General features: G+C 50.7%; 3 protein-coding genes and 1 pseudogene across 4 annotated transcripts; 2 read left to right on the top strand and 2 right to left on the bottom strand.

Annotated features, from left to right (window-relative positions):
• Positions 1-23813: 23813 nt before the first annotated feature.
• Positions 23814-26131, bottom strand: LOC123734142 (putative glutathione-specific gamma-glutamylcyclotransferase 2). The gene is made up of 2 exons (XM_045712886.1): positions 26123-26131; positions 23814-24323 (listed from the first exon to the last, which is right to left on the bottom strand). Exons 1-2 carry the CDS (start codon positions 26129-26131, stop codon positions 23838-23840), a joined length of 495 nt encoding a protein of 164 aa, XP_045568842.1. The 3' UTR covers positions 23814-23837.
• A 715-nt stretch (positions 26132-26846) lies between these two features.
• LOC123734141 (glutathione-specific gamma-glutamylcyclotransferase 2-like) lies at positions 26847-30385 on the bottom strand (annotated as a pseudogene).
• A 1931-nt stretch (positions 30386-32316) lies between these two features.
• LOC106560770 (ubiquitin-conjugating enzyme E2 D4) lies at positions 32317-41438 on the top strand. The gene is given in 8 exon segments (XM_045712889.1): positions 32317-32542; positions 33136-33199; positions 34382-34413; positions 34558-34635; positions 34794-34899; positions 36051-36097; positions 36099-36145; positions 40703-41438. Coding segments are annotated over 8 exon segments (444 nt in total). The 5' UTR covers positions 32317-32518; the 3' UTR covers positions 40749-41438.
• A 1917-nt stretch (positions 41439-43355) lies between these two features.
• Positions 43356-55115, top strand: LOC106591283 (transcription factor A, mitochondrial). Of its 2 annotated transcripts, none has more exons than XM_045712887.1 (7): positions 43356-43637; positions 48405-48532; positions 48624-48694; positions 49863-50012; positions 50197-50292; positions 50773-50829; positions 54825-55115. In XM_045712887.1, exons 1-7 carry the CDS (start codon positions 43558-43560, stop codon positions 55044-55046), a joined length of 804 nt encoding a protein of 267 aa, XP_045568843.1. In that variant the 5' UTR covers positions 43356-43557; the 3' UTR covers positions 55047-55115. The 2 variants fall into 2 exon arrangements, with proteins under 2 accessions (XP_045568843.1, XP_045568844.1); XM_045712888.1 differs by having other exon boundaries at positions 54794-55115.
• Positions 55116-71593: the final 16478 nt, after the last annotated feature.

The raw sequence follows: 71593 nt of genomic DNA, 5'->3' as shown, positions 1-71593 counted from the left end.
GAGACGCTGTGCTGAATAGGCTAGCAGCCAATGAGACGCTGTGCAGAATAGTCTAGCAGCCAATGAGACGCTGTGCTGAATAGGCTAGAAGCCAATGAGACACTGTGCTGAATAGGCTAGCAGCCAATGAGACGCTGCGCTGGATAGGCTAGCAGCCAATGAGACGCTGTGCATTCTGTTTGGAAGCTACACTGACAAAGGGAGAACTGGCCAGCAGAGAGAAAGACAGAAGACAAATCTGAGGATCTGAACAGTCCCAACCCTGACCCAGCTCTGAACGGTCCCAACCCTAACACTGACCCAGCTCTGAACAGTCCCAACCCTGAACAAGCTCTGAACGGTCCCAACCCTGACCCAGCTCTGAACGGTCCCAACCCTAACCCAGCTCTGAACGATCCCAACCCTATCCCAGCTCTGAACAGTCCCAACCCTGACCCAGCTCTGAACGGTCCCAACCCTGACCCAGCTCTGAACGGTCCCAACCCTGACCCACCTCTGAACGGTCCCAACCCTAACCCTAGCCCAGCTCTGAACGGTCCCCACCCTAACCCTAACCCAGCTCTGAACGGTCCCAACCTTAACCCTGACCCAGCTCTGAACGGTCCCAACCCTAACCCTGACCCAGCTCTGAACGGTCCCAACCCTAACCCAGCTCTGAACGGTCCCAACCCTAACCCAGCTCTGAACGGTCCCAACCCTAACCATGAACCCAGCTCTGAACGGTCCCAACCCTGACCCAGCTATGAACGGTCCCAACCCTAACCCAGCTCTGAACGGTCCCAACCCTAAACCTGACCCAGCTCTGAACGGTCCCAACCCTAACCCAGATCTGAACGGTCCCAACCCTGACCCAGCTCTGAACGGTCCCAACCCTAACCCTGACCCAGCTCTGAACGGTCCCAACCCTGACCCAGCTCTGAACGGTCCCAACCCTAACCCTGACCCAGCTCTGGACGGTCCCAACCCTATCCCAGCTCTGAACGGTCCCAACCCTAACCCTGACCCAGCTCTGAACGGTCCCAACCCTAACCCTGACCCAGCTCTGAACGGTCCCAACCCTGACCCAGCTCTGAACGGTCCCAACCCTGACCCAGCTCTGAACGGTCCCAACCCTGACCCAGCTCTGAACGGTCCCAACCCTAACCCAGCTCTGAACGGTCCCAACCCTATCCCAGCTCTGAACGGTCCCAACCCTGACCCAGCTCTGAACGGTCCCAACCTTGACCCAGCTCTGAACGGTCCCAACCCTGACCCAGCTCTGAACGGTCCCAACCCTAACCCTAACCCAGCTCTGAACGGTACCAACCTAAACCCTGACCCAGCTCTGAACGGTCCCAACCCTAACCCAGCTCTGAACGGTCCCAACCCTAACCCAGCTCTGAACGGTCCCAACCCTAACCATGAACCCAGCTTTGAACGGTCCTAACCCTGACCCAGCTCTGAACGGTCCCAACCCTAACCCAGCTCTGAACGGTCCCAACCCTGACCCAGCTCTGAACGGTCCCAACCCTAACCCTAGCCCAGCTCTGAACGGTCCCAACCCTAACCCTAACCCAGCTCTGAACGGTCCCAACCTTAACCCTGACTCAGCTCTGAACGGTCCAACCCTAACACAGCTATGAACGGTCCCAACCCTAACCCAGCTCTGAACGGTCCCAACTCTAACCATGAACCCAGCTCTGAACGGTCCTAACCCTGACCCAGCTCTGAACGGTCCCAACCCTAACCCTGACCCAGCTCTGAACGGTCCCAACCCTAACCCAGCTCTGAATGGTCCCAACCCTAACCCTGACCCTGCTCTGAACGGTCCCAACACTGACCCAGCTCTGAACGGTCCCAACCCTGATCCAGCTCTGAACGGTCCCAACCCTGACCCAGCTCTGAACGGTCCCAACCCTAACCCAGCTCTGAACGGTCCCAACCCTAACCCTGACCCAGCTCTGAACGGTCCCAACCCTGACCCAGCTCTGAACGGTCCCAACCCTGACCCAGCTCTGAACGGTCCCAACCCTAACCCAGCTCTGAACGATCCCAACCCTATCCCAGCTCTGAACAGTCCCAACCCTGACCCAGCTCTGAACGGTCCCAACCTTGACCCAGCTCTGAACGGTCCCAACCCTGACCCAGCTCTGAACCGTCCCAACCCTAACCCTGGCCCAGCTCTGAATGGTCCCAACCCTAACCCTAACCCAGCTCTGAACGGTCCCAACCTTAACCCTGACCCAGCTCTGAACGGTCCCAACCCTAACCCAGCTCTGAACGGTCCCAACCCTAACCCAGCTCTGAATGGTCCCAACCCTAACCATGAACCCAGCTCTGAACGGTCCTAACCCTGACCCAGCTCTGAACGGTCCCAACCCTAACCCAGCTCTGAACGGTCCCAACCCAAACCCTGACCCAGCTCTGAACGGTCCCAACCCTAACCCAGCTTTAAACGGTCCCAACCCTAACCCTGACACAGCTGTGAACGGTCCCAACCCTAACCCTAACCCAGCTCTGAACGGTCCCAACCTTAACCCTGACCCAGCTCTGAACGGTTCGAACCCTAACACAGCTCTGAACGGTCCCAACCCAAACCATGAACCCAGCTCTGAACGGTCCTAACCCTGACCCAGCTCTGAACGGTCCCAACCCTAACCCAGCTCTGAACGGTCCCAACCCTAACCCAGCTCTGAACGGTCCCAACCCTAAACCTGACCCAGCTCTGAACGGTCCCAACCCTAACCCAGCTCTGATCGGTCCCAACCCTAACCCTGACCCAGCTCTGAACGGTCCCAACCCTGACCCGTCTCTGAACGGTCCCAACCCTGACCCAGCTCTGAACGGTCCCAACCCTGACCCAGCTCTGAACGGTCCCAACCCTAACCCAGCTCTGAACGGTCCCAACCCTGACCCAGCTCTGAACGGTCCCAACCCTAAACCTGACCCAGCTCTGAACGGTCCCAACCCTAACCCAGCTCTGATCGGTCCCAACCCTAACCCTGACCCAGCTCTGAACGGTCCCAACCCTGACCCGTCTCTGAACGGTCCCAACCCTGACCCAGCTCTGAACGGTCCCAACCCTGACCCAGCTCTGAACGGTCCCAACCCTAACCCAGCTCTGAACGGTCCCAACCCTGACCCAGCTCTGAACGGTCCCAACCCTGACCCAGCTCTGAATGGTCCCAACCCTGACCCAGCTCTGAACGGTCCTAACCCTGACCCAGCTCTGGTTCCAACCCTAACCTTAACCCAGCTCTGAACAGTCCCGACCCTAACCCAGCTCTGAATGGTCCCAACCATAACCCTGACCCAGCTCTGAATGGTCCTGGAGACAATCACGTGACTGACAATCAACAGCATCCCTGCGATGGTTTACTTACACACATTTAGTAAGTGTGTGTGTTAGTCTCTCTCTAACCAGGTCCTCGAGAGAGAGAAGAGGTGTGTGTCTGAGTCTTCAGGGAGGAGGGTCCTCAGCGCCTCAGCCAATGAAAACAGGTATTCAGTGTTCCGTCCGCTCGGTCCGACTGCATCTACAATCTGATTGGCTATCAGCTCCAGGGGGGCGGGACCCAGGTAGTCAGGGTTGTCATTAGAACCGATGTAGAGCAGAGCTTGGCTGGGTGTAGGGGGGAGTGTCAGCGTGTCGTGTGGGGGGTCACGGAGGGTCGGGGGTGAAAGTTCACTGCGATGACGCGGTAACCGCCCTTCTCCCGGTGGTCAAGTTAACACTTCACTTCCTGCTCTCGGCCAGACGGCAGCTTATATGCCACGCCCCAGACACAACCCTGAGAGAGAGGAGAGAGAGAGAGAGAAGCCAAGTTATACCAGGCACGACCTTTACCAATAAAACTACCAGAGACCAATCACTGCCAAGAGCAGGAGACACAGGGAGACATTCAGTGACGATTGGCGGCGAAGAGCTCGGAAAGTCCCAGGTTTATGGAAATTAGCAGCGGCGCAACTGTGCGATAACTAAATCAGAGGAGGGAGGGTCTTGCTAGCTAGCTTTGACACTGCGCTGGATAGGCTAGCAGCCAATGAGACGCTGTGCTGAATAGGCTAGCAGCCAATGAGACGCTGTGCTGAATAGGCTAGCAGCCAATGAGACGCTGTGCAGAATAGTCTAGCAGCCAATGAGACGCTGTGCTGAATAGGCTAGCAGCCAATGAGACGCTGTGCTGAATAGGCTAGAAGCCAATGAGACACTGTGCTGAATAGGCTAGCAGCCAATGAGACGCTGCGCTGGATAGGCTAGCAGCCAATGAGACGCTGTGCATTCTGTTTGGAAGCTACACTGACAAAGGGAGAACTGGCCAGCAGAGAGAAAGACAGAAGACAAATCTGAGGATCTGAACAGTCCCAACCCTGACCCAGCTCTGAACGGTCCCAACCCTAACACTGACCCAGCTCTGAACAGTCCCAACCCTGAACAAGCTCTGAACGGTCCCAACCCTGACCCAGCTCTGAACGGTCCCAACCCTAACCCAGCTCTGAACGATCCCAACCCTATCCCAGCTCTGAACAGTCCCAACCCTGACCCAGCTCTGAACGGTCCCAACCCTGACCCAGCTCTGAACGGTCCCAACCCTGACCCACCTCTGAACGGTCCCAACCCTAACCCTAGCCCAGCTCTGAACGGTCCCCACCCTAACCCTAACCCAGCTCTGAACGGTCCCAACCTTAACCCTGACCCAGCTCTGAACGGTCCCAACCCTAACCCTGACCCAGCTCTGAACGGTCCCAACCCTAACCCAGCTCTGAACGGTCCCAACCCTAACCCAGCTCTGAACGGTCCCAACCCTAACCATGAACCCAGCTCTGAACGGTCCTAACCCTGACCCAGCTATGAACGGTCCCAACCCTAACCCAGCTCTGAATGGTCCCAACCCTAAACCTGACCCAGCTCTGAACGGTCCCAACCCTAACCCAGATCTGAACAGTCCCAACCCTGACCCAGCTCTGAACGGTCCCAACCCTAACCCTGACCCAGCTCTGAACGGTCCCAACCCTGACCCAGCTCTGAACGGTCCCAACCCTAACCCTGACCCAGCTCTGGACGGTCCCAACCCTATCCCAGCTCTGAACGGTCCCAACCCTAACCCTGACCCAGCTCTGAACGGTCCCAACCCTAACCCTGACCCAGCTCTGAACGGTCCCAACCCTGACCCAGCTCTGAACGGTCCCAACCCTGACCCAGCTCTGAACGGTCCCAACCCTGACCCAGCTCTGAACGGTCCCAACCCTAACCCAGCTCTGAACGATCCCAACCCTATCCCAGCTCTGAACGGTCCCAACCCTGACCCAGCTCTGAACGGTCCCAACCTTGACCCAGCTCTGAACGGTCCCAACCCTGACCCAGCTCTGAACGGTCCCAACCCTAACCCTAACCCAGCTCTGAACGGTACCAACCTAAACCCTGACCCAGCTCTGAACGGTCCCAACCCTAACCCAGCTCTGAACGGTCCCAACCCTAACCCAGCTCTGAACGGTCCCAACCCTAACCATGAACCCAGCTTTGAACGGTCCTAACCCTGACCCAGCTCTGAACAGTCCCAACCCTAACCCAGCTCTGAACGGTCCCAACCCTGACCCAGCTCTGAACGGTCCCAACCCTAACCCTAGCCCAGCTCTGAACGGTCCCAACCCTAACCCTAACCCAGCTCTGAACGGTCCCAACCTTAACCCTGACTCAGCTCTGAACGGTCCAACCCTAACACAGCTATGAACGGTCCCAACCCTAACCCAGCTCTGAACGGTCCCAACTCTAACCATGAACCCAGCTCTGAACGGTCCTAACCCTGACCCAGCTCTGAACGGTCCCAACCCTAACCCTGACCCAGCTCTGAACGGTCCCAACCCTAACCCAGCTCTGAATGGTCCCAACCCTAACCCTGACCCTGCTCTGAACGGTCCCAACACTGACCCAGCTCTGAACGGTCCCAACCCTGATCCAGCTCTGAACGGTCCCAACCCTGACCCAGCTCTGAACGGTCCCAACCCTAACCCAGCTCTGAACGGTCCCAACCCTAACCCTGACCCAGCTCTGAACGGTCCCAACCCTGACCCAGCTCTGAACGGTCCCAACCCTGACCCAGCTCTGAACGGTCCCAACCCTAACCCAGCTCTGAACGATCCCAACCCTATCCCAGCTCTGAACAGTCCCAACCCTGACCCAGCTCTGAACGGTCCCAACCTTGACCCAGCTCTGAACGGTCCCAACCCTGACCCAGCTCTGAACCGTCCCAACCCTAACCCTGGCCCAGCTCTGAATGGTCCCAACCCTAACCCTAACCCAGCTCTGAACGGTCCCAACCTTAACCCTGACCCAGCTCTGAACGGTCCCAACCCTAACCCAGCTCTGAACGGTCCCAACCCTAACCCAGCTCTGAATGGTCCCAACCCTAACCATGAACCCAGCTCTGAACGGTCCTAACCCTGACCCAGCTCTGAACGGTCCCAACCCTAACCCAGCTCTGAACGGTCCCAACCCAAACCCTGACCCAGCTCTGAACGGTCCCAACCCTAACCCAGCTTTAAACGGTCCCAACCCTAACCCTGACACAGCTGTGAACGGTCCCAACCCTAACCCTAACCCAGCTCTGAACGGTCCCAACCTTAACCCTGACCCAGCTCTGAACGGTTCGAACCCTAACACAGCTCTGAACGGTCCCAACCCAAACCATGAACCCAGCTCTGAACGGTCCTAACCCTGACCCAGCTCTGAACGGTCCCAACCCTAACCCAGCTCTGAACGGTCCCAACCCTAACCCAGCTCTGAACGGTCCCAACCCTAAACCTGACCCAGCTCTGAACGGTCCCAACCCTAACCCAGCTCTGATCGGTCCCAACCCTAACCCTGACCCAGCTCTGAACGGTCCCAACCCTGACCCGGCTCTGAACGGTCCCAACCCTGACCCAGCTCTGAACGGTCCCAACCCTGACCCAGCTCTGAACGGTCCCAACCCTAACCCAGCTCTGAACGGTCCCAACCCTGACCCAGCTCTGAACGGTCCCAACCCTGACCCAGCTCTGAATGGTCCCAACCCTGACCCAGCTCTGAACGGTCCTAACCCTGACCCAGCTCTGGTTCCAACCCTAACCTTAACCCAGCTCTGAACAGTCCCGACCCTAACCCAGCTCTGAATGGTCCCAACCATAACCCTGACCCAGCTCTGAATGGTCCTGGAGACAATCACGTGACTGACAATCAACAGCATCCCTGCGATGGTTTACTTACACACATTTAGTAAGTGTGTGTGTTAGTCTCTCTCTAACCAGGTCCTCGAGAGAGAGAAGAGGTGTGTGTCTGAGTCTTCAGGGAGGAGGGTCCTCAGCGCCTCAGCCAATGAAAACAGGTATTCAGTGTTCCGTCCGCTCGGTCCGACTGCATCTACAATCTGATTGGCTATCAGCTCCAGGGGGGCGGGACCCAGGTAGTCAGGGTTGTCATTAGAACCGATGTAGAGCAGAGCTTGGCTGGGTGTAGGGGGAGTGTCAGCGTGTCGTGTGGGGGTCACGGAGGGTCGGGGGTGAAAGTTCACTGCGATGACGCGGTAACCGCCCTTCTCCCGGTGGTCAAGTTAACACTTCACTTCCTGCTCTCGGCCAGACGGCAGCTTATATGCCACGCCCCAGACACAACCCTGAGAGAGAGGAGAGAGAGAGAGAAAGCCAAGTTATACCAGGCACGACCTTTACCAATAAAACTACCAGAGACCAATCACTGCCAAGAGCAGGAGACACAGGGAGACATTCAGTGACGATTGGCGGCGAAGAGCTCGGAAAGTCCCAGGTTTATGGAAATTAGCAGCGGCGCAACTGTGCGATAACTCAAATCAGAGGAGGGAGGGTCTTGCTAGCTAGCTTTGACACTGCGCTGGATAGGCTAGCAGCCAATGAGACGCTGTGCTGAATAGGCTAGCAGCCAATGAGACGCTGTGCTGAATAGGCTAGCAGCCAATGAGACGCTGTGCAGAATAGTCTAGCAGCCAATGAGACGCTGTGCTGAATAGGCTAGCAGCCAATGAGACGCTGTGCTGAATAGGCTAGAAGCCAATGAGACACTGTGCTGAATAGGCTAGCAGCCAATGAGACGCTGCGCTGGATAGGCTAGCAGCCAATGAGACGCTGTGCATTCTGTTTGGAAGCTACACTGACAAAGGGAGAACTGGCCAGCAGAGAGAAAGACAGAAGACAAATCTGAGGATCTGAACAGTCCCAACCCTGACCCAGCTCTGAACGGTCCCAACCCTAACACTGACCCAGCTCTGAACAGTCCCAACCCTGAACAAGCTCTGAACGGTCCCAACCCTGACCCAGCTCTGAACGGTCCCAACCCTAACCCAGCTCTGAACGATCCCAACCCTATCCCAGCTCTGAACAGTCCCAACCCTGACCCAGCTCTGAACGGTCCCAACCCTGACCCAGCTCTGAACGGTCCCAACCCTGACCCACCTCTGAACGGTCCCAACCCTAACCCTAGCCCAGCTCTGAACGGTCCCCACCCTAACCCTAACCCAGCTCTGAACGGTCCCAACCTTAACCCTGACCCAGCTCTGAACGGTCCCAACCCTAACCCTGACCCAGCTCTGAACGGTCCCAACCCTAACCCAGCTCTGAACGGTCCCAACCCTAACCCAGCTCTGAACGGTCCCAACCCTAACCATGAACCCAGCTCTGAACGGTCCTAACCCTGACCCAGCTATGAACGGTCCCAACCCTAACCCAGCTCTGAATGGTCCCAACCCTAAACCTGACCCAGCTCTGAACGGTCCCAACCCTAACCCAGATCTGAACAGTCCCAACCCTGACCCAGCTCTGAACGGTCCCAACCCTAACCCTGACCCAGCTCTGAACGGTCCCAACCCTGACCCAGCTCTGAACGGTCCCAACCCTAACCCTGACCCAGCTCTGGACGGTCCCAACCCTATCCCAGCTCTGAACGGTCCCAACCCTAACCCTGACCCAGCTCTGAACGGTCCCAACCCTAACCCTGACCCAGCTCTGAACGGTCCCAACCCTGACCCAGCTCTGAACGGTCCCAACCCTGACCCAGCTCTGAACGGTCCCAACCCTGACCCAGCTCTGAACGGTCCCAACCCTAACCCAGCTCTGAACGATCCCAACCCTATCCCAGCTCTGAACGGTCCCAACCCTGACCCAGCTCTGAACGGTCCCAACCTTGACCCAGCTCTGAACGGTCCCAACCCTGACCCAGCTCTGAACGGTCCCAACCCTAACCCTAACCCAGCTCTGAACGGTACCAACCTAAACCCTGACCCAGCTCTGAACGGTCCCAACCCTAACCCAGCTCTGAACGGTCCCAACCCTAACCCAGCTCTGAACGGTCCCAACCCTAACCATGAACCCAGCTTTGAACGGTCCTAACCCTGACCCAGCTCTGAACAGTCCCAACCCTAACCCAGCTCTGAACGGTCCCAACCCTGACCCAGCTCTGAACGGTCCCAACCCTAACCCTAGCCCAGCTCTGAACGGTCCCAACCCTAACCCTAACCCAGCTCTGAACGGTCCCAACCTTAACCCTGACTCAGCTCTGAACGGTCCAACCCTAACACAGCTATGAACGGTCCCAACCCTAACCCAGCTCTGAACGGTCCCAACTCTAACCATGAACCCAGCTCTGAACGGTCCTAACCCTGACCCAGCTCTGAACGGTCCCAACCCTAACCCTGACCCAGCTCTGAACGGTCCCAACCCTAACCCAGCTCTGAATGGTCCCAACCCTAACCCTGACCCTGCTCTGAACGGTCCCAACACTGACCCAGCTCTGAACGGTCCCAACCCTGATCCAGCTCTGAACGGTCCCAACCCTGACCCAGCTCTGAACGGTCCCAACCCTAACCCAGCTCTGAACGGTCCCAACCCTAACCCTGACCCAGCTCTGAACGGTCCCAACCCTGACCCAGCTCTGAACGGTCCCAACCCTGACCCAGCTCTGAACGGTCCCAACCCTAACCCAGCTCTGAACGATCCCAACCCTATCCCAGCTCTGAACAGTCCCAACCCTGACCCAGCTCTGAACGGTCCCAACCTTGACCCAGCTCTGAACGGTCCCAACCCTGACCCAGCTCTGAACCGTCCCAACCCTAACCCTGGCCCAGCTCTGAATGGTCCCAACCCTAACCCTAACCCAGCTCTGAACGGTCCCAACCCTAACCCTGACCCAGCTCTGAACGGTCCCAACCCTAACCCAGCTCTGAATGGTCCCAACCCTAACCCTGACCCTGCTCTGAACGGTCCCAACACTGACCCAGCTCTGAACGGTCCCAACCCTGATCCAGCTCTGAACGGTCCCAACCCTGACCCAGCTCTGAACGGTCCCAACCCTAACCCAGCTCTGAACGGTCCCAACCCTAACCCTGACCCAGCTCTGAACGGTCCCAACCCTGACCCAGCTCTGAACGGTCCCAACCCTGACCCAGCTCTGAACGGTCCCAACCCTAACCCAGCTCTGAACGATCCCAACCCTATCCCAGCTCTGAACAGTCCCAACCCTGACCCAGCTCTGAACGGTCCCAACCTTGACCCAGCTCTGAACGGTCCCAACCCTGACCCAGCTCTGAACCGTCCCAACCCTAACCCTGGCCCAGCTCTGAATGGTCCCAACCCTAACCCTAACCCAGCTCTGAACGGTCCCAACCTTAACCCTGACCCAGCTCTGAACGGTCCCAACCCTAACCCAGCTCTGAACGGTCCCAACCCTAACCCAGCTCTGAATGGTCCCAACCCTAACCATGAACCCAGCTCTGAACGGTCCTAACCCTGACCCAGCTCTGAACGGTCCCAACCCTAACCCAGCTCTGAACGGTCCCAACCCAAACCCTGACCCAGCTCTGAACGGTCCCAACCCTAACCCAGCTTTAAACGGTCCCAACCCTAACCCTGACACAGCTGTGAACGGTCCCAACCCTAACCCTAACCCAGCTCTGAACGGTCCCAACCTTAACCCTGACCCAGCTCTGAACGGTTCGAACCCTAACACAGCTCTGAACGGTCCCAACCCAAACCATGAACCCAGCTCTGAACGGTCCTAACCCTGACCCAGCTCTGAACGGTCCCAACCCTAACCCAGCTCTGAACGGTCCCAACCCTAACCCAGCTCTGAACGGTCCCAACCCTAAACCTGACCCAGCTCTGAACGGTCCCAACCCTAACCCAGCTCTGATCGGTCCCAACCCTAACCCTGACCCAGCTCTGAACGGTCCCAACCCTGACCCGTCTCTGAACGGTCCCAACCCTGACCCAGCTCTGAACGGTCCCAACCCTGACCCAGCTCTGAACGGTCCCAACCCTAACCCAGCTCTGAACGGTCCCAACCCTGACCCAGCTCTGAACGGTCCCAACCCTAAACCTGACCCAGCTCTGAACGGTCCCAACCCTAACCCAGCTCTGATCGGTCCCAACCCTAACCCTGACCCAGCTCTGAACGGTCCCAACCCTGACCCGTCTCTGAACGGTCCCAACCCTGACCCAGCTCTGAACGGTCCCAACCCTGACCCAGCTCTGAACGGTCCCAACCCTAACCCAGCTCTGAACGGTCCCAACCCTGACCCAGCTCTGAACGGTCCCAACCCTGACCCAGCTCTGAATGGTCCCAACCCTGACCCAGCTCTGAACGGTCCTAACCCTGACCCAGCTCTGGTTCCAACCCTAACCTTAACCCAGCTCTGAACAGTCCCGACCCTAACCCAGCTCTGAATGGTCCCAACCATAACCCTGACCCAGCTCTGAATGGTCCTGGAGACAATCACGTGACTGACAATCAACAGCATCCCTGCGATGGTTTACTTACACACATTTAGTAAGTGTGTGTGTTAGTCTCTCTCTAACCAGGTCCTCGAGAGAGAGAAGAGGTGTGTGTCTGAGTCTTCAGGGAGGAGGGTCCTCAGCGCCTCAGCCAATGAAAACAGGTATTCAGTGTTCCGTCCGCTCGGTCCGACTGCATCTACAATCTGATTGGCTATCAGCTCCAGGGGGGCGGGACCCAGGTAGTCAGGGTTGTCATTAGAACCGATGTAGAGCAGAGCTTGGCTGGGTGTAGGGGGAGTGTCAGCGTGTCGTGTGGGGGTCACGGAGGGTCGGGGTGAAAGTTCACTGCGATGACGCGGTAACCGCCCTTCTCCCGGTGGTCAAGTTAACACTTCACTTCCTGCTCTCGGCCAGACGGCAGCTTATATGCCACGCCCCAGACACAACCCTGAGAGAGAGGAGAGAGAGAGAGAAAGCCAAGTTATACCAGGCACGACCTTTACCAATAAAACTACCAGAGACCAATCACTGCCAAGAGCAGGAGACACAGGGAGACATTCAGTGACGATTGGCGGCGAAGAGCTCGGAAAGTCCCAGGTTTATGGAAATTAGCAGCGGCGCAACTGTGCGATAACTAAATCAGAGGAGGGAGGGTCTTGCTAGCTAGCTTTGACACTGCGCTGGATAGGCTAGCAGCCAATGAGACGCTGTGCTGAATAGGCTAGCAGCCAATGAGACGCTGTGCTGAATAGGCTAGCAGCCAATGAGACGCTGTGCAGAATAGTCTAGCAGCCAATTAGACGCTGTGCTGAATAGGCTAGAAGCCAATGAGACACTGTGCTGAATAGGCTAGCAGCCAATGAGACGCTGCGCTGGATAGGCTAGCAGCCAATGAGACGCTGTGCATTCTGTTTGGAAGCTACACTGACAAAGGGAGAACTGGCCAGCAGAGAGAAAGACAGAAGACAAATCTGAGGATCTGAACAGTCCCAACCCTGACCCAGCTCTGAACGGTCCCAACCCTAACACTGACCCAGCTCTGAACAGTCCCAACCCTGAACAAGCTCTGAACGGTCCCAACCCTGACCCAGCTCTGAACGGTCCCAACCCTAACCCAGCTCTGAACGATCCCAACCCTATCCCAGCTCTGAACAGTCCCAACCCTGACCCAGCTCTGAACGGTCCCAACCCTGACCCAGCTCTGAACGGTCCCAACCCTGACCCACCTCTGAACGGTCCCAACCCTAACCCTAGCCCAGCTCTGAACGGTCCCCACCCTAACCCTAACCCAGCTCTGAACGGTCCCAACCTTAACCCTGACCCAGCTCTGAACGGTCCCAACCCTAACCCTGACCCAGCTCTGAACGGTCCCAACCCTAACCCAGCTCTGAACGGTCCCAACCCTAACCCAGCTCTGAACGGTCCCAACCCTAACCATGAACCCAGCTCTGAACGGTCCTAACCCTGACCCAGCTATGAACGGTCCCAACCCTAACCCAGCTCTGAATGGTCCCAACCCTAAACCTGACCCAGCTCTGAACGGTCCCAACCCTAACCCAGATCTGAACAGTCCCAACCCTGACCCAGCTCTGAACAGTCCCAACCCTGACCCAGCTCTGAACGGTCCCAACCCTGACCCAGCTCTGAACGGTCCCAACCCTGACCCACCTCTGAACGGTCCCAACCCTAACCCTAGCCCAGCTCTGAACGGTCCCCACCCTAACCCTAACCCAGCTCTGAACGGTCCCAACCTTAACCCTGACCCAGCTCTGAACGGTCCCAACCCTAACCCTGACCCAGCTCTGAACGGTCCCAACCCTAACCCAGCTCTGAACGGTCCCAACCCTAACCCAGCTCTGAACGGTCCCAACCCTAACCATGAACCCAGCTCTGAACGGTCCTAACCCTGACCCAGCTATGAACGGTCCCAACCCTGACCCAGCTCTGAACGGTCCCAACCCTAAACCTGACCCAGCTCTGAACGGTCCCAACCCTAACCCAGATCTGAACAGTCCCAACCCTGACCCAGCTCTGAACGGTCCCAACCCTAACCCTGACCCAGCTCTGAACGGTCCCAACCCTGACCCAGCTCTGAACGGTCCCAACCTAACCCTGACCCAGCTCTGGACGGTCCCAACCCTATCCCAGCTCTGAACGGTCCCAACCCTAACCCTGACCCAGCTCTGAACGGTCCCAACCCTAACCCTGACCCAGCTCTGAACGGTCCCAACACTGACCCAGCTCTGAACGGTCCCAACCCTGACCCAGCTCTGAACGGTCCCAACCCTGACCCAGCTCTGAACGGTCCCAACCCTAACCCAGCTCTGAACGATCCCAACCCTATCCCAGCTCTGAACGGTCCCAACCCCTGACCCAGCTCTGAACGGTCCCAACCTTGACCCAGCTCTGAACGGTCCCAACCCTGACCCAGCTCTGAACGGTCCCAACCCTAACCCTAACCCAGCTCTGAACGGTCCCAACCAACCCTAACCCAGCTCTGAACGGTCCCAACCCTAACCCAGCTCTGAATGGTCCCAACCCTAACCATGAACCCAGCTCTGAACGGTCCTAACCCTGACCCAGCTCTGAACGGTCCCAACCCTAACCCAGCTCTGAACGGTCCCAACCCAAACCCTGACCCAGCTCTGATCGGTCCCAACCCTAACCCAGCTTTAAACGGTCCCAACCCTAACCCTGACACAGCTGTGAACGGTCCCAACCCTAACCCTAACCCAGCTCTGAACGGTCCCAACCTTAACCCTGACCCAGCTCTGAACGGTTCGAACCCTAACACAGCTCTGAACGGTCCCAACCCAAACCATGAACCCAGCTCTGAACGGTCCTAACCCTGACCCAGCTCTGAACGGTCCCAACCCTAACCCAGCTCTGAACGGTCCCAACCCTAACCCAGCTCTGAACGGTCCCAACCCTAAACCTGACCCAGCTCTGAACGGTCCCAACCCTAACCCAGCTCTGATCGGTCCCAACCCTAACCCTGACCCAGCTCTGAACGGTCCCAACCCTGACCCGGCTCTGAACGGTCCCAACCCTGACCCAGCTCTGAACGGTCCCAACCCTGACCCAGCTCTGAACGGTCCCAACCCTAACCCAGCTCTGAACGGTCCCAACCCTGACCCAGCTCTGAACGGTCCCAACCCTGACCCAGCTCTGAATGGTCCCAACCCTGACCCAGCTCTGAACGGTCCTAACCCTGACCCAGCTCTGGTTCCAACCCTAACCTTAACCCAGCTCTGAACAGTCCCGACCCTAACCCAGCTCTGAATGGTCCCAACCATAACCCTGACCCAGCTCTGAATGGTCCTGGAGACAATCACGTGACTGACAATCAACAGCATCCCTGCGATGGTTTACTTACACACATTTAGTAAGTGTGTGTGTTAGTCTCTCTCTAACCAGGTCCTCGAGAGAGAGAAGAGGTGTGTGTCTGAGTCTTCAGGGAGGAGGGTCCTCAGCGCCTCAGCCAATGAAAACAGGTATTCAGTGTTCCGTCCGCTCGGTCCGACTGCATCTACAATCTGATTGGCTATCAGCTCCAGGGGGGCGGGACCCAGGTAGTCAGGGTTGTCATTAGAACCGATGTAGAGCAGAGCTTGGCTGGGTGTAGGGGGAGTGTCAGCGTGTCGTGTGGGGGGTCACGGAGGGTCGGGGTGAAAGTTCACTGCGATGACGCGGTAACCGCCCTTCTCCCGGTGGTCAAGTTAACACTTCACTTCCTGCTCTCGGCCAGACGGCAGCTTATATGCCACGCCCCAGACACAACCCTGAGAGAGAGGAGAGAGAGAGAGAGAAGCCAAGTTATACCAGGCACGACCTTTACCAATAAAACTACCAGAGACCAATCACTGCCAAGAGCAGGAGACACAGGGAGACATTCAGTGACGATTGGCGGCGAAGAGCTCGGAAAGTCCCAGGTTTATGGAAATTAGCAGCGGCGCAACTGTGCGATAACTAAATCAGAGGAGGGAGGGTCTTGCTAGCTAGCTTTGACACTGCGCTGGATAGGCTAGCAGCCAATGAGACGCTGTGCTGAATGGGCTAGCAGCCAATGAGACGCTGTGCTGAATAGGCTAGCAGCCAATGAGACGCTGTGCAGAATAGTCTAGCAGCCAATGAGACGCTGTGCTGAATAGGCTAGAAGCCAATGAGACACTGTGCTGAATAGGCTAGCAGCCAATGAGACGCTGCGCTGGATAGGCTAGCAGCCAATGAGACGCTGTGCATTCTGTTTGGAAGCTACACTGACAAAGGGAGAACTGGCCAGCAGAGAGAAAGACAGAAGACAAATCTGAGGATCTGAACAGTCCCAACCCTGACCCAGCTCTGAACGGTCCCAACCCTAACACTGACCCAGCTCTGAACAGTCCCAACCCTGAACAAGCTCTGAACGGTCCCAACCCTGACCCAGCTCTGAACGGTCCCAACCCTAACCCAGCTCTGAACGATCCCAACCCTATCCCAGCTCTGAACAGTCCCAACCCTGACCCAGCTCTGAACGGTCCCAACCCTGACCCAGCTCTGAACGGTCCCAACCCTGACCCACCTCTGAACGGTCCCAACCCTAACCCTAGCCCAGCTCTGAACGGTCCCCACCCTAACCCTAACCCAGCTCTGAACGGTCCCAACCTTAACCCTGACCCAGCTCTGAACGGTCCCAACCCTAACCCTGACCCAGCTCTGAACGGTCCCAACCCTAACCCAGCTCTGAACGGTCCCAACCCTAACCCAGCTCTGAACGGTCCCAACCCTAACCATGAACCCAGCTCTGAACGGTCCTAACCCTGACCCAGCTATGAACGGTCCCAACCCTAACCCAGCTCTGAATGGTCCCAACCCTAAACCTGACCCAGCTCTGAACGGTCCCAACCCTAACCCAGATCTGAACAGTCCCAACCCTGACCCAGCTCTGAACAGTCCCAACCTCTGACCCAGCTCTGAACGGTCCCAACCCTGACCCAGCTCTGAACGGTCCCAACCCTGACCCACCTCTGAACGGTCCCAACCCTAACCCTAGCCCAGCTCTGAACGGTCCCCACCCTAACCCTAACCCAGCTCTGAACGGTCCCAACCTTAACCCTGACCCAGCTCTGAACGGTCCCAACCCTAACCCTGACCCAGCTCTGAACGGTCCCAACCCTAACCCAGCTCTGAACGGTCCCAACCCTAACCCAGCTCTGAACGGTCCCAACCCTAACCATGAACCCAGCTCTGAACGGTCCTAACCCTGACCCAGCTATGAACGGTCCCAACCCTAACCCAGCTCTGAATGGTCCCAACCCTAAACCTGACCCAGCTCTGAACGGTCCCAACCCTAACCCAGATCTGAATAGTCCCAACCCTGACCCAGCTCTGAACGGTCCCAACCCTAACCCTGACCCAGCTCTGAACGGTCCCAACCCTGACCCAGCTCTGAACGGTCCCAACCCTAACCCTGACCCAGCTCTGGACGGTCCCAACCCTATCCCAGCTCTGAACGGTCCCAACCCTAACCCTGACCCAGCTCTGAACGGTCCCAACCCTAACCCTGACCCAGCTCTGAACGGTCCCAACACTGACCCAGCTCTGAACGGTCCCAACCCTGACCCAGCTCTGAACGGTCCCAACCCTGACCCAGCTCTGAACGGTCCCAACCCTAACCCAGCTCTGAACGATCCCAACCCTATCCCAGCTCTGAACGGTCCCAACCCTGACCCAGCTCTGAACGGTCCCAACCTTGACCCAGCTCTGAACGGTCCCAACCCTGACCCAGCTCTGAACGGTCCCAACCCTAACCCTAACCCAGCTCTGAACGGTCCCAACCCTAACCCAGCTCTGAACGGTCCCAACCCTAACCCAGCTCTGAATGGTCCCAACCCTAACCATGAACCCAGCTCTGAACGGTCCTAACCCTGACCCAGCTCTGAACGGTCCCAACCCTAACCCAGCTCTGAACGGTCCCAACCCAAACCCTGACCCAGCTCTGATCGGTCCCAACCCTAACCCAGCTTTAAACGGTCCCAACCCTAACCCTGACACAGCTGTGAACGGTCCCAACCCTAACCCTAACCCAGCTCTGAACGGTCCCAACCTTAACCCTGACCCAGCTCTGAACGGTTCGGGAACCCTAACACAGCTCTGAACGGTCCCAACCCAAACCATGAACCCAGCTCTGAACGGTCCTAACCCTGACCCAGCTCTGAACGGTCCCAACCCTAACCCAGCTCTGAACGGTCCCAACCCTAACCCAGCTCTGAACGGTCCCAACCCTAAACCTGACCCAGCTCTGAACGGTCCCAACCCTAACCCAGCTCTGATCGGTCCCAACCCTAACCCTGACCCAGCTCTGAACGGTCCCAACCCTGACCCGGCTCTGAACGGTCCCAACCCTGACCCAGCTCTGAACGGTCCCAACCCTGACCCAGCTCTGAACGGTCCCAACCCTAACCCAGCTCTGAACGGTCCCAACCCTGACCCAGCTCTGAACGGTCCCAACCCCTGACCCAGCTCTGAATGGTCCCAACCCTGACCCAGCTCTGAACGGTCCTAACCCTGACCCAGCTCTGGTTCCAACCCTAACCTTAACCCAGCTCTGAACAGTCCCGACCCTAACCCAGCTCTGAATGGTCCCAACCATAACCCTGACCCAGCTCTGAATGGTCCTGGAGACAATCACGTGACTGACAATCAACAGCATCCCTGCGATGGTTTACTTACACACATTTAGTAAGTGTGTGTGTTAGTCTCTCTCTAACCAGGTCCTCGAGAGAGAGAAGAGGTGTGTGTCTGAGTCTTCAGGGAGGAGGGTCCTCAGCGCCTCAGCCAATGAAAACAGGTATTCAGTGTTCCGTCCGCTCGGTCCGACTGCATCTACAATCTGATTGGCTATCAGCTCCAGGGGGGCGGGACCCAGGTAGTCAGGGTTGTCATTAGAACCGATGTAGAGCAGAGCTTGGCTGGGTGTAGGGGGGAGTGTCAGCGTGTCGTGTGGGGGTCACGGAGGGTCGGGGGTGAAAGTTCACTGCGATGACGCGGTAACCGCCCTTCTCCCGGTGGTCAAGTTAACACTTCACTTCCTGCTCTCGGCCAGACGGCAGCTTATATGCCACGCCCCAGACACAACCCTGAGAGAGAGGAGAGAGAGAGAGAAAGCCAAGTTATACCAGGCACGACCTTTACCAATAAAACTACCAGAGACCAATCACTGCCAAGAGCAGGAGACACAGGGAGACATTCAGTGACGATTGGCGGCGAAGAGCTCGGAAAGTCCCAGGTTTATGGAAATTAGCAGCGGCGCAACTGTGCGATAACTAAATCAGAGGAGGGAGGGTCTTGCTAGCTAGCTTTGACACTGCGCTGGATAGGCTAGCAGCCAATGAGACGCTGTGCTGAATGGGCTAGCAGCCAATGAGACGCTGTGCTGAATAGGCTAGCAGCCAATGAGACGCTGTGCAGAATAGTCTAGCAGCCAATGAGACGCTGTGCTGAATAGGCTAGAAGCCAATGAGACACTGTGCTGAATAGGCTAGCAGCCAATGAGACGCTGCGCTGGATAGGCTAGCAGCCAATGAGACGCTGTGCATTCTGTTTGGAAGCTACACTGACAAAGGGAGAACTGGCCAGCAGAGAGAAAGACAGAAGACAAATCTGAGGATCTGAACAGTCCCAACCCTGACCCAGCTCTGAACGGTCCCAACCCTAACACTGACCCAGCTCTGAACAGTCCCAACCCTGAACAAGCTCTGAACGGTCCCAACCCTGACCCAGCTCTGAACGGTCCCAACCCTAACACTGACCCAGCTCTGAACAGTCCCAACCCTGAACAAGCTCTGAACGGTCCCAACCCTGACCCAGCTCTGAACGGTCCCAACCCTGACCCAGCTCTGAACGGTCCCAACCCTGACCCACCTCTGAACGGTCCCAACCCTAACCCTAGCCCAGCTCTGAACGGTCCCCACCCTAACCCTAACCCAGCTCTGAACGGTCCCAACCTTAACCCTGACCCAGCTCTGAACGGTCCCAACCCTAACCCTGACCCAGCTCTGAACGGTCCCAACCCTAACCCAGCTCTGAACGGTCCCAACCCTAACCCAGCTCTGAACGGTCCCAACCCTAACCATGAACCCAGCTCTGAACGGTTCCTAACCCTGACCCAGCTATGAACGGTCCCAACCCTAACCCAGCTCTGAATGGTCCCAACCTAAATCTGACCCAGCTCTGAACGGTCCCAACCCTAACCCAGATCTGAACAGTCCCAACCCTGACCCAGCTCTGAACGGTCCCAACCCTAACCCTGACCCAGCTCTGAACGGTCCCAACCCTGACCCAGCTCTGAACGGTCCCAACCCTAACCCTGACCCACCTCTGGACGGTCCCAACCCTAACCCAGCTCTGAACGGTCCCAACCCTAACCCTGACCCAGCTCTGAACGGTCCCAACCCTAACCCTGACCCAGCTCTGAACGGTCCCAACCCTGACCCAGCTCTGAACGGTCCCAACCTGACCCAGCTCTGAACGGTCCCAACCCTGACCCAGCTCTGAACGGTCCCAACCCTAACCCAGCTCTGAACGATCCCAACCCTATCCCAGCTCTGAACGGTCCCAACCCTGACCCAGCTCTGAACGGTCCCAACCTTGACCCAGCTCAGAACGCTCCCAACCCTGACCCAGCTCTGAACGGTCCCAACCCTAACCCTAACCCAGCTCTGAACGGTACCAACCTAAACCCTGACCCAGCTCTGAACGGTCCCAACCCTAACCCAGCTCTGAACGGTCCCAACCCTAACCCAGCTCTGAACGGTCCCAACCCTAACCATGAACCCATCTTTGAACCGTCCTAACCCTGACCCAGCTCTGAACGGTCCCAACCCTAACCCAGCTCTGAACGGTCCCAACCCTGACCCAGCTCTGAACGGTCCCAACCCTAACCCTAGCCCAGCTCTGAACGGTCCCAACCCTAACCCTAACCCAGCTCTGAACGGTCCCAACCTTAACCCTGACTCAGCTCTGAACGGTCCCAACCCTAACCCTGATCCAACCCTATCCCAGCTCTGAACGGTCCCAACCCTGACCCAGCTCTGAACGGTCCCAACCTTGACCCAGCTCAGAACGGTCCCAACCCTGACCCAGCTCTGAACGGTCCCAACCCTAACCCTAACCCAGCTCTGAACGGTACCAACCTAAACCCTGACCCAGCTCTGAACGGTCCCAACCCTAACCCAGCTCTGAACGGTCCCAACCCTAACCCAGCTCTGAACGGTCCCAACCCTAACCATGAACCCATCTTTGAACCGGTCCTAACCCTGACCCAGCTCTGAACGGTCCCAACCTAACCCAGCTCTGAACGGTCCCAACCCTGACCCAGCTCTGAACGGTCCCAACCCTAACCCTAGCCCAGCTCTGAACGGTCCCAACCCTAACCTAACCCAGCTCTGAACGGTCCCAACCTTAACCTGACTCAGCTCTGAACGGTCCCAACCCTAACACAGCTATGAACGGTCCCAACCCTAACCCAGCTCTGGACGGTCCCAACTCTAACCATGAACCCAGCTCTGAATGGTCCTAACCCTGACCCAGCTCTGAACGGTCCCAACCCTAACCCTGACCCAGCTCTGAACGTTCCCAACCCTAACCCAGCTCTGAATGGTCCCAAACCTAACCCTGACCCTGCTCTGAACGGTCCCAACACTGACCCAGCTCTGAACGGTCCCAACCCTGATCCAGCTCTGAACGGTCCCAACCCTGACCCAGCTCTGAACGGTCCCAACCCTAACCCAGCTCTGAACGGTCCCAACCCTAACCCTGACCCAGCTCTGAACGGTCCCAACCCTGACCCAGCTCTGAACGGTCCCAACCCTGACCCAGCTCTGAACGGTCCCAACCCTAACCCAGCTCTGAACGATCCCAACCCTATCCCAGCTCTGAACAGTCCCAACCCTGACCCAGCTCTGAACGGTCCCAACCTTGACCCAGTTCTGAACGGTCCCAACCCTGACCCAGCTCTGAACGGTCCCAACCCTAACCCTAGCCCAGCTCTGAACGGTCCCAACCCTAACCCTAACCCAACTCTGAACGGTCCCAACCTTAACCCTGACCCAGCTCTGAACGGTCCCAACCCTAACCCAGCTCTGAATGGTCCCAACCCTAACCCTGACCCTGCTCTGAACGGTCCCAACACTGACCCAGCTCTGAACGGTCCCAACCCTGATCCAGCTCTGAACGGTCCCAACCCTGACCCAGCTCTGAACGGTCCCAACCCTAACCCAGCTCTGAACGGTCCCAACCCTAACCCTGACCCAGCTCTGAATGGTCCCAACCCTGACCCAGCTCTGAACGGTCCCAACCCTGACCCAGCTCTGAACGGTCCCAACCCTAACCCAGCTCTGAACGATCCCAACCCTATCCCAGCTCTGAACAGTCCCAACCCTGACCCAGCTCTGAACGGTCCCAACCTTGACCCAGCTCTGAACGGTCCCAACCCTGACCCAGCTGTGAACGGTCCCAACCCTAACCCTAGCCCAGCTCTGAACGGTCCCAACACTAACCCTAACCCAGCTCTGAACGGTCCCAACCTTAACCGTGACCCAGCTCTGAACGTTCCCAACCCTAACCCAGCTCTGAATGGTCCCAACCCTAACCATGAACCCAGCTCTGAACGGTCCTAACCCTGACCCAGCTCTGAACGGTCCCAACCCTAACCCAGCTCTGAACGGTCCCAACCCTAACCCTGACCCAGCTCTGAACGGTCCCAACCCTAACCCAGCTCTGAACGGTCCCAACCCTAACCCTGACCCAGCTCTGAACGGTCCCAACCCTAACCCTGATCCAGCTCTGAACGGTCCCAACCCTGACCCAGCTCTGAACGGTCCCAACCCTAACCCTGACCCAGCTCTGGACAGTCCCAACCCTAACCCAGCTCTGAACGGTCCCAACCCTAACCCTCGACCCAGCTCTGAACGGTCCCAACCCTGACCCAGCTCTGAACGGTCCCAACCTGACCCAGCTCTGAACGGTCCCAACCCTAACCCAGCTCTGAACGATCCCAACCCTATCCCAGCTCTGAACAGTCCCAACCCTGACCCAGCTCTGAACGGTCCCAACCTTGACCCAGCTCTGAACGGTCCCAACCCTGACCCAGCTCTGAACGATCCCAACCCTAACCCTAGCCCAGCTCTGAACGGTCTCAACCCTAACCCTAACCCAGCTCTGAACGGTCCCAACCTTAACCCTGACCCAGCTCTGAATGGTCCCAACCCTAACCCAGCTCTGAACGGTCCCAACCCTAACCCAGCTCTGAATGGTCCCAACCCTAACCATGAACCCAGCTCTGAACGGTCCTAACCCTGACCCAGCTCTGAACGGTCCCAACCCTAACCCAGCTCTGAACGGTCCCAACCCTAACCCTGACACAGCTCTGAACGGTCCCAACCCTAACCCAGCTCTGAACGGTCCCAACCCTAACCCTGACCCAGCTCTGAACGGTCCCAACCCTAACCCTAACCCAGCTCTGAACGGTCCCAACCTTAACCCTGACCCAGCTCTGAACGGTCCCAACCCTAACACAGCTCTGAACGGTCCCAACCCTAACCCAGCTCTGAACGGTCCCAACCCAAACCATGAACCCAGCTCTGAACGGTCCTAACCCTGACCCAGCTCTGAACGGTCCCAACCCTAACCCAGCTCTGAACGGTCCCAACCCTAACCCAGCTCTGAACGGTCCCAACCCTAACCCTGACCCAGCTCTGAACGGTCCCAACCCTAACCCAGCTCTGATCGGTCCCAACCCTAACCCTGACCCAGCTCTGAACGGTCCCAACCCTGACCCAGCTCTGAACGGTCACAACCCTGACCCAGCTCTGAAAGGTCACAACCCTTACCCAGCTCTGAACGGTCACAACCCTAACCCAGCTCTGAACGGTCCCAACCCTGACCCAGCTCTGAACGGTCCCAACCCTGACCCAGCTCTGAACGGTCCTAACCCTGACCCAGCTCTGAACGGTCCTAACCCTGACCCAGCTCTGGTCCCAACCCTAACCTTAACCCAGCTCTGAACATTCCCGACCCTAACCCAGCTCTGAACGGTCCCAACCCTAACCCTGACCCAGCTCTGAATGGTCCTGGAGACAATCACATGCTTGACAATCAACAGCATCCCTGCGATGGTTTACTGATACACATTTAGTAAGTGTGTGTGTTAGTCTCTCTCTAACCAGGTCTTCGAGAGAGAAGAGGTGTGTGTCTGAGTCTTCAGGGAGGAGGGTCCTCAGCGCCTCAGCCAATGAAAACAGGTATTCAGTGTTCCGTCCGCTCGGTCCGACTGCATCTACAATCTGATTGGCTATCAGCTCCAGGGGGGCGGGACCCAGGTAGTCAGGGTTGTCATTAGAACCGATGTAGAGCAGAGCTTGGCTGGGTGCAGGGGGAGTGTCAGCGTGTCGTGTGGGGGTCACGGAGGGTCGGGGGTGAAAGTTCACTGCGATGACGCGGTAACCGCCCTTCTCCCGGTGGTCAAGGTAAACCTTCACTTCCTGCTCTCGGCCAGACGGCAGCTTATATGCCACGCCCCAGACACAACCCTGAGAGAGAGGAGAGAGAGAGAGAGAAGCCAAGTTATACCAGGCACGACCTTTACCAATAAAACTACCAGAGAACAATCACTGCCAATAGCAGGAGACACAGGGAGACATTCAGGGACGATTGGCGGCGAAGAGCTCGGAAAGTCCCAGGTTTATGGACATTAGCAGCGGCGCAAGTGTGCGATAACTAAATCAGAGGAGGGAGGGTCTTGCTAGCTAGCTTTGACACTGCGCTGGATAGGCTAGCAGCCAATGAGACGCTGTGCTGAATAGGCTAGCAGCCAATGAGACGCTGTGCTGAATAGGCTAGCAGCCAATGAGACGCTGTGCTGAATAGGCTAGCAGCCAATGAGACGCTGTGCTGAATAGGCTAGCAGCCAATGAGACACTGCGCTGAATATGCTAGCAGCCAATGAGACGCTGCGCTGGATAGGCTAGCAGCCAATGAGACGCTGTGCATTCTGTTTGAAAGCTACACTGACAAAGGGAGAACTGGCCAGCAGAGAGAAAGACAGAAGACAAATCTGAGGATCTGAACAGTCCCAACCCTGACCCAGCTCTGAACGGTCCCAACCCTAACACTGACCCAGCTCTGAACGGTCCCAACCCCTGACCCAGCTCTGAACGGTCCCAACCCTGACCCAGCTCTGAACGGTCCCAACCCTAACCCAGCTCTGAACGATCCCAACCCTATCCCAGCTCTGAACAGTCCCAACCCTGACCCAGCTCTGAACGGTCCCAACACTGACTCAGCTCTGAACGGTCCCAACCCTAACCCTAGCCCAGCTCTGAACCGTCCCCACCCTAACCCTAACCCAGCTCTGAACGGTCCCAACCTTAACCCTGACCCAGCTCTGAATGGTCCCAACCCTAACCCTGACCCAGCTCTGAATGGTCCCAACCCTAACCCAGCTCTGAACGGTCCCAACCCTAACCCAGCTCTGAACGGTCCCAACCTAACCATGAACCCAGCTCTGAACGGTCCTAACCCTGACCCAGCTCTGAACGGTCCCAACCCTAACCCAGCTCTGAATGGTCCCAACCCTAACCCTGACCCAGCTCTGAACGGTCCCAACCCTAACCCAGATCTGAACAGTCCAAACCCTGACCCAGCTCTGAACGGTTCCCAACCTAACCCTGACCCAGCTCTGAACGGTTCCCAACCCTAACCCTGACCCAGCTCTGGACGGTTCCCAACCCTAACCCAGCTCTGAACGGTCCCAACCTAACCCTGACCCAGCTCTGAACGGTCCCAACCCTGACCCAGCTCTGAACGGTCCCAACCCTGACCGAGCTCTGAACGGTCCCAACCCTGACCCAGCTCTGAACGGTCCCAACCCTAACCCAGCTCTGAACGATCCCAACCCTAACCCAGCTCTGAACGGTCCCAATCCTGACCCAGCTTTGAACGGTCCCAACCTTGACCCAGCTCTGAACGGTCCCAACCCTAACCCAGCTCTGAACGGTCCCAACCTTAACCTGACCCAGCTCTGAACGGTCCAAACCCTAACCCAGCTCTGAACGGTCCCAACCCTAACCATGAACCCAGCTCTGAACGGTTCCCAACCCTGACCCAGCTCTGAACGGTTCCCAACCCTAACCCAGCTCTGAACGGTCCCAACCCTGACCCAGCTCTGAACGGTCCCAACCTAACCTAACCCAGCTCTGAACGGTCCCAACCCTAACCTGGCCCAGCTCTGAACGGTCCCAACCTAACCCTGACCCAGCTCTCAACGGTCCCAACCCTAACCCAACTATGAACGGTCCCAACCCTAACCCAGCTCTGAACGGTTCCCAACCTCAACCATGAACCCAGCTCTGAACGGTCCCAACCTGACCCAGCTCTGAACGGTCCCAACCCTGACCCAGCTCTGAACGGTCCCAACCCTGACCCAGCTCTGAACGGTCCCAACCCTAACCCAGCTCTGAACGGTCCCAACCTAACCCTGACCCAGCTCTGAACGGTTCCCAACCCTAACCCAGCTCTGAACGGTCCCAACCCTGACCCAGCTCTGAACGGTCCCAACCCTAACCCAGCTCTGAGACGGTCCCAACCCTGAACCCAGCTCTGAACGGTCCCATAACCCTGACCCAGCTCTGAACGGTCCCAACCCTAACCCAGCTCTGAACGGTCCCAACCCCTAACCCAGCTCTGAACGGTCCCAACCTAACCTGGCCCAGCTCTGAACGGTCCCAACCCTAACCCAGCTCTGAACGGTCCCAACCCTGACCCAGCTCTGAACGGTCCCAACCCTGACCCAGCTCTGAACGGTCCCAACCCTGACCCAGCTCTGAACGGTCCCAACCCTAACCTGGCCCAGCTCTGAACGGTCCCAACCTAACCCAGCTCTGAACGGTCCCCAACCCTGACCCAGCTCTGAACGGTCCCAACCTGACCCAGCTCTGAACGGTCCCAACCCTGACCCAGCTCTGAACGGTCCCAACCCTGACCCAGCTCTGAACAGTCCCAACCTAACCTTAGCCCAGCTCTGAACGGTCCCAACCCTAACCCAGCTCTGAACGGTCCCAACCCTAACCCTGACCCAGCTCTGAATGGTCCTGGAGACAATCACATGACTGACAATCAACAGCATCCCTGCGATGGTTTACTGACACACATTTAGTAAGTGTGTGTGTTAGTCTCTCTCTAACCAGGTCTTCGAGAGAGAAGAGGTGTGTCTCTGAGTCTTCAGGAGGAGGGTCCTCAGCGCCTCAGCCAATGAAAACAGGTATTCAGTGTTCCGTCCGCTCGGTCCGACTGCATCTACAATCTGATTGGCTATCAGCTCCAGGGGCGGGACCCAGGTAGTCAGGGTTGTCATTAGAACCGATGTAGAGCAGAGCTTGGCTGGGTGCAGTAGGAGTGTCAGCGTGTCGTGTGGGGTCACGGAGGGTGGGGGTGAAAGTTCACTGCGATGACGCGGTAACCGCCCTTCTCCCGGTGGTCAAGGTAACACTTCACTTCCTGCTCTCGGCCAGACGGCAGCTTATATGCCACGCCCCAGACACAACCCTGAGAGAGAGGAGAGAGAGAGAGAGAAGCCAAGTTATACCAGGCACGACCTTTACCAATAAAACTACCAGAGACCAATCACTGCCAATAGCAGGAGACACAGGGAGACATTCAGTGACGATTAGCGGCGAAGAGCTCGGAAAGTCCCAGGTTTATGGAAATTAGCAGCGGCGCAACTGTGCGATAACTAAATCAGAGGAGGATAGGCTAGCAGCCAATGAGACAGCTGTGCTGAATAGGCTAGCAGCCAATGAGACGCTGTGCTGAATAGGCTAGCAGCCAATGAGACGCTGTGCTGAATAGGCTAGCAGCCAATGAGACGCTGCGCTGGATAGCTAGCATCCAATAAGACGCTGTGCATTCTGTTTGGAAGCTACACTGACAAAGGGAGAACTGGCCAGCAGAGAGAAGACAGAAGACAAATCTGAGGACATCTATATTAGAGGTCGAGGGCCAACATCTGGAAATCAAAAATAATTTTAATAGTCACATGCGCACTTGAATACAACAGGTGTAGACCTTTTTGTGAAATCCTTCTTACAAGCCCTTAACCAACAATGCGGTTTAAAAATACGAATAATAAACAAAAGAATGAACAAGTAATTAAAGAGCAGCAGTAAAATAACAATAGCGAGGCTATATACAGGGGGTACCGCTACAGAGTCAATGTGCGGGGACACCAGTTAGTCGAGTAAAATGGACAGTTGTGTAACGGCCGTCGTCAGAATGAGACCAAGGTGCAGCCAGGGAGGATGTGTTCATCTTAAATGATTTTAATGACTGAATGAACACTTGCAAAAGAAAACACGAAAATGACAGCCAAACAGTTCTGTCAGGAATAACAAAACACTAGACAGAAAACATTCATCCACAAACCCCAAAGGAAAAACAGGCTGCCTATGTATGAATCTCAATCAGCAACAACGATCTACACCTGTTCCTGATTGAGAGCCATACACAGCCGGAAACAAAGAAAACCACCAACATAGAAAAAGAAACCTAGAACGCCCACCCATGTCGCACTCTGGCCTAACCAAAAATAGAGAACAAATAACCCTCTCTATAGCCAGGGTGTTACAGTTATTCCCCAAAGGTGCGTACTCCGGCCGCAAAACCCGACTCTAAAGGGGAGGGTCCGGGTGGGCCTTCCTACGGCGCTCTGGTGCGGGACGTGGACCCCGCTCCACCCTCGCTTAGCCCACTTAGGTGGAGTTCCTGGCTGCGCCAGAGGACTGGCGTGCGACTCTGGCGGCGCCCGGCTGGCGGGCGACTCTGGCGCGCCCGGCTGGCGGCGTCTCTGGCGGCTCCGGACAGGCGGACAGGCTCCCGGCTCCGGACAGGCGGGCGGTTCCGGACAGGCGGGCGCTCTGGCGGCTGGACTGGCGGGCGGCTCTGGCGGCTCCAGACTGGCGGGCGGCTCTGGTGGCTCCGGACTGGCGGGCTGCTCTGGGCGGCTCTGGCCCAGGATTCACCAGGCTGGGGAGACATGCAGGAGGCCTGGCTCTGGGGCGCAGGCACAGGACTCACCAGGCTGGGGAGACCCACAGGAGGCCTGGTCGGAGGAGGAGGCACAGGATATACCAGGCTGGGGAGACCCACTGGAGGCCTGGTCTGAGGAGGAGGCACAGGGATAAACCGGGCTGTGGGGGACCACTGGAGTTCTGGTGCGTAGGCTTGCCACCCATACTCCAGGCTGAATGCCCACTCTTGCCCGGCACGGGCGGAGCGCAGGCATAGGACGAACTGAGCCCTCCCAGCGCCCCGGAGACACAGTGCGCTGAGCCGGCGCAGGATAACCTGGACCGAAACGATGCACTGGAGACCAGACGCGCTGAGCTGGCACAATCCGCCCTGGCTCGATGCCCACACTTGCATGGCACTTGCGGGGGCTGGCCTATAGCGCACCGGGCTATGAGCGCCACTGGAGACACCGTGCGCTTCACAGCATAACACGGTGCCTGACCAGTACCACGCTGCTTCCGTAAGCACGGGGAGTTGTCCCAGAATTTGATCCTGGCTCTGCCACACTCCCCGTGTGCCGCTGCCTCTCGTGCCTGTTGCGCTCCCTTGCCTCATCACCATCGCCTCTCCGCCTCGCTGCCTCGATCTCCCACTGCGGGTGGCGATACTCCCCAGCTTGAGCCCATGGTCCTGCCCCGGTCCAGTATTTCCTCCCATGTACACCGATTCCAGATAGCTCCTCTCCTGGTGCTGCTCCTTCCTCCGCTGCTTGGTCCGTTGTTGGTGGGTGAATCTGTAACGGCCGTCGTCAGAATGAGACCAAGGTGCAGCGAAGGATGTATTCATCTTAAATGATTTTAATGACCCGAATGAACACTTGCAAAAGAAAACACGAAAATGACAGCCAAACAGTTCTGTCAGGAATAACAAAACACTAGACAGAAAACATTCACCCACAAACCCCAAAGGAAAAACAGGCTGCCTATGTATGACTCTCAATCAGCAACAACGATCTACACCTGTTCCTGATTGAGAGCCATACACGTCCGAAAACAAAGAAAACCACCAACATAGAAAAAGAAACCTAGGACGCCCACCCATGTCACACCCTGGCCTAACCAAAATAGAGAACAAAAACCCTCTCTGTGGCCAGGGCGTTACAAGTTGAAGTCGGAAGTTTACATAGCCAAATACATTTACTCAGTTTTTCACAATTCCTGACATTAAATCCTAGTAAAAATTCCTTGACATTTAATCCTAGTAAGAATTCCCTGTTTTAGGTCAGTTAGGATCACCACTTTATTTTAAGAATATGAAATGTCAGAATAATAGTAGAGAGAATGATTAATTTCAGCTTTTATTTCTTTCATCACATTCCCAGTGGGTCAGAAGTTTACATAAACTCAATTAGTATTTGAGTAGCATTGCCTTTAAATTGATTAACTTGGGTCAAACGTTTCAGGTAGCCTTCCCAAGCTTCCCACAATAAGTTGGGTGAATTTTGGCCCATTCCTCCTGACAGAGCTGGTGCAACTGGAGTCAGGTTTACAAGCCTCCTTGCTCGCACACGCTTTTCAGTGGCCACCATTTTTCAGTGATGTCCACTCCAATACCTTGACTTTGTTGTCCTTAAGCCATTTTGCCACAACTTTGGAAGCATGCTTCTTCCTGACTGATGTCTTGAGATGTTGCTTCAATATATCCACATAATTTTCCAGCCTCATGATTCCATCTATTTTTGTGCAGTGCACCAGTCCCTCCTGCAGCAAAGCACCCCCACAACATGATGCTGCCACCCCCGTGCTTCACGGTTGGGATGGTGTTCTTCGGCTTGCAAGACTGCCCCTTTTCCTCCAAACATAACGATGGTCATTATGGCCAAACAGTTCTATTTCTGTTTCATCAGACCAGAGGACATTTCTCCAAAAAGTACAATCTTTGTCCCCATGTGCAGTTGCAAACCGTAGTCTGGCTTTTATGGCGGTGTTGGAGCAGTGGCTTCTTCCTTGCTGAGCAGCCTTTCAGGTTATTACGACATAGGACTAGTTTTACTGTGGATATAGATACTTTTGTACTTGTTTCCTCCAGCATCTTGACAAGGTCCTTTGCTGTTGTTCTGGGATTGATTTGCACCTTTAGTACCAAAGCACATTCATCTCTAGGAGACAGAACACGTCTCCTTCCTGAGCGGTATGACGGCCGTCGTGGTCCCATGGTGTTTATACTTGTGTACTATTGTTTATACAGATGAACGTGGTACCTTCAGGCATTTGGAAATTGCTCCCAAGGATGAACCAGACTTGTGGAGTTCTACAATTTTTCTGAGGTCTTGGCTGATTTCTTTTGATTTTCCCATGATGTCAAGCAAAGAGGCACTGAGTTTGAAGGTAGGCCTTGAAATACATCCACAGGTACACACTCAATTGACTCAAATGATGTCAATTAGCCTATCAGAAGCTTCTAAAGCCATGACATCATTTTCTCGGAATTTTCCAAGCTGTTTAAAGGCACAGTCAACTTAGTGTATGTAAACTTCTGACCCACTGGAATTGTGATACAGTGAATTAAAAGTGAAATAATCTGTCTGTAAACAATTGTTGGAAAAATGACTTGTGTCATGCACAAAGTTGATGTCCTAACCCGACTTGCCAAAACTATACTTTGTTAACAAGAAATTTGTGAAGTGATTGAAAAACGAGTTTTAATGACTTCAACCTAAGTGAATGTAAACTTCTGACTTCAACTGTAAGTACATGTAGGTAGAGTTATTAAAGTGACTGTGCATAGATAATAACAGAGAGTATCATCAGCGTAAAAGAGGGGGGAGGGGCAATGCAAAAAGTCTGGGTAACCATTTCATTAGATGTTCAGGAGTCTTATGGCTTCGGGGTAGAAGCTGTTTAGAAGCCTCTTGCACCTAGACTTGGCGCTCCGGTACCGCTTGCCATGCGGTTGCAGAGAGAACAGTTCATGACTAGGGTGGCTGGAGTCTTTGACATTTTTAGGGCCTTCCTCTGTTATAGAGGTCCTGGATGGCAGGAAGCTTGGCCCCAGTGATGTACTGGGCCGTACACACTACCCTCTGTACCAGGCAGTGATGCAACCAGTCAGGATGCTCTCGATGGTGCAGCTGTATAACCTTTTGAGGATCTGAGGACCCATGCCAAATCGTCTCCTGAGGGGAATTGGTTTTGTCGTGCCCTCTTCACGACTGTCTATGTGTGCTTGGACCATGTTAGTCAGTGATGTGGACACCAATGAACTTGAAGCTCTCAACACAATAGGATATAGAGAATAAAATTATGAAATGTGTTTTGTCAAGTAGGTTTATTCTTATTTAAAAGTAATAAACACATACCCACTCAGTTGAGCAAACTATTTAAAAATACAATAATCAATGAATTGATAGTGGGAAATAAATATGTTATTTCAATAATCCAATCATTGTTGAAAGGTAGAAATACATGGTGCATAATGCTATTGGGAGCTGGGGGAAAAAAATATTTTCCTAAGAGGAACTACAATCCCCAAACCCCCTTGTTTAAAGCCGACCGTAAACAGAAAGCGGAAACAATAGAGAACCGCAAACACACACCCTTGTCTTGGCGATCTACTCGGGGAAATAAAATACCTTTACCTTTTAAGCAATACTATTAAAGTAGACATCTAAGAAAATACCAAGTCGACGAGTACTTAGGGGCATTTGACTAAGTTGGTCACCATGGCGCTGAAAAGAATACAGAAGGTAAGATGGTTAGCTAGCATTGTGGCTAGCGGTGCCAGGCTAGCTAGCTGACTAACGTTAGCATCAGTCATCTATCGGAAGTTATTGTTTGTTAATGTTACGCTAACTAGATAATTGGTTCATTTCAAAACTAATCCTAACCACGTAGCTAGCTATCGAGCTAGACTTCACACATACGAGGAGGCTAGTTAACAATTAATTAACACGGCCCACCATCTTAATGTTTAACATGACATGATATCGTGGTATGGCACCACGTCTGAACTAGATTGTAATTTTCTTTGTCAGCCATTCAACCCTCTCTCAGGACACAGCTATTCATGCTAAATACACTTATTTAGGTGCAGCACCTGTTCATAATGATAACTAGCTAGGCTAATTTGACTTGAGGTTGTAGCTAAGGCAGGGCATTATGAAGTAGGCCCATCATCACCACAGTCAAATATATCTACGAATAAAGCTATGACTAGGGACATGTTAAGAAACCCAGCTTTTTCGTGGATGTAAAATGTATCTGACCTAGTCCTCAAAGACAACTTTCAGTTTCATGTGTAACCCATAACACTACTTGTCTGACTTGTTTTGTCCCCTAGGAGCTTCATGACCTGCAGAGGGACCCGCCAGCACAGTGCTCTGCTGGACCCGTGGGAGAGGACTGTAAGTTTAGGACTCTGAGGGTAATGTAGTCTATATCCGCTGAAGGGGAGAGGGACTAGGGCTGGTTGTATAGGCCCTACCTAGAGGGACTAGGGCTGGTTGTATAGGCCCTACCTAGAGGGACTAGGGCTGGTTGTATAGGCCCTACCTAGAGGGACTAGGGCTGGTTGTATAGGCCCTACCTAGAGGACTAGGGCTGGTTGTATAGGCCCTACCTGGAGGGACTAGGGCTGGTTGTATAGGCCCTACCTGGAGGGACTGGGGCTGGTTGTATAGGTCCTACCTGGAGGGACTGGGGCTGGTTGTATATGCCCTACCTGGAGGGACTGGGGCTGGTTGTATAGGCCCTACCTAGAGGGACTGGGGCTGGTTGTATAGGCCCTACCTAGAGGGACTGGGGCTGGTTGTATAGGCCCTACCTAGAGGGACTGGGGCTGGTTGTATAGGCCCTACCTGGAGGGACTGGGGCTGGTTGTATAGGCCCTACCTGGAGGGACTGGGGCTGGTTGCCCCAGTCCCTACCTGGAGGGACTGGGGCTGGTTGTATAGGCCCTACCCGGAGGGACTGGGGCTGGTTGTATAGGTCCTACCTGGAGGGACTGGGGCTGGTTGTATAGGCCCTACCTGGAGGGACTGGGGCTGGTTGTATAGGCCCTACCTAGAGGGACTGGGGCTGGTTGTATAGGCCCTACCTAGAGGGACTGGGGCTGGTTGTATAGGCCCTACCTAGAGGGACTGGGGCTGGTTGTATAGGCCCTACCTGGAGGGACTGGGGCTGGTTGTATAGGCCCTACCCGGAGGGACTGGGGCTGGTTGTATAGGCCCCTACCGGAGGGGCTGGTTGTATAGGCCCTACCCGGAGGGACTGGGGCTGGTTGTATAGGCCCTACCCGGGAGGGACTGGGGCTGGTTGTATAGGCCCTACCTGGAGGGACTAGGGCTGGTTGTATAGGCCCTACCTGGAGGGACTAGGGCTGGTTGTATAGGCCCTACCTAGAGGGACTAGGGCTGGTTGTATAGGCCCTACCTAGAGGGACTAGGGCTGGTTGTATAGGCCCTACCTAGAGGGACTAGGGCTGGTTCTATAGGCCCTACCTAGAGGGACTAGGGCTGGTTGTATAGGCCCTACCTGGTGAAGTGATGCTCTATAGGCCTAATACATGTTCTCTTTCTATATTCCAGTGTTCCATTGGCAAGCAACAATAATGGGGCCAGTGAGTATGACTTCAAAAGGATGTGTGTGGTTTAATGATTGCAACATGGGTCATCTGAACAATAAGTATGAATGGGTATTGAAATAATTTTATTGTACATTTTTATCATTTATAACAATGTATATCTGTTCCTGTTATTCCTAGGGTGATAGTCCATACCAAAGTGGGGTCTTCTTTCTCACAATCCACTTCCCCACCGACTATCCCTTCAAGCCACCAAAGGTAAGAATTGATTTGTTATGGAAGTCATTACATCGTTAAACTGTTGCTAAGAACGGTCCTTCATGGATAAATTGAACATAAACACATGTCCATCTTTCTACAGGTAGCATGGTCCTCGTGGATAAACTGAACATAAACACATGTCCATCTTTCTACAGGTAGCGTTCACAACGAAGATTTATCATCCGAACATCAACAGTAACGGCAGCATTTGCTTGGACATCTTGCGATCCCAGTGGTCTCCAGCATTGACTGTATCAAAAGGTGAGAGAATTGGGTTAGTACTTTACTACACATGCTGCCACAATGTAGCTGGCTAACTGGTAGAAATGACACACCTGGTTCCATTACATTTACAATTTAGTCATTTAGCAGACGCTTTTATCCTTTTAATTTTTTTTTTTTTCCTGTGCTGGCCCCCCGTGGGAATTGAACCCACAACCCTGGTGTTGCAAACACCATGCTCTACCAACTGAGCTACAGGGAAGGCTGTAGCTCAGCCCTGGTCCCTTCCATGTTAAAACATTGTTCCATCCATTTCCATCCAACACTTGTAGAATGTTCTATTACAACCCTCCTATAACTTTAACCTGATCATTAAATCACAATATTACAACCCTCCTGTAACTTTAACCTGATCGTTTAAATCACAATATTACAACCCTCCTGTAACTTTAACCTGACCGGTTAAATCACAATATCACAACCCTCCTGTAACTTTAACCTGACCGGTTAAATCACAATATCACAACCCTCCTGTAACTTTAACCTGACCGGTTAAATCACAATATCACAGCCCTCCTGTAACTTTAACCTGACCGGTTAAATCACAATATCACAGCCCTCCTGTAACTTTAACCTGACCGGTTAAATCACAATATCACAGCCCTCCTGTAACTTTAACCTGACCGGTTAAATCACAATATCACAGCCCTCCTGTAACTTTAACCTGACCGGTTAAATCACAATATCACAGCCCTCCTGTAACTTTAACCTGACCGGTTAAATCACAATATCACAGCCCTCCTGTAACTTTAACCTGACCGGTTAAATCACAATATCACAGCCCTCCTGTAACTTTAACCTGACCGGTTAAATCACAATATCACAGCCCTCCTGTAACTTTAACCTGACCGGTTAAATCACAATATCACAGCCCTCCTGTAACTTTAACCTGACCGGTTAAATCACAATATCACAGCCCTCCTGTAACTTTAACCTGACCGGTTAAATCACAATATCACAGCCCTCCTGTAACTTTAACCTGACCGGTTAAATCACAATATCACAGCCCTCCTGTAACTTTAACCTGACCGGTTAAATCACAATGAACGATCTCACTGATTGTGAATAGAATGTGAAATGTCGATGACCATTTAAGATGAACTTCATCTGTTGCTTCATCTGTTTCCCAGTTCTTTTGTCCATATGTTCGTTGCTTTGTGACCCGAACCCAGACGACCCCCCTAGTTCCAGACATAGCACAGATCTACAAACTAGACAAAGAGAAGTGAGTATATTGTTACTGTGTGAAGGGCCTATTTCTCCAATGAGCTATTGGAACCAAATGCTTTGAATATCAAATCAAAATCAAATGTATTTATATAGCCCTTCTTACATCAGCTGATATCTCAAAGTGCTGTACAGAAACCCAGCCTAAAACCGGTGTAGAAGCACGGTGGCTAGGAAAAACTCCCTAGAAAGGCAAAAACCTAGAAAGGAACCTAGAGAGGAACCAGGCTATGAGGGGTGGCCAGTCCTCTTCTGACTGTGCCGGGTGGTGATTATAACAGAACATGGCCAAGATGTTTACATTTACATTTACATTACATTTAAGTCATTTAGCAGACGCTCTTATCCAGAGCGACTTACAAATTGGTGCATTCACCTTATGATATCCAGTGGAACAACCACTTTACAATAATGCATCTAAATCTTTTAAGGGGGGGGGGGGTTAGAAGGATTACTTTATCCTATCCCAGGTATTCCTTAAAGAGGTGGGGTTTCAGGTGTCTCCGGAAGGTGGTGATTGACTCCGCTGTCCTGGCGTCGTGAGGGAGCTTGTTCCACCATTGGGGTGCCAGAGCAGCGAACAGTTTTGACTGGGCTGAGCGGGAACTGTGCTTCCTCAGAGGTAGGGGGGCCAGCAGGCCAGAGGTGGATGAACGCAGTGCCCTTGTTTGGGTGTAGGGCCTGATCAGAGCCTGAAGGTATGGAGGTGCCGTTCCCCTCACAGCTCCGTAGGCAAGCACCATGGTCTTATAGCGGATGCGAGCTTCAACTGGAAGCCAGTGGAGAGAGCGGAGGAGCGGGGTGACGTGAGAGAACTTGGGAAGGTTGAACACCAGACGGGCTGCGGCGTTCTGGATGAGTTAGGGGTTTAATGGCACAGGCAGGGAGCCCAGCCAACAGCGAGTTGCAGTAATCCAGACGGGAGATGACAAGTGCCTGGATTAGGACCTGCGCCGCTTCCTGTGTGATGCAGGGTCGTACTCTGCGAATGTTGTAGAGCATGAACCTACAGGATCGGGTCACCGCCTTGATGTTAGTGGAGAACGACAGGGTGTTGTCCAGGATCACGCCAACGTTCTTAGCACTCTGGGAGGAGGACACAAGGGAGTTGTCAACCGTGATGGCGAGATCATGGAACGGGCAGTCCTTCCCCGGGAGGAAGAGCAGCTCCGTCTTGCCGAGGTTCAGCTTGAGCTGGTGATCCGTCATCCACACTGATATGTCTGACAGACATGCAGAGATGCGATTCGCCGCCTGGTTATCAGAAGGGGGAAAGGAGAAGATTAATTGTGTGTCGTCTGCATAGCAATGATAGGAGAGACCATGTGAGGATATGACAGAGCCAAGTGACTTGGTGTATAGCGAGAATAGGAGAGGGCCTAGAACAGAGCCCTGGGGGACACCAGTGGTGAGAGCGCGTGGTGCGGAGACAGATTCTCGCCACGCCACCTGGTAGGAGCAACTTGTCAGGTAGGACGCAATCCAAGCGTGGGCCGCGCCGGAGATGCCCAACTCGGAGAGGGTGGAGAGGAGGATCTGATGGTTCACAGTATCAAAGGCAGCAGATAGATCTAGAAGGATGAGAGGAGAGAGAGTTAGCTTTAGCAGTGCGGAGAGCCTCCGTGACACAGAGAAGAGCAGTCTCAGTTGAATGACCAGTCTTGAAACCTGACTGATTAGGATCAAGAAGGTCTTTCTGAGAGAGATAGCAGGAGAGCTGGCCAAGGACGGCACGTTCAAGAATTTTGGAGAGAAAAGAAAGAAGGGATACTGGTCTGTAGTTGTTGACATCGGAGGGATCGAGTGTAGGTTTTTTCAGAAGGGTTGCAACTCTCGCTCTCTTGAAGACGGAAGGGACGTAGCCAGCGGTCAAGGATGAGTTGATGAGCGAGGTGAGGTAGGGGAGAAGGTCTCCGGAAATGGTCTGGAGAAGAGAGGAGGGATAGGGTCAAGTGGGCAGGTTGTTGGGCGGCCGGCCGTCACAAGACGCGAGATTTCATCTGGAGAGAGAGGGGAGAAAGAGGTCAAAGCACAGGGTAGGGCAGTGTGAGCAGGACCAGCGGTGTCGTTTGACTTAGCAAACGAGGATCGGATATCGTCAACCTTCTTTTCAAAATGGTTGACGAAGTCATCCGCAGAGAGGGAGGAGGATTCAGGAGGGAGGAGAAGGTAGCAAAGAGCTTCCTAGGGTAAGAGGCAGATGCTTGGAATTTAGAGTGGTAGAAAGTGGCTTTAGCAGCAGAGACAGAAGAGGAGAATGTAGAGAGGAGGGAGTGAAAGGATGCCAGGTCCGCAGGGAGGCGAGTTTTCCTCCATTTCCACTCGGCTGCCCGGAGCCCTGTTCTGTGAGCTAGCAGTGAGTAGTCGAGCCACGGCGCAGGAGGGGAGGACCGAGCCGGCCTGGAGGATAGGGGACAGAGAAAATCAAAGGATGCAGAAAGGGAGGAGAGGAGGGTTGAGGAGGCAGAATCAGGAGATAGGTTGGAGAAGGTTTGAGTAGAGGGAAGAGATGATAGGATGGAAGAGGAGATAGTAGTGGGAGAGAGAGAGCGAAGGTTGGGACGGCGCAATACCATCCGAGTAGGGGCAGAGTGAGAAGTGTTGGATGAGAGCGAGAGGGAAAAGGATACAAGGTAGTGGTCGGAGATTTGGAGGGGAGTTGCAATGAGATTAGTGGAAGAACAACATCTAGTAAAGATGAGGTCAAGCGTATTGCCTGCCTTGTGAGTAGGGGGGGAAGGTGAGAGGGTGAGGTCAAAAGAGGAGAGGAGTGGAAAGAAGGAGGCAGAGAGGAATGAGTCAAAGGTAGACGTGGGGAGGTTAAAGTCACCCAGAACTGTGAGAGGTGAGCCATCCTCAGGAAAGGAACTTATCAAGGCGTCAAGCTCATTGATGAACTCTCCAAGGGAACCTGGAGGGCGATAAATGATAAGGATGTTAAGCTTGAAAGGGCTGGTAACTGTAACAGCATGGAATTCAAATGAGGAGATAGACAGATGGGTCAGGGGAGAAAGAGAGAATGTCCACTTGGGAGAGATGAGGATTCCAGTGCCACCACCCCGCTGGCTCGATGCTCTAGGGGTATGCGAGAACACGTGGGCAGACGAGGAGAGAGCAGTAGGAGTAGCAGTGTTATCTGTGGTAATCCATGTTTCCGTCAGCGCCAGGAAGTCTAGGGACTGGAGGGTAGCTTAGGCTGAGATGAACTCAGCCTTGTTGGCGCGAGACCGGCAGTTCCAGAGGCTGCCGGAGACCTGGAACTCCACGTGGGTCGTGCGCGCTGGGACCACCAGGTTAGAGTGGCAGCGGCCACGCGGTGTGAAGCGTTTGTATGGCCTGTGCAGAGGGGAGAGAACAGGGATAGACAGACACATAGTTGACAAGCTACAGAAGTGTTGTTTCTTGTATTATTGTCTCTTGTGTCTTTAGAGAACTGTTTCACTTTGATATCCTTTTTCTTCTGTCCTGATTTTCTCTTTTCTTCTGTTAACTAGATATTCTTTGTTGTTCTTCGTTAGCTAGCTCGCTTCTTCCAAAAGAGTCCCTAGCAACTGCTTAGCAACTGGTAAACAATTCAGCTAGCTAAGATAACTACAATTTTATGAAAAATAGTTAAAAAATAGTTATTTTTCAAAAGCCTATCTTTGTTTGTTGCTTGTTTTTTCTCCTATTCAGTCTTGCAGTTTTCTTTTGCTTTTTTCCGATGTACTTCACTCTAAATTTCAATATTTGTAGGAGCTCATTTTTCAGCTGCTGCTGCTCCACTGCCTGTAACTCAGGCCCTGTTATGTTCAAATGTTCATAAAGGACCAGCATGGTCAAATAATAATAATCACAGTAGTTGTCGAGGGTGCAACAAGTCGGCACCTCAAGAGTAAATGTCAGTTGGCTTTTCATAGCCGATCATTCAGAGTATCTCTACCGCTCCTGCTGTCTCTAGAGAGTTGAAAACAGCAGGTCTGGGACAGGTAGCACGTCCGGTGGACAGGTCAGGGTTCCACAGCCGCAGGCAGAACAGTTGAAACTGGAGCAGCAGCACGGCCAGGTGGACTGGGGACAGCAAGGAGTCATCATGCCAGGTAGTCCTGAGGCATGGTCCTAGGGCTCAGGTCCTCCGAAAGAGCGAATTAGAGAGAGCATACTTAAATTCACACAGGACACCGGATAAGACAGGAGAAATACTCCAGATATAACAGACTGACCCTAGCCCCCCGACACATAAACTACTGCAGCATAAATACTGGAGGCTGAGACGGGAGGGGTCAGGAGACACTGTGGCCCCATCCGATGAAACCCCCGGACAGGGCCAAACAGGCAGGATATAACCCCACCCACTTTGCCAAAGCATAGCCCCCACACCACTAGAGGGATATCTTCAACCACCAACTTACCATCCTGAGACAAGGCCGAGTATAGCCCACAAAGAGGACTTATTTAGATGGTTGCAGTATATTTCAACATTCTATAGCAAATCAACAGAGATGACACTTAAACTTTGTTTCATGTTATTTCTGTCTTTGTTATTGTGAGATAACCGTATTTATTTTGTTTCCAGATACAACAGACTAGCAAGAGATTGGACCCAGAAGTATGCAATGTAAAGGCCCTCCTGAAGATTTTTTTTTAAAGTCACAAAACACTGTACATTCTGGTAATAGAAAGTAAACTTAGGTGATATGGAACACATTGTACTGTCAACATTTATCATGTGAACCCATGAACTATAGATGATTTTGTGTTTACAGGGGGTATACACTGCACATATGTACATTAAGGGTGACATAGGGTGACAGATATGGGGAACAACAACTGTACATTGTTGTTATCCCTACTTCCTGGTTTTGGGAACATTTGTTTCTCGTCTCATGAATGGAAGAGGAAGTCATTAGAATACTGTAGCCCACGGTTACATTCAGAATACTGTTGCCTGCTGTTCCAGTCATCAGAATACTGTAGCCTGCTGTTCCAGTCATCAGAATACTGTAGCCTGCTGTTCCAGTCATCAGAATACTGTGTCCTACTGCTACAGTACAACATACTCATGGCTCTGTTGACTGTCACCCATAAAGAGGGAAATTGAGGAATCAAACCAATTTTACTGTTTTTTTATTTTTATTTTATTGTATCAAACTATTCTGGAACTACTTTAGTTGTTTTAGCATTAAGTCAGAACTTGTAACATTAAAACATTGAAATACATACTCTGCAAATAACAGTGATTTAGGGTCTTCAATTATGGCTTATGCTGTTTAGCACTTTTGTATAATTAATAAAGAATTGTACACTTTTTATTAATGTTCATGTGTTCTAATTCACTGCTGTTGAAAGCATGGGAAATTGTCCTGAGGTAAGCATGAGTTCGTTTTATTATGGGTTAAATATTCCACTGGTTTAAAGGCTCAACATGTTCAGTGGAGTGAATGATGCTCACAGTGAGTTGAGTTGTAAATGCTGACTCCTGAAAGGCACTCCCAGGGAAATGAGTGCAGGCCACTGGATGGAGATTCAGATGGTTACTCTTCTGATCCAACAAAGTGTGATGGGGGCATGCCTGCCCCTGTTATTTGGTATGGCCAAGGGGCATCAGGCTGTCTTACAAAAAGTGTGATGGGGGCATGCCTGCCCCTGTTATTTGGTATGGCCAAGGGGCATCAGGCTGTCTTACAGAAAGTGTGATGGGGGCATGCCTGCCCCTGTTATTTGGTATGGCCAAGGGACATCAGGCTGTCTTACAGAAAGTGTGATGGGGGGCATGCCTGCCCCTGTTATTTGGTATGGCCAAGGGGCATCAGGCTGTCTTACACCAGTAGCTGATTGTTTACACCTCCATTGATTAAAGACAGTACTGTGCAGCCGTCTTCATCGACCTGGCCAAGGCTTTTGACTCTGTCAATCACCGTATTCTTATCGGCAGACTCAACAACCTTGGTTTCTCTAATGACTGCCTCGCCTGGTTCACTAACTACTTCTCAGAGTTCAGTGTGTCAAATCGGAGGGCCTGTTGTCCGGACCTTTGGCAGTCTATGTGGGTGCCACAGGGTTCAATTCTTGAGCCGACTCTTTTCTCTGTATACATCAATGATGTCGCTCTTGCTGCGGGTGATTGTTTGATCCACCTCTACGCAGACGACACCATTCTGTATACTTCCGGCCCTTCTTTGGACACTGTTAACAAACCTCCAGACGAGCTTCAACGCCATACAACTCTCCTTCCGTGGCCTCCAACTGCTCTTAAATACAAGTAAAACGAAATGCATGCTCTTCAACCGATCGCTGCCCGCACGTCCAGCATCACTACTCTGGATGGTTCTTAGAATTTTATTTATTTCACCTTTATTTAACCAGGTAGGCTAGTTGAGAACAAGTTGTCATTTACAACTGCGACCTACAACTGTGAATATGTGGACAACTATAAATACCTAGGTGTCTGGCTAGACTGTAAACTCTCCTTCCAGACTCACATTAAGCATCTCCAATACAAAGTTAAATCTAGAATCGGCTTCCTATTTCGCAACGAAGCCTCCTTCACTCATGCTGCCAAACATACCCTCGTTAAACTGACTATCCTATCGATCCTCGACTTCGGCGATGTCATTTACAAAATAGCTTCCAACACTCAGCGAACTGGGTGCAGTCTATCATAGTGCCATCCGTTTTTGTTTTTGTTTTTGTGCTCTTTTGCACACCAGTATTTCTACTTGCACATCCTCATCTGCACATATATCACTCCAGTGTAAATTGCTAAATTGTAATTACTTCGCCACTATTGACCTATTTATTGCCTTCATTTCCACACACTATACAGATTTGTCTACTGTGTTAGTGACTGAGTTTGTTGATGTGTAACTCTGTGTTGTTGTTTTTGTCGCACTGCTTTGCTTTATCTTGGCCAGGTCGCAATTGTAAATGAGAACTTGTTCTCAACTGGCCTACCTGGTTAAATAAAGGTGAAATAAAATAAAATTAAAATTAAAATTGTACAACTAATGCAATGAAACCCATGGGTCAAGAACGCAGTAATTATAAGTTGTATAAATGAAACCCATAGGTCAAGAACGCAAAAATATATAATTTATATAAATGAAATCCATGTGTCAAGAACACGGTAATTTATTGGAGTAATTCTAAAGTCACTTGATTATTTATTGGTCACATTTTTTTATTCAATTGGTTGACGCTCCCATTTGTCGTGAATGTGCTGCGGTGAATGTTAAACTACGTCAACACCGCCATGACCTTATCCCACAATGCAGCGGGATGGTGAAGGCGCGTTATCGGTGCATGGCGGGGGGCAAACGGACAGGACTGAATTCGGTAGCTAATAAACACCGAGGAGGTTGTGAGCCAGTCAGTCAGTCAGTCCCGTTGTTGTCTCTGTCAGCTCTGACCGTCTAGTGTTTTCAACCAGACATGGCGCCTTTCGGTCTGTTGTTTTCTGGCCTTTTGAAAAAGTCATTGAGTCTTTTCTCCGACGCTTCCAGTCTGATAAGGTAACATAAGGAGCAAAACGTCCCGTTGTCTAGATAGATAGATAGGTAGGTAGTTAGTGAACCACCCTGTACAATTTCTCATTGGTATTTTAGCTGTTTGGACATCCATAAAGCCAATTCTGCAAAGGAATTGCTGTATTTCCATCTATCACGGCAGTATTAGTTTAATTAGAGCCGAGTTAGTTAGCTAGCTAGGGTTAGCTAACGTTAGCTTGACTGGCACTGACTGGTGGCCAAGGACATGTTTTATTTAGTAAAATGTTAACCTTTATTAAAAATAGGTAAGTCAGTTAAGAACTTATTATTATTATTTACAATGACGGCAAAAGGCATCTTGTTCGGACGGGGGCTGGGATTTGAAATAAAAAAATCTAGGACAAAACACAACATAACAAGAGATACCACAACACTACATAAAGAGAGACCTAAGACAACATGGCAGCAGCACAAAACATGGTAAAACATTACTGGGCTCAGACAACAGCACAAAGGGCAAGAAGGTAGTAACAACAATACACCACACAAAGCAGCCATAACTGTCAGTACGTGTCCATGATTGAGTCTTTGAATGAAGAGATGGAGATAAAACTGTCCAGTTTGAGTGTTTGAATGAAGAGATGGAGATAAAACCGTCCAGTTTGAGTGTTTGTTGCAGCTCGTTCCAGTCACTAGTTGCAGCGAACTGAAAAGCGGAGCGACCCAGGGATGTGTGTGCTTTGGGGACCTTTAACAGAATGTGACTGGCAGAACGGGTGTTGTATGTGGAGGATGAGGGCTGCAGTAGGTATCTCAGATAGGGGGGAGTGAACGGGTGTTGTATGGGGAGGATGAGGGCTGCAGTAGATATCTCAGATAGGGGGGAGTGAACGGGTGTTGTATGTGGAGGATGAGGGCTGCAGTAGGTGTCTCAGATAAGGGGGAGTGAACGGGTGCTGTATGTGGAGGATAAGAGCTGCAGTAGGTGTCTCAGAAATGGGGGAGTGAACAGGTGCTGTATGTGGAGGACGAGGGCTGCAGTAGATATCTCAGATAGGGGGGAGTGAACGGGTGCTGTATGTGGAGGATGAGGGCTGCAGTAGATATCTCAGATAGGAGGGAGTGAACGGGTGTTGTATGGGGAGGATGAGGGCTGCAGTAGGTGTCTGTGTGTGACTGACCACATTGCTTAGATTTGGGTAAACTAGCCATCTAGGAACGATAAAACATGTTGACCTTCTACATTTACATTTACATTTAAGTCATTTAGCAGACGCTCTTATCCAGAGCGACTTACAAAATGGTGCATTCACCTTATGATATCCAGTGGAACAACCACTTTACAATAGTGCATCTAAATCTTTTAAGGGGGGGGTTAGAAGGATTACTTTATCCTATCCTAGGTATTCCTTAAAGAGGTGGGGTTTCAGGTGTCTCCGGAAGGTGGTGATTGACTCCGCTGTCCTGGCGTCGTGAGGGAGCTTGTTCCACCATTGGGGTGCCAGAGCAGCGAACAGTTTTGACTGGGCTGAGCGGGAACTGTGCTTCCTCAGAGGTAGGGGGGCCAGCAGGCCAGTGGTGGATGAACGCAGTGCCCTTGTTTGGGTGTAGGGCCTGATCAGAGCCTGAAGGTATGGAGGTGCCGTTCCCTTCACAGCTCCGTAGGCAATCACCATGGTCTTGTAGCGGATGCGAGCTTCAACTGGAAGCCAGTGGAGAGAGCGGAGGAGCGGGGTGACGTGAGAGAACTTGGGAAGGTTGAACACCAGACGGGCTGCGGCGTTCTGGATGAGTTGTAGGGGTTTAATGGCACAGGCAGGGAGCCCAGCCAACAGCGAGTTGCAGTAATCCAGACGGGAGATGACAAGTGCCTGGATTAGGACCTGCGCCGCTTCCTGTGTGAGGCAGGGTCGTACTCTGCGAATGTTGTAGAGCATGAACCTACAGGATCGGGTCACCGCCTTGATGTTAGTGGAGAACGACAGGGTGTTGTCCAGGATCACGCCAAGGTTCTTAGCACTCTGGGAGGAGGACACAAGGGAGTTGTCAACCGTGATGGCGAGATCATGGAAGGGGCAGTCCTTCCCGGGAGGAAGAGCAGCTCCGTCTTGCCGAGGTTCAGCTTGAGCTGGTGATCCGTCATCCACACTGATATGTCTGACAGACATGCAGAGATGCGATTCGCCGCCTGGTTATCAGAAGGGGGAAAGGAGAAGATTAATTGTGTGTCGTCTGCATAGCAATGATAGGAGAGACCATGTGAGGATATGACAGAGCCAAGTGACTTGGTGTATAGCGAGAATAGGAGAGGGCCTAGAACAGAGCCCTGGGGGACACCAGTGGTGAGAGCGCATGGTGCGGAGACAGATTCTCGCCACGCCACCTGGTAGGAGCGACCTGTCAGGTAGGACGCAATCCAAGCGTGGGCCGCGCCGGAGATGCCCAACTCGGAGAGGGTGGAGAGGAGGATCTGATGGATCTTCTGAATGTAGTGTTGGATTATTGTAGAGATTAGTCATATAAAAGAACTACCAGTTGGTCAATAGCTTCTACCCCAGACCATCAGGCTGTTGAATAGCCACCACTCGTCATTGTTAGTATCTATATAGTATTATTCAGTTTTATAAGTATCATTTTGTGTTGTTTTGCTTTGTCCTGTGTCGTTGGATTTCGGTGCTCAAGAATTTCACTCTAACCTGTAATTATGTCTACAACTCTGAACATGTGACTATTAAACTCTCAAATCTAACTATGTATTGATGTGGTTGATTATCTATCTAGATATAGCCTACATTGGTCATATTAACATATTCAAATTGCATAGGACAAGCTTTATGGTGATATGAGGTGGATGAATGATGGTGTGTGTACGGTTAGAGCTACCCCATTCATAGTGGTGTGTTGAAGGGTTAGGGATACCCCATTCATAGTGGTGTGTTGAAGGGTTAGGGCTACCCTGTTCATAGTGGTGTGTTGAAAGGTTAGAGCTACCCCATTCATAGTGGTGTGTTGGAGGGTTAGAGCTACCCCATTCATACTGGTGTGTTGAAGGGTTAGGGATACCCCATTCATAGTGGTGTGTTGAAGGGTTAGGGCTACCCTGTTAATAGTGGTGTGTTGAAGGGTAAGTTAGGGCTACCTCGTTCATAGTGGTGTGTTGAAGGGTAAGTTAGGGCTACCTCGTTCATAGTGGTGTGTTGAAGGGTAAGTTAGGGCTACCTCGTTCATAGTGGTGTGTTGGAGGGTTAGGGCTACCTCGTTCATAGTGGTGTGTTGGAGGGTTAGGGCTACCTCATTCATAGTGGTGTGTTGAAGGGTAAGTTAGGGCTACCCTATTCATAGTGGTGTGTTGAAGGGTTAGGGCTACCCCATTCATAGTGGTGTGTTGGAGGGTCAGGGCTACCTCGTTCATAGTGGTGTGTTGAAGGGTTAGGGCTACCCCGTTCATAGTGGTGTGTTGAAGGGTTAGGTCTACCTCATTCATAGTGGTGTGTTGAAGGGTAAGGACTACCCCATTCATAGTGGTGTGTTGAAGGGTAAGTTAGGGCTACCCCATTCATAGTGGTGTGTTGAAGGGTAAGTTAGGGCTACCCTATTCATAGTGGTGTGTTGGAGGGTCAGGGCTACCCCGTTCATAGTGGTGTGTTGGAAGGTTAGGGCTACCTCATTCATAGTGGTGTGTTGAAGGGCTAATGTATTGTGGTGTGTAGTAGGGATAATGTATTGCGGTGTGTAGTAGGGCTAATGTATTGTGGTGTGTAGTAGGGCTAATGTATTGTGGTGTGTAGTAGGGCTAATGTATTGTGGTGTGTTGTAGGGATAATGTATTGTGGTGTGTAGTAGGGATAATGTATTGTGGTGTGTAGTAGGGATAATGTATTGTGGTGTGTAGTAGGGATAATGTATTGTGGTGTGTTGTAGGGATAATGTATTGATGTGTTGTAGGGATAATGTATTGTGGCGTGCAGCGGGGATAATGTATTGTGGCGTGCAGCAGGGATAATGTATTGTGGCGTGTTGTAGGGATAATGTATTGTGGCGTGCAGCGGGGATAATGTATTGTGTTGTGGGGATCATGTATTGTGGTGTGTTGTAGGGCTAATGTATTGTGGTGTGTAGTAGGGATAATGTATTGTGGTGTGTAGTAGGAGTAATGTATTGTGGTGTGTTGTAGGAATAATGTATTGTGGTGTGTTTTAGGGATCATGTATTGTGGCGTGTAGCAGGGCTAATGTATTGTGGCGTGTTGTAGGGATAATGTATTGTGGCGGGTTGTAGGGATAATGTATTGTGGCGCGCTGTAGGGATAATGCATTGTGGCGTGCTGTAGGGATAATGCATTGTGGCGTGTTGTAGGGATAATGTATTGATGTGTTGTAGGGATAATGTATTGTGGCGTGCAGCGGGGATAATGTATTGTGGCGTGCAGCGGGGATAATGTATTGTGGCGTGCAGCGGGGATAATGTATTGTGTTGTGGGGATCATGTATTGTGGTGTGTTGTAGGGCTAATGTATTGTGGTGTGTAGTAGGGATAATGTATTGTGGTGTGTTGTAGGAGTAATGTATTGTGGTGTGTTGTAGGAGTAATGTATTGTGGTGTGTTGTAGGAGTAATGTATTGTGGTGTGTTGTAGGAGTAATGTATTGTGGTGTGTTGTAGGAGTAATGTATTGTGGTGTGTTGTACGGCTAATGTATTGTGGTTTGATGTAGAGATAATGTATTGTGGTGTGTTGTAGAGATAATGTATTGTGGTGTGTTGTAGGGATAATGTATTGTGGTGTGTTGTAGGGTCGTCAATGTAATCCCAGCTGTAAAGAGTTTCACCACCAGTGCCGGCGCTCCCCCTAAGAGGCCCCTGAACGGATACATGAGATTTGTGAAACAGCAACAACCTCTCGTTGTCAGGGAGTATCCAGGTGACTGGTGTTAGAATGTATTGTATCTCTACAATTTCACTCATTCCTTTATCTTCACACATCACTGAGTTCATGTTGATGTGAGTTTCAGATGTCAAAGCTGTCGATGTGATAAGGAAGATTGCACACCAGTGGAGAACTCTGACAGCAGACCAGAAACAGGTAGGTTGTCTTGATTCAGTAGTGACACCTTGGACAGCAAGGCCCCCCCCAGACCCTGACACCTTGGACAGCAAGGCCCCCCCCAGACCCTGACACCTTGGACAGCGAGGCCCCCCAGACCCTGACACCTTGGACAGCGAGGCCCCCCAGACCCTGACATCTTGGACAGCGAGCCCCCCCAGACCCTGACACCTTGGACAGCCAGGCCCCCCAGACCCTGACACCTTGGACAGCCAGGCCCCCCCAGACCCTGACACCTTGGACAGCCAGGCCCCCCAGACCCTGACACCTTGGACAGCAAGGCCCCCCAGACCCTGACACCTTGGACAGCAAGGCCCCCCAGACCCTGACACCTTGGACAGCAAGGCCCCCCCCAGACCCTGACACCTTGGACTGCAAGGCCCCCCCCAGACCCTGACACCTTGGACAGTGAGGCCCCCCCCCAGACCATGACACCTTGGACAGTGAGGCCCCCCCAGACCCTGACACCTTGGACAGCAAGGCCCCGCCCCCCAGACCCTGACACCTTGGACAGCAAGCCCCCAGACCCTGACACCTTGGACAGCAAGGCCCCGCCCCCAGACCCTGACACCTTGGACAGCAAGGCCCCCCCCCAGACCCTGACACCTTGGACAGCAAGGCCCAGACCCTGACACCTTGGACAGCAAGGCCCAGACCCTGACACCTTGGACAGCAAGGCCCAGACCCTGACACCTTGGACAGCAAGGCCCAGACCCTGACACCTTGGACAGCGAGGCCCCCCCGACCCCTTGGACAGCGAGGCCCCCCGACCCCTTGGACAGCGAGGCCCCCCCAGACCCTGACACCTTGGACAGTGAGGCCCCCCGACCCTGACACCTTGGACAGCGAGGCCCCCAGACCCTGACACCTTGGACAGCAAGGCCCCCCCCCAGACCCTGTCTCCTTGGGTGACGGAGAATACATTTGACACTTCTGTAGTCCATGTTTGCACCTTCCGTCAGAGAAGACTACACAGACTGTCATGCGTCTACTTCCTACCAACATGGATCTACTTGGCGGTGTAGTTAAATAACTGAAAATAGGCTGTTTGACTTATAGCCCACCTGAAAAGACATATCAATGTTGTTGTAATGTGGACAGACTTGTGTGGTTAATTAGCTAAATACACGTTGACTTTTCCCCACAGCCTTTTCAACAGTTGTCAGTGGTTGCCAGGGAGCAGTTTAAGGTGGACATGCAGAGGTACCAGTCACAGCTTACACCTGCACAGGCTGCTGCTCTGAAACAGGAGAGGAGACGGAGGCTGGCCAAGAGGAAAGCCATCAGGAGGAAGAGGGTGAGCGTAGCTCATTGATCTTCATAGTGATGTGCTGTGGACACTATTTGGCATGACAGGCCCCTCCTAGTGAATGTAATGGCATACTACTAAGGCCTTGTGTTAGTAGTGGTGTGTTCTGATGTTGTGCCACTGAAATGATCCTGGTGACTCATCTGACTTGACCACCGTCTTCCACTTTTAGGAGTTGAACAGTCTGGGCAAACCCAAACGTCCCCGGTCGTCCTTTAACATCTTCATGGCAGAACACTTTGAGGAGTCCAAAGGGACGACCACGCAGGTTAGTACTGAGGAGTCCAGAGGGACGACCACGCTGGTTAGTACTGAGGAGTCCAGAGGGATGACCACGCAGGTTAGTACTGAGGAGTCCAGAGGGACGACCACGCGGGTTAGTGCTGAGGAGTCCAGAGGGACGACCACGCTGGTTAGTACTGAGGAGTCCAGAGGGACGACCACGCGGGTTAGTGCTGAGGGGTCCAGGGGGACGACCACGCGGGTTAGTGCTGAGGGGTCCAGGGGGACGACCACGCGGGTTAGTGCTGAGGGGTCCAGGGGGACGACCACGCGGGTTAGTGCTGAGGGGTCCAGGGGGACGACCACGCGGGTTAGTGCTGAGGAGTCCAGGGGGACGACCACGCGGGTTAGTGCTGAGGACAATATGTTTAAAAAGTGAAAGGGCCGGAATACTTTCCGAAGGCGCTGGATAACACTGTTACCTGTTATAATGCTGCTATAACACTGTCACCTTTTTTCCCCTCAGGGCAAGATGAAGATGCTGCGGGAGGACTGGACCAAACTGTCAACCTCACAGCAACAAGTAGGTGGAATGAAGTGTTTGATATATAGTGCATTCGTAACGTTTTCATCAAGGATCTCTCTGTAGTTTCCTCCGTTCATCTTTGCCTCGATCCTGACTGCTGCCACCACCATGCTTCACCGTAGTGATGGTGCCAGGTTTCCTCCAGATGTGACGCTTGGCATTTAGGCCAAATAGTTCAATCATGGTTTCATCAGACTGGAGAATCTTGTTTCTCATGGTCTGAGAGTCCTTTAGGTGCCTTTTGGCAAACTCCAAGCGGGCTGTCATGTGCCTTTTACTGAGGAGTGGCTTCCGTCTGGCCACTCTACCATAAAAGCCTGATTGGTGGAGTGCTGCAGAGATGGTTGTCCATCTGGAAGGTTCTCTCATCTCCAGAGAGGAACTCTAGAGCTCTGTCAGAGAGACCATCATCTGACCAAGGCCATTCTCCCCGATTGCTCAGTTTAGATGTAGTTATATACATATGGTGGTGGTGGTATAGATGTAGTTATATAAATATGGTGGTGGTGGTGGTGGTATAGATGTAGTTATATACATATGGTGGTGGTATAGATGTAGTTATATACATATGGTGGTGGTGGTGGTGTTATAGATGTAGCTATATACATATGGTGGTGGTATAGATGTAGTTATATACATATGGTGGTGGTATAGATGTAGTTATATACATATGGTGGTGGTGGTGGTGGTATAGATGTAGTTATATACATATGGTGGTGGTGGTGGTATAGATGTAGTTATATACATATGGTGGTGGTATAGATGTAGTTATATACATATGGTGGTGGTATAGATGTAGTTATATACATATGGTGGTGGTATAGATGTAGTTATATACATATAGTGGTGGTGGTGGTATAGATGTAGTTATATACATATGGTGGTGGTGGTGGTGGTATAGATGTAGTTATATACATGTGGTGGTGGTGGTGGTATAGATATATACATATGGTGGTGGTGGTGGTATAGATGTAGTTATATACATATGGTGGTGGTATAGATGTAGTTATATACATATGGTGGTGGTGGTGGTATAGATGTAGTTATATACATATGGTGGTGGTGGTATAGATGTAGTTATATACATATGGTGGTGGTGGTATAGATGTAGTTATATACATATGGTGGGGGTGGTGGTATAGATGTAGTTATATACATATGGTGGTGGTGGTATAGATGTAGTTATACATATGATGGAGTGTCTCTCATCCTCCTCCCTGTCCTTTGGGATGTCCTCAACCCGTGAGGTTTTCAACTGTTCCATATCTTTTGAATGTTTTATAATTGCCCTGACAGAGCTCAGTGGTATATTCAATCGTTTGTGGATCTTCTTGTATCCATTACCAGATTTATGAAGGTCTATGACCATCTGTCTCTTGAACTGCCAGTTCTTTTGTTTTCTTCATGGTGTTGGATGACAAAGAGATATTGCATGCGTGTTACCTCATTTTTATACCCTCGTGAAACAGGAAGTGATGTAATGGCTCAATTAAGATCCTTAAGACTTAAGTGGAATGTAATTCCTGGTTTATTTTTGGTAGATGTTATTTCAGGTCTACATGACTAACTGACTGATGTTTCAGGTCTACATGACTAACTGACTGATGTTTCAGGTCTACATGACTAACTGACTCTGATGTCTCAGGTCTACGTGACTAACTGACTGATGTTTCAGGTCTACATGACTGACTCTGATGTTTCAGGTCTACGTGACTAACTGACTGTGTGCTCTGCAGGTCTACGTGACTAACTGACTTTGATGTTTCAGGTCTACGTGACTAACTGACTCTGATGTTACAGGTCTAGGTGACTAACTGACTGATGTTTCAGGTCTACGTGACTAACTGACTCCGATGTTTCAGGTCTACGTGACTAACTTACTCCGATGTTTCAGGTCTACGTGACTGACTCCGATGTTTCAGGTCTACATGACTGACTCCGATGTTTCAGGTCTACATGACTGACTCTGATGTTTCAGGTCTACATGACTGACTGATGTTTCAGGTCTACGTGACTAACTGACTGATGTTTCAGGTCTACGTGACTAACTGACTGTGTGCTCTGCAGGTCTACGTGACTGACTCTGATGTTTCAGGTCTACATGACTAACTGACTAAGTTTCAGGTCTACGTGACTAACTGACTAAGTTTCAGGTCTACGTGACTAACTGACTAAGTTTCAGGTCTACGTGACTAACTGACTAAGTTTCAGGTCTACGTGACTAACTGACTAAGTTTCAGGTCTACGTGACTAACTGACTAAGTTTCAGGTCTACGTGACTAACTGACTAAGTTTCAGGTCTACGTGACTAACTGACTAAGTTTCAGGTCTACGTGACTAACTGACTAAGTTTCAGGTCTACGTGACTAACTGACTCGATGTTTCAGGTCTACGTGACTAACTGACTCCGATGTTTCAGGTCTACGTGACTAACTGACTCCGATGTTTCAGGTCTACGTGACTAACTGACTCCGATGTTTCAGGTCTACATGACTGACTCTGATGTTTCAGGTCTACATGACTGACTAAGTTTCAGGTCTACGTGACTAACTGACTCTGATGTTTCAGGTCTACGTGACTAACTGACTCTGATGTTTCAGGTCTACGTGACTAACTGACTCTGATGTTTCAGGTCTACGTGACTAACTGACTCTGATGTTTCAGGTCTACGTGACTAACTGACTCTGATGTTTCAGGTCTACGTGACTAACTGACTGATGTTTCAGGTCTACGTGACTAACTGACTCTGTTTCAGGTCTACGTGACTAACTGACTCTGTGCTCTGCAGGTCTACGTGACTAACTGACTTTGATGTTTCAGGTCTACATGACTAACTGACTTTGATGTTTCAGGTCTACGTGACTGACTGACACTGTTTCAGGTCTACGTGACTAACTGACACTGTTTCAGGTCTACGTGACTAACTGACTCTGATGTTTCAGGTCTACGTGACTAACTGACTCTGATGTTTCAGGTCTACGTGACTAACTGACTCTGATGTTTCAGGTCTACGTGACTAACTGACTCTGATGTTTCAGGTCTACGTGACTAACTGACTCTGATGTTTCAGGTCTACGTGACTAACTGACTCTGATGTTTCAGGTCTACGTGACTAACTGACTCTGATGTTTCAGGTCTACGTGACTAACTGACTCTGATGTTTCAGGTCTCGTGACTAACTGACTCTGATGTTTCAGGTCTACGTGACTAACTGACTCTGATGTTTCAGGTCTACGTGACTAACTGACTCTGATGTTTCAGGTCTACGTGACTAACTGACTCTGATGTTTCAGGTCTACGTGACTAACTGACTCTGATGTTTCAGGTCTACGTGACTAACTGACTCTGATGTTTCAGGTCTACGTGACTAACTGACTCTGATGTTTCAGGTCTACGTGACTAACTGACTCTGATGTTTCAGGTCTACGTGACTAACTGACTCTGATGTTTCAGGTCTACGTGACTAACTGACTCTGATGTTTCAGGTCTACGTGACTAACTGACTGATGTTTCAGGTCTACGTGACTAACTGACTCTGATGTTTCAGGTCTACGTGACTAACTGACTCTGATGTTTCAGGTCTACGTGACTAACTGACTCTGATGTTTCAGGTCTACGTGACTGACTCTGTTTCAGGTCTACGTGACTAACTGACTCTGATGTTTCAGGTCTACGTGACTGACTCTGTTTCAGGTCTACGTGACTGACTCTGTTTTAGGTCTACGTGACTGACTCTGTTTCAGGTCTACGTGACTAACTGACTCTGATGTTTCAGGTCTACGTGACTGACTCTGTTTCAGGTCTACGTGACTAACTGACTCTGATGTTTCAGGTCTACGTGACTAACTGACTCTGTTTCAGGTCTACATGACTGACTGACTGATGTATCAGGTCTACGTGACTAACTGACTCTCTGTGCTCTGCAGGTCTACGTGACTAACTGACTCTCTGTGCTCTGCAGGTCTACGTGACTGACTCTCTGTGCTCTGCAGGTCTACGTGCAGCTGGCGGAGGATGATAAGGTGCGCTATAAGAATGAGATGAAGTCCTGGGAGGAACACATGATGGATATCGGACGGGAGGACCTGATCAGACGGAAAGAGACCCACAAGGATAAAACGGCTACTAAAGGAGGCAAACAGAAATCCAAAGTGAAAGTGGTGAAGACTAAATCTGTAGGAGCTACGACAGCGAGGAGCGGGAAAAAGGCCTGAGTTGTTCTGGAGAAGAAGGGTGCTGTTATAAAGGAAAGTTACCGTCCCAAATAAAATGTATTTTGTTTATCAGTTGTTCATAGTCTCATCAATGCTCCTAAACGCCTCAAACTGTGAAAGAACCTTCATCCGTCTGGGAAAGATCTTGAGACATTCTCAACTGACCGTCAGAATGAGAATTCACTGTGAACTATCATAAAGCAGTGCTCTTTCTAGTAGGAAAAGATGAATTATGTCGAAGTTAAGTTCCTGTCACCAGGGCCACGTTCTGTATATACTGTCTCAGGCTAGTCTATACTAGATATAGTCTTTGTTAAGATAATTGCCGGCTGAGTGTTGACATACCAGTTACTTTGTTTGTCGACTATTAGTTTTTACCTGCGTAAAAAGTTGCCTCATGTTTTGTATCTAATCTTTATTAACCTCTCCAGCGTCCCATCCCGTATGCGGGATCAAAATCCAGGGAAAACTCCTAGCGACATTAGCATAACGAAATTTAATATATATATTTTTTCAAATATAGGACTGTCTCATATCGTTTTATAGATACACCTCTCCTGAATCGACCCACGTCGTCCGATTTCAAAAAGGTTTTACAGGAAAAGCAAATCATTAGATTATGTTAGAGGAGTCCATCGTAAAAGCAGCAACATAGCCATTTTCCGACCAACCACATGCATCACAAATAACCAAAAAAACAGCTAAATGCAGCACTAACCTTTTACAAACTTCATCAGATGACACACCTAGGACATCATGTTACACAATGCATGCATTCTTTTGTTCAATAAAGTTCATATTTATAAAAAGAAAACAGCATTTTACATCGGCATCTGACGTTGACTAACTATTTTACGGTCAAATGCATCCAGGGAAACAGTGCTACAATTTACTGAATTACTATTCGAAAACATTTTTAAAATGTAATATTGTCATTCTAAGATTTATAGATGAATATCTCTTGAAAGCACCTGTCATACCAGATTTAAAAATAACTTTACTGGGTAATCACACTTAGCGATAAAAGGGGATGCGATACTCAGAAAATGAGCTAGTAAACCGAGCTCGGCGCCATCTTGGAACAATCGCATATCACATCTAATCTTGTATAATATTGTCAATAATCGCTTACCTTTAGTTGTCTTCATCAGAAAGCACTTCCAGGAATCCCAGGTCCACAACAGATGTATTTTCGGTCGAAAAAGTCCATCCTTTATGTTCCATTAGCTTGCTGTTGTTAGCGCGTCTGAATGCTGTATCCAAATACTCTGCCGGGCGCGGCACAGCCGTTTCGAAAAGAAAACATTTTGTTCCCATTTAGGTTCGTTCAAACATGTCAAACGTATAACATAAATCTTCAGGGCCTGTTTCAACAAGAGAGCCAATAAGATTCGAGGGGGACGATTGCATTGTGTTTCAAAACGTTTCCAAAGGTGGGGGTTGACAGGGCCGCCGGCGTCATAATGGTGATGGCCCTCCCCCTGTGACCAATTTCCAACGCGTCTCATTCACTGAGTTTCGACAGTAGAAGGCTCAAAACACTTTGTAAAGACTGGGGACATCTTGTGGAAGCAATAGGAAGTGCTCAATGAACGATAGCTCACGGTGTGAATAATAGGCAACGACGTGAAGTTGAGTCCACAATTCAGAATTCCACTTCCTGTTTCAATCGGTCTCGGGGTTTTGACTGCCATTTGAGTTCTGTTATACTCACAGACACCATTCAAACAGTTTTAGAAACTTTAGGGTGTTTTCTATCCACAGGTATTAATTATATGCATATCCTAGCTTCTGAGTTTGATTAGTAGGCCGTTGAAAATGGGCACACATTTTTTCCAAAATGCGCTGTGGCGCCCCCTATTCTAGGGTAACGTCAAGAGGATAAATAAACATTTACGTACATTTAAAATAAAAAAAGAACACTTCATATTATGCACAATGTTTATACAGGGAAAACAAATTGGGAGGAAATCGACAAGGTACATAAACGCTGTATGATGAAAGTAAACTATGTACAATATCTACACATTTAATGCTCCCATCGTATAATAAAACTGAACAATATCTACACATTAATGCTCCCATCGTATAATAAAACTGAACAATATCTACACATTAATGCTCCCATCGTATATTAAAACTGAACAATATCTACACATTAATGCTCCCATCGTATAATAAAACTACAATATCTACACATTAATGCTCCCATCGTATAATAAAACTGAACAATATCTACACATTAATGCTGAACAAGGTGAACTGTATATAAATCAGATGTGCTGAGTGGTCCGATGATGGCTCCTGTAGCAGAGCCTGGAAGTCTGGAGAGCAGACCGGTTGGGGTTAGGGGTTAGGGTTTGGGTTAGGGGTTGCGGTTAAGTGTTAGGGGTTAGGGTTAGGGGTTAGGGTTAGGGGTTAGAGTTAGGAAGTCTGGAGAGTGGTCCGGTGATGGCTCCTGTAGCAGAGCCTGGAAGTCTGGAGAGCAGACCAGCTTGGGTTAGGGGTTGGGGTTAGGGGTTGCGGTTAAGTGTTAGGGGTTAGGGTTTGGGGTTAGGGGTTAGAGTTAGGAAGTCTGGAGAGTGGTCCGGTGATGGCTCCTGTAGCAGAGCCTGGAAGTCTGGAGAGCAGACCAGCTTGGGTTAGGGGTTGGGGTTAGGGGTTGCGGTTAAGTGTTAGGGGTTAGGGTTTGGGGTTAGGGGTTAGAGTTAGGAAGTCTGGAGAGTGGTCCGGTGATGGCTCCTGTAGCAGAGCCTGGAAGTCTGGAGAGCAGACCAGCTTGGGTTAGGGGTTAGGGTTTGGGTTAGGGTTAGGAAGTCGGGAGAGTGGTTCGGTGATGGCTCCTGTAGCAGAGCCCTGAAGTCTGGAGAGCAGACCAGCTTGTGTTTGACGTTCCCCAGGATACTCATGTCTCCAGTCGGGCCCTCAGACACACGCACAGACACCAGTTGCTGTGGGAAAAATAACAGATGATTTAGCCCCTTATTGTCTGACCCTAAGACATTGTCTGCACATCCTGGATCACAGTGAATCTGGACTACGTGGTTCTTTAGGACTACTGTAATTTCCGGACTATAAGCCGCTATTTTTTTCCCAGGCTTTGATCCTCGCGGCTTAAACAATGACGCGGCTAATATATGGATTTTTCCCGCTTTCAAAAAAAATTTCTTAAAAAAAAAACACATTCTGTGACGTGCTCAGTTTTTTGGCGGCATGAAGCTTTCATTAGACCAATGAAATTGCCGAACGGGTTAAGGTCAAACAACTTTTTTGTTTACTGTTTAGATTAAATCGAACGCTCTCAAACTTCCAATCATTCTGATTACGGTAGTCATTTTGTCACCCTCATCATGGCAAAGACACAGAGAAATGCATATGATGCAGCTTTCAAGTTGAAGGCGATTGATCTGGCTGTTGGAAAAGGAAATAGAGCTGCTGCACGGGAGCTTGGTCTTAATGAGTCGATGATAAGATGTTGAAAACAGCAGCATGAGGAATTGACTCAGTGCAAAAAGACAACTAAAGCTTACTGCAAATGTTTTATTTTTGTTACAAGCCGTGTTTCGTTAAAGCCAATTTATTTTTGTTACAAGCCGTGTTTCGTTAAAGCCTATTTATTTTTGTTACAAGCCGTGTTTCGTTAAAGCCTATTTATTTTTGTTACAAGCCGTGTTTCATTAAAGCCTATTTATTTTTGTTACAAGTTGTTTTGTTAAAGCCTATTTATTTTTGTTACAAGCCGTGTTTCGTTAAAGCCTATTTATTTTTGTTACAAGCCGTGTTTCGTTAAAGCCTGTGTAAAGTTCATTTGTTTCAATGTACCGGTAGGCACCTGCGGCTTATAGACATGTGCGGCTTATTTATGTTCCAAATAATAATTGTATTTAAATTCAGTGGGTGCAGCTTATATTCAGGTGCGCTTAATAGTCCGGAAATTACGGTAAACACATCCTGGACTACAAGGTTCTTTAGGACTAAACACATCCTGGACTACAGGACTACATGGTTCTTTAGGACTAAACACATCCTGGATCACAGTGATACAGGACTATGTGGTTCTTTAGGACTAAACACACCCTGGACTACAGGACTACATGGTTCTTTAGGACTAAACACATCCTGGATCACAGTGATACAGGACTACATGGTTCTTTAGGACTAAACACATCCTGGACTACAGGACTACGTGGTTCTTTAGGACTAAACACATCCTGGATCACAGTGATACAGGACTACATGGTTCTTTAGGACTAAACACACCCTGGACTACAGGACTACATGGTTCTTTAGGACTAAACACATCCTGGACTACAGGACTAAACACATCCTGGATCACAGTGAATCAGGACTACGTGGTTCTTTAGGACTAAACAGGAGAACTAGACTTTTAGGAACCTGTTCTAAAGGGGAAGGCCATTCATAGTGATGTCTCAACACCATCTAACCCTGTAATATGTCTATTATATTAACGGACCTGTTCTAAAGGGGAAGGCCGTTCCCTCTGAGACGTCCATGGTGATGTTTCTCAACACCATCTAACCCTGTAATATGTCTATTATAATAACGGACCTGTTCTAAAGGGGAAGGCCGTTCCCTCTGGGACGTCCATAGTGATGTTTCTCAACACCATCTAACCCTGTAATATGTCTATTATATTAACGGACCTGTTCTAAAGGGGAAGGCCGTTCCCTCCGAGACGTCCATGGTGATGTTTCTCAACACCATCTAACCCTGTAATATGTCTATTTTATTAACGGACCTGTTCTAAAGGGGAAGGCCGTTCCCTCTGGGACGTCCATAGTGATGTTTCTCAACACCATCTAACCCTGTAATATGTCTATTATATTAACGGACCTGTTCTAAAGGGGAAGACCGTTCCCTCTGGGACGTCCATGGTGATGTGTCAACACCATCTAACCCTGTCTATTATAATAACGGACCTGTTCTAAAGGGGAAGGCCGTTCCCTCTGAGACGTCCATGGTGATGTGTCTCAACACACGGACCTGTTCTAAAGGGGAAGGCCGTTCCCTCTGAGACGTCCATGGTGATGTTTCTCAACACCATCTAACCCTGTAATATGTCTATTATATTAACGGACCCGTAGGAAAGAGAAGGCAGCTCCCTCTGAGACGTCCATGGTGATGTCTCCCAGCACCAGCTGCACCTTGCCAGACTTCCTGATCTGTAGTTTACCCAGAAACCCCTCTGTGAACTCTGACAGGACAGGAACATCTTGACCAGCAGAGTCCTGAGGAAGAACATGGCCTTTAGGGTTAGGGGTTAGGAGAACTCTGACTGGATGGGAACGCTGTCTCTAGCAGGGTCCTGAGGAAGATCATGGCCTTTAGGGTCAGGGTCAGGGGTTAGGAGAACTCTGACCGGATGGGAACGCTGTCTCTAGCAGGGTCCTGTGGAAGAAGATGGAATACAACAAATGTAGACCTTAGCGTGAAATGCTTGTCTGTTAGAATGAAGTGGACAGTAGAAAATAAGGATGGAATGTGGTCGTTACTCACTGGTGCTTTATTGTGAGAGGAGCTCTTGCCGTCGGACTTGGAGTCTTTTTTACAATTTTTTTCTGGGGCTGTAATTGGCTGGCCGGCGGCTGTGGTTGGCTGGCCAGGGACGGAGGCTGTGGTTGGCTGGCCAGGGATAGTATCAGGTAGAAACTCTTCTGTCTCTGAAACCATCGGCTGGTGGAAGAGCTCTGCTACAGAGGGCTGGTCTGGGCTCAGGACCCCCTGGCCTGGTCTATACTGAGGGATCTGGTCTGGGCTCAGGACCCCCTGGCCTGGTCCGTACTGAGGGATCTGGTCTGGGCTCAGGACCCCCTGGCCTGGTCTATACTGAGAGATCTGGTCTGGGCTCAGGACCCCCTGGCCTGGTCTATACTGAGGGATCTGGTCTGGGCTCAGGACCCCCTGGCCTGGTCCGTACTGATGTCCTGCTCCATGCTGAAGGGCCAGGTGTGGGTTAGTAGTAGCAGGAGCGCTGAATGCTGTAGGGCAACAAACACAGGACCATCAGCTACCTGGGAACCCGTTTGGATTGACAAGACTGAAACGCATGTATCATGTGTTTATGTATTGAGTCTGTGCACCTCCATATATCCCCCATGTATGTGCATGTCTAACTGTCTACATCCTGTGTTGTGCATCCAGGGCCTTCAGGAAACACCCCTTTCACTTATTCCTCATTTTGTTGTTACAGCCTAAATTTAAAATGGATTACATTGAGATTGTGTCACTAGCCTACACGCAATACCCCATAATGTCAAAAATGGAATTATGTTTGTAGAAATTAACAAATTAAAAATGAAAAGCTGAAATGTCTTGAGTGAACAAGTTTTCAAGCCTGAATAAGTTCAGGAGTAAAAATGTGCTGAACAAAGGACTTCCCCGTTGTCTCTGCTGATGTGCTGTTTGTTGTTATTTTCTCTCTTTTACTGTTAACAGTTTAATCAAACTCTGGCTTTAACAAGTTTACCAACTTCCTAGTTTTGTCCTCCCTCTACTTTCTTCCAAAAGCGTCCGGGTTGGAAACGTTTAATCTGGCGTGGATCTGCAGGACCTCTTCCAGACGGAAAAGCTGAGTAACGCGATGCCTTCTCACTGCAGTCGCTGTCCTCGGAATATACAGGAGGATCGCTGGGTTGTGAACCCTGCTTCAGATGCGATAGTTAGGCCGAGGGCAATTAAAGGGTAGGAAAGGATGGTGTCGGTGCCACCAGGAAATACAGGTAGTTAATGTTAATCCCCCTGCTTCAGATGCGATAGTTAGGCCGAGGGCAATTAAAGGGTAGGAAAGGAGGTTGGTGTCGGTGCCACCAGGAAATACAGGTAGTTAATGTTAATGCTAATCCCCCTGCACAGCCAGGCAACAACATGGACTCTGGAAAGAAATGCTGTCCACATGCTCAACCGGTCGCTCATTCAGCCGGTTAGGAACATTTCAACCAGTTTTCCCCACTAAGCAACGAGTCAGTCAGAGCCTGAGCCTTCCCAGGTGTCTCCTTCACTGTTACGGGGTCTGAGCCTTCCCTGGTGTCTCCTCCACCGTTACGGGGTCTGAGCCTTCCCAGGTGTCTCCTCCACTGTTACGGGGTCTGAGCCTTCCCAGGTGTCTCCTCCCGTTACGGGGTCTGAGCCTTCCCAGGTGTCTCCTCCACCGTTATGGGGTCTGAGCCGCCGAAGCCTCCCACCATTAGCTCTGACAAATTGACCTAGTTATTGGTGACTCCATTACCCCATTGGTGACTCCATTACCCCATTGGTGACTCCATTACCCCATTGGCGACTCCATTACCCCCAGTATTAGACTAAAACGAATCATCCAGCGATCATACGCTGTTTACCAGGGGGCAGGGCTACCGACATTAAGGCTAATCTGAAGATGGTGCTGGCTAAAGCTAAAACTGGGGAGTGTAGAGAGTATAGGGATATTGTTATCCACGTTGCCACCAACGATGTTAGGATGAAACAGTCAGAGGTCACCAAGCGCAACATAGCTTCAGCGTGTAAATCAGCTAGAAAGATGTGTCGGCATCGAGTAATTGTCTCTGGCCCCCTCCCAGTTAGGGGGAGTGATGAGCTCTACAGCAGAGTCTCTGGCCCCCTCCCAGTTAGGGGGAGTGATGAGCTCTACAGCAGAGTTTCTGGCCCCCTCCCAGTTAGGGTGAGTGATGAGCTCTACAGCAGAGTCTCTGGCCCCCTCCCAGTTAGGGGGAGTGATGAGCTCTACAGCAGAGAGTCTCTGGCCCCCTCCCAGTTAGGGGGAGTGATGAGCTCTACAGCAGAGAGTGTCTGGCCCCCTCCCAGTTAGGGGGAGTGATGAGCTCTACAGCAGAGAGTCTCTGGCCCCCTCCCAGTTAGGGGGAGTGATGAGCTCTACAGCAGAGTCTCTGGCCCCCTCCCAGTTAGGGGGAGTGATGAGCTCTACAGCAGAGAGTCTCTGGCCCCCTCCCAGTTAGGGGGAGTGATGAGCTCTACAGCAGAGAGACTCTGGCCCCCCTCCCAGTTAGGGGGGAGTGATGAGCTCTACAGCAGAGAGTCTCTGGCCCCCTCCCAGTTAGGGGAGTAATGAGCTCTACAGCAGAGAGTCTCTGGCCCCCTCCCAGTTAGGGGGGAGTGATGAGCTCTACAGCAGAGTCTCTGGCCCCCTCCCAGTTAGGGGGAGTGATGAGCTCTACAGCAGAGAGTCTCTGGCCCCCTCCCAATTAGGGGGAGTGATGAGCTCTATAGCAGAGAGTGTCTGGCCCCCTCCCAGTTAGGGGGAGTGATGAGCTCTACAGCAGAGAGTCTCTGGCCCCCTCCCAGTTAGGGGGAGTGATGAGCTCTACAGCAGAGTCTCTGGCCCCCTCCCAGTTAGGGGGAGTGATGAGCTCTACAGCAGAGTTTCTGGCCCCCTCCCAGTTAGGGTGAGTGATGAGCTCTACAGCAGAGCCTCTGGCCCCCTCCCAGTTAGGGGGAGTGATGAGCTCTACAGCAGAGAGTCTCTGGCCCCCTCCCAGTTAGGGGGAGTGATGAGCTCTACAGCAGAGAGTCTCTGGCCCCCTCCCAGTTAGGCGGAGTGATGAGCTCTACAGCAGTCACACAACTCAATCACTTGTTAAACTGTTCCCTGTTTCCTCCCAAAAGGTAGAATTTGTAGATAATTGGCCCTCTTTCTGGGACTCATCCACAAACAGGACCAAGCCTGACCTGCTGAGGAGTGATGGACTCCATCCTAGCTGGAGGGGTGCTCTCATCTTATTTACGAACATAGACAGGGCTCTAACTCCACAATGAGATAGGGTGCAGGCCAGGCAGCAGGGTGCAGGCCAGGCAGCAGGGTGCAGGCCAGGCAGCAGGGTGCAGGCCAGGCAGCAGGGTGCAGGCCAGGCAGCAGGGTGCCGGCCAGGCAGCAGGGTGCCGGCCAGGCAGCAGGGTGCAGGCCAGCTTAGTGGAGTCTGCCACTAGCAGACTCAGTAGCCATTGTGTCGTCACTCTCAACGGATCATTAGAAAATGGTGAATCGTTGAAAGTTGTTGCTATTGCAAAGCTCTCATTATTAAAGATGTAGTTTAAGTATAACTCTGACTGCTGTGAAAGGTTTGTCTCCTAATTTGATAATACAGAAATAAACCACCACAAGCACTAAATACAGCTGCTAAAATCTTGACTCGAACCATCAAATTTGATCATTACTCCAGTGCTAGCCTCTACACTGGCTTCCTGTTAAGGATAAGGCTGATTTTCAAGGTTTTACTGTTAACCTCTCTGGGGCAGGCGGGACGAATTCGTCCCACCTACGTAACAGCCAGTTGAATCCTGTGGCGCGATTTTCAAAACCTTTGAAATGCTATTACTTCAATTTCTCAAACATATGACTATTTTACAGCTATTTAAAGACAAGACTCTCGTTAATCTAACCACACTGTCCGATTTCAAAAAGGCTTTACAATGAAAGCAAAACATTAGATTATGTCAGCAGAGTACCAAGCCAGAAATAATCAGACACCCATTTTTCAAGCTAGCATATAATGTCACAAAAACCCAGAAAACAGCTAAATGCAGCACTAACCTTTGATGATCTTCATCAGATGACAACCCTAGGACATTATGTTATACAATACATGCATGTTTTGTTCAATCAAGTTCATATTTATATCAAAAACCAGCTTTTTACATTAGCATGTGACGTTCAGAACTAGCATACCCCGCAAACTTCCGGCGAATTCACTAACAATTTACTAAATTACTCACGATAAACGTTCACAAAAAGCATAACAATTATTTTAAGAATTATAGATACAGACCTCCTCTATGCACTCGATATGTCCGATTTTAAAATAGCTTTTTGGTGAAAGCACATTTTGCAATATTCCAAGTACATAGCCCAGCCATCACGGGCTAGCTATTTAGACACCCGGCAAGTTTAGCACTCACCAATATCAGATTTACTATTATAAAAGTTTGATTACCTTTTGTTGTCTTCGTCAGAATGCACTCCCAGGACTGCTACTTCAATAACAAATGTTGGTTTGGTCCAAAATAATCCATCGTTATATCCGAATAGCGGCGTTTTGTTCGTGCGTCCCAGACACTATCCGAAATGGTAAATCAGGGTCGCGCGCTTGGCGCAATTCATGACAAAAAAAATCTAAATATTCCATTACCGTACTTCGAAGCATGTCAACCGCTGTTTAAAATCCATTTTTATGCCATTTTTCTCGTAAAAAGCGATAATATTCCGACCGGGAATGTCCATTTAGCTAAACAGAGGAAAGAAAACAAAGCTTTCGGTCGACGCGGGCACGAGCCTGAGTCTCACAGTACTGTAACCAGCCACTACCCAAACGCGCTACTTTTTTTCAGCCAGAGCCTGCAAAGCCACGATTCAGCGTTTTGCCGCCTTCTGAGAACCTATGGCAGCCGTAGGAAGTGTCACGGGACAGCTAAGATCCTCACTCTTCAATAAACAGAGACAAGAAGAACGACACCTTGTCAGACAGGCCACTTCCTGCATGAAATCTTCTCAGGTTTTTGCCTGCCATATGAGTTCTGTTATACTCACAGACACCATTCAAACAGTTTTAGAAACTTTAGGGTGTTTTCTATCCAAAACCAATAATTATATGCATATTCTAGTTACTGGGCAGGAGAAGTAACCAGATTAAATCGGGTACGTTTTTTATCCAGCCGTGTCAATACTGCCCCCTAGCCCTAACAGGTTAACCCACAAAGCAATACATAGACTTGCTCCTACCCATCTCTCTGATTTGGTCCTGCTGTACCTACACGTACGCTACGGTCACAAGACGCAGGCCTCCTAATTGTCCCTAGAATTTCTAAGCAAACAGCTGGAGGCAGGGCTTTCTCCTATAGAGCTCAATTTTTATGGAATGGTCTGCCTACCCATGTGAGAGACGCAGACTCAGTCTCAAACTTTAAGTCTTTATTGAAGACTCATCTCTTCAGTAGGTCCTATGATTGAGTGTAGTCTGGCCCAGGGGTACGAAGGTGAACGGAAAGGCACTGGAACGACGAACCACCCTTGCTGTCTCTGCCTGTCCGTCTCCCCTCTCTCCACTGGGATTCTCTGCCTCTGACCCTATTACGGGTCTGGGTCACTGGCTTGCTAGTGCTCTTCCATGTTGTCCCTAGGAGGGCAGCATCGCATCTTGCAAGGCTTTTTCACTATACTTGAGTGGGTTGAGTCACTGACATGATCTTCCTCTCCGGTCTTGGGTGACAGCTTTGTGGGCTCCACCTTGTCTCAGGGTAGTACGTTGGTGGTCTGTTGATGTCCCTCTGATGTTGGGGGGGGCTGTGCTTTGGCAAAGTGGGTGGGGTTATATCCTGCCTGGTTGCCCCCCTCAGTCCCCAGTGTTGGGGGGCTAGTGTCAGTCTGTCCTATCCTGTCTTCTCTGGTGTCCTGTGTGATCTTAAGTATGCTCCCTCTACTTCCGCCACCTCTCTCTGCCCCAGGACCATGCCTGACAACTCCTGGCTGTCCCCACTCCCCCAGGCCGTGCTGCTGATCCAGTATCCGCTGTTCTGCCTGCGGCTATGGAACCCTGACCTGTTCACGGACGTGCTACCTTTTCCCTGTCTCTCTCTACCGTACCTGCTGTCTCGACTAGAGGTCCACCGATTATGATTTTTCAACACCGATACCGATTATTGGAGGACCGAAAAAAGCCGCTACCGATTAATCGGCCTTTTTATATATACTGCTAAAAAAATAAAGGGAACACTTCAACAACACAATGTAACTCCAAGTCAATCACACTTCTGTGAAATCAAACTGTCCACTTAGGAAGCAACACTGATTGACAATACATTTCACATGCTGTTGTGCAAATGGAATAGACAACAGGTGGAAATTATAGGCTATTAGCAAGACACGCCCAATAAAGGAGTGGTTCTGCAGGTGGACCACAGACCACTTCTCAGTTCCTATGCTTCCTGGCTGATGTTTTGGTCACTTTTGAATGCTGGCAGTGCTTTCACTCTAGTGGTAGCATGAGACGGAGTCTACAACCCACACAAGTGGCTCAGGTAGTGCAGCTCATCCAGGATGTCACATCAATGCGAGCTGTGGCAAGAAGGTTTTCTGTGTCTGTCAGCGTAGTGTCCAGAGCATGGAGGCGCTACCAGGAGACAGGCCAGTACATCAGGAGACGTGGAGGAGGCCGTAGGAGGGCAACAACCCAGCAGCAGGACCGCTACCTCCGCCTTTGTGCAAGGAGGAGCAGGAGGAGCACTGCCAGAGCCCTGCAAAATAACCTCCGCAGGCCACAAATGTGCATGTGTCTGCTCAAACGGTCAGAAACAGACTCCATGAGGGTGGTATGAGGGCCCGACGTCCACAGGTGGGGGTTGTGCTTACAGCCCAACACCGTGCAGGACGTTTGGCATTTGCCAGAGAACACCAAGATTGGCAAATTCGCCACTGGCACCCTGTGCTCTTCACAGATGAAAGCAGGTTCACACTGAGCACGTGACAGAGTCTGGAGACGCCGTGGAGAACGTTCTGCTGCCTGCAACATCCTCCAGCATGACCGGTTTGGCGGTGGGTCAGTCATGGTGTGGGGTGGCATTTCTTTGGGGGGCCGCACAGCCCTCCATGTGCTCGCCAGAGGTAGCCTGACTGCCATTAGGTACCGAGATGAGATCCTCATACCCCTTGTGAGACCATATGCTGGTGCGGTTGGCCCTGGGTTCCTCCTAATGCAAGACAATGCTAGACCTCATGTGGCTGGAGTGTGTCAGCAGTTCCTGCAAGAGGAAGGCATTGATGCTATGGACTGGCCCGCCCGTTCCCCAGACCTGAATCCAATTGAGCACATCTGGGACATCATGTCTCGCTCCATCCACCAATGCCACGTTGCACCACAGACTGTCCAGGAGTTGGCGGATGCTTTAGTCCAGGTCTGGCAGGAGATCCCTCAGGAGACCATCCGCCACCTCATCAGGAGCATGCCCAGGCATTGTAGGGAGGTCAGACAGGCACGTGGAGGCCACACACACTACTGAGCCTCATTTTGACTTGTTTTAAGGACATTACATCAAAGTTGGATCAGCCTGTAGTGTGGTCTTCTACTTTAATTTTGAGTGTGACTCCAAATCCAGACCTCCATGGGTTGATAAATTGGATTTCCATTTATTATTTTTGTGTGATTTTGTTGTCAGCACATTCAACTATGTAAAGAAAAAGGTATTTAATAAGATTATTTCATTCATTCAGATCTAGGATGTGTTATTTTATTAGTGTTCCCTTTATTTTTTTGAGCAGTATATATATATATATATATATGTAATAATGACAATTACAACAATACTGAATGAACCATGAACACTTATTTTAATATAATACATCAATTAGATCTATTTAGTCTCAAATAAATAATGAAACATGTTGAATTTGGTTTAAATAATGCAAAAACAAAGTGTTGGAGAAGAAAGTAAAAGTGCAATATGTGCCATGTAAAAAAGCTAACGTTTAAGTTCCTTGCTCAGAACATATGAAAGCTGGTGGTTCCTTTTAACATGAGTCTTCAATATTCCCAGGTAAGAAGTTTTAGGTTGTAGTTATTATAGGACTATTTCTCTCTATACCATTTGTATTTCATATACCTTTGACTATTGAATGTTCTAATAGGTACTTTAGTATTGCCAGCCTAATCTCTGGAGTTGATAGGCTTGAAGTCATAAACAGCGCAATGAGAGCTGCTGGAAAACGCACTAAAGTGCTGTTTGAATGAATGCTTACGAGCCTGCTGCTGCCTACCACCGCTCAGTCAGACTGCTCTACCAAATCATAGACTTAATTATAATATAACACACAGAAACACGAGCCTTAGGTCATTAATATGGTCAAATCCGGAAACAAAATGTTTATTCTTTGTGTAGTTAACTAGTGATTTATGTTAAGATTGATTGTTTTTTATAAGATATGTTTCATGCTAGCTAGCACCTTACCTTGGCTCCTTGCTGCACTCGCATAACAGGTAGTCAGCCTGCCACGCAGTCTCATCGTGGAGTGCAATGATCGGTGTCCAAAAATGCCGATTACCGATTGTTATGAAAACTTGAAATCGGCCCTAATTAATCGGTCGACCTCTGAATGTTCGGCTATGGAAAGCCAACTGACATTTACTCCTGAGGTGCTGACCTGTTGCTCCCTCTACAACCACTGATTTGACCCTGCTGGTCATCTATGATCATCTTGAAGAACAATCTAGCCTTAACGGCCATGTTCTCTCTTATCTCTACCTGCACAGCCAGAATAGGATCCCGTTTCTTCCTAGGCTCCTGCCTTTCTAGGGAGTTTTTCCTAGCCACTGTGCTTCTACACCTGCATTGCTTGCTGTTTGGGGTTTTAGACTGGGTTTCTATACAGCACTTTGTGACATCAGCTGATGCAAAAAGGGCTTTTTAAATAAAGTTGATTGGACTCAGTGTAATAGTCGAATATTGTTTAACATGATTTTTGAATGACTACCTCATCTCTGTACCCCACACATACAATAATCTGGAATGTCCCTCAGTCGAGCAGGGAATTTCAACCACAATGACCAATGAGGTTTTCCAATGCCTCAAAAGGCACCAATTGGTAGATGGGTAAAAATGTAAAAAACACATTGAATATCTGAGCATGGTGAAGTTATTAATTACACTTTGGATGGTGTATCAATACACCCAGTCACTACACAGATACAGGCGTCCTTTCTAACTTAGTTGCTGGGGATGAAGGAAACCACTTGGATTTCACCATGAGGCCAATGGTAACTTTAAAACAGTTAGAGTTTAATGGCTGATAGTAGACCTGAGGATGGATCAACAACATGTAGTTACTCCACAATGTGAAAATATTGTACAATCCAGGTGTGCAAAGCTCTTTAGAATCACCTTTGGCAGTGGGTGAGTGTCTAACGTATTGACTCAAGGGTGTGAATACTTATGTAAATTTGATATTTCTATTTAATTTGATACATATTGAAATCTAAAAGTGATTTTAATCAATTTTGAATACAGGCTGTAACACAATGTGGAATAAGTCGAGGGGTATGAATACTTTCTGAAGGCACTGTGTATACTTACATGGAGTTGTTGCCTCTGTTATCAGGAAGTTTCTGGATTGATACAGTGGCAGTTGAATCGGCTTGTTCTTGGCATCATTTTTTCAAACCAGGATCATTTAAAAACTACATGGGGAAAAAAGTGTGCGGTTTAAATAAATATGTATTTCAACCAGGGGTTGGAACTGGTTCGTGGAAATAATGAAATGTTTCTACGAACAGAACCAGAACCGGGAATGAAAGTGATCTATACTGGTCTGGAACAGAACTGTTACGTTAAACACATGGGAACCAGTTAATAACGTTATCCCTCTGTCAATCAGAAACTTCTTCCAGCGTCTGCCTGCCAGCTAAAAATCGTTGATATTGTGTGTGCGTGTAGGCTACTTGCCCCTCGCCCTCCAAAGCATTGCTGTAACCTACTGACGTTACAAGCATGATTCAGAAGATGCGGGGAGAGATTTTTAATTCGAGAAAAATGGATTCACTTTTTCAATGCTAGTTAGGGATACTATAGTTATCACATTTCACATTGGGTTTATTAACTACAGAAAGGTAAGACGTGATTTGCATTCTGGTGCCGCTCTGCACACTCAAGCTTGTTAACTAGCTAGCTTCTCTGGTCCAATGTTTAACCAACTCTGAAGATCAAAGACGTTCAAAGTTCCTCCAGAAGCCGCTCCTCTGTAGGTATAATTCTGTGGCCCTAATTCCTAATTTCAGTTGCATCTCACGCCCGACGAGTCTTTCTATCACACATGTAAACAACTCAGAGCTATAGCGTTCCAGCTCCATAACAAGCTGCTCTACTGCACTGCAGGATTGGTGAAGTTGGTTTAAACAAGCTGCTCTACCTGCACTGCAGGATTGGTGAAGTTGGTTTACAAAGGAACGATATAAACCGGTACTTTTCTTTGGTTCGATCCAGTTCAGAACTTTTATTTTGCTGGTCAGAACAGAACGGGACTAGTCATTAAGGCTGTGTTACTTTAGGTTGACTAGTCATTAAGGCTGTGTTACTTTAGGTTGACTAGTCATTAAGGCTCTGTTACTTTAGGTTGACTAGTCATTAAGGCTGTGTTACTTTAGGTTGACTAGTCATTAAGGCTGTGTGTTTTACTTTAGGTTGACTAGTCGTTAAGGCTGTGTGTTTTACTTTAGGTTGACTGGTCATTAAGGCTGTGTTACTTTAGGTTGACTGGTCATTAAGGCTGTGTTACTATAGGTTGACTAGTCATTAAGGCTGTGTTACTTTAGGTTGACTAGTCATTAAGGCTGTGTTACTTTAGGTTGACTAGTCATTAAGGCTGTGTTACTATAGGTTGACTAGTCATTAAGGCTGTGTTACTTTAGGTTGACTAGTCATTAAGGCTGTGTGTTTTACTTTAGGTTGACTAGTCATTAAGGCTGTGTGTTTTACTTTAGGTTGACTAGTCATTAAGGCTGTGTGTTTTACTTTAGGTTGACTAGTCATTAAGGCTG

Source organism: Salmo salar, unplaced genomic scaffold, assembly GCF_905237065.1.
Source record: "Salmo salar unplaced genomic scaffold, Ssal_v3.1, whole genome shotgun sequence".
Lineage (NCBI taxonomy): Eukaryota > Metazoa > Chordata > Actinopteri > Salmoniformes > Salmonidae > Salmo > Salmo salar.
The sequence above is the reverse complement of the archived record's forward strand: the minus strand, read 5'-3'. Positions and strand labels throughout refer to the sequence as shown.

Bases quoted from the DNA above. Each gene is read 5' to 3' on its own strand.
- LOC106591283 (XM_045712887.1), top strand. From the start codon at position 43,558: ATGGCGCCTTTCGGTCTGTTGTTTTCTGGCCTTTTGAAAAAGTCATTG. The intron at 43,638-48,404 runs GTAACATAAGGA...GGTGTGTTGTAG, and splicing joins GACGCTTCCAGTCTGATAAG to GGTCGTCAATGTAATCCCAG. The intron at 48,695-49,862 runs GTAGGTTGTCTT...TTTTCCCCACAG, and splicing joins TGACAGCAGACCAGAAACAG to CCTTTTCAACAGTTGTCAGT.